We start from the raw sequence: 65,239 nt of genomic DNA, 5'->3' as shown, positions 1-65,239 counted from the left end.
GTAAGTCCGTGGCCCGAGTCCCTTCCTCTCTGGGTTCTGATAAACTGTGGAAATGACTTCCTCCAGAGTTCTCTCTGCTTCAACGAGGGGAGGCTCTTCAGCTCCTTGGGGTTGGGGGTGGCTGGTTTCAGGCCTTAGAGTCCACCCGGGTCCGCCTAGAAGGGGCGAGCGCACAGGCTGTGAACACACACAGATGTACACACCCAGAAGCAGATTCCCAAATTCCAAGGATGACCCTTTCCCCATGACACAGACAGGTAGAGAGGCTGCAGCAAGCTGGGACATCTAAAGCAGCGATAGCACATGCTGCCCACCCGGACCGGTCCCTCGGCTTGAGGATTCGAGACCCTCCTTACAGAGAGCATCTGGCCGCCCCAGATGCTGAGGAGGATTGGGGCCTCTGGGAAGTTTATTCCGGCTGCCTGATACCCCCAGGCAGAGTTTGAAGAGGAAGGGCGGGGCGCGTTGGTGCCCCACAAGGGCGAGGGGCTCCGGGGATCTCTCTGGCTGTAACCCGAGTGCCCTGGTGCCATGGGAACGGCGTGCCCGGCCCGCCCCTGCGTGAAAAATTCAGGAGCCGCTGGCGCCATGGCCTCCAGCTTTTGTTGGGGGACAGGAGCGGCGAGGGACCCAGCAACTGGTTTGGTGAACAAGGTGCAGAAGGGGGAGCCTACCGGGCTCGGGACTCAAGTGCCCTTTCGGGGAGTCTGGGCTGGAACTTTCCCAACTCGCGGTCCTGGATGTGAATCCCAAGTCCTGGGGCGCTCGGGCGTTGTGGTAGCGTCCCCTGTGCCAGGCTTCCCTACCCTTGGAGGCCCCAGGTCTGCCCACCCGCACCCTCCCGGACGCGGGTTCGAGGCTCCCAGTCCTCGGACCACACTGTATGCAGGCGACCTGAGAACGACGCCCGGACAGGCAAGTTTACCTTGACGCGTGAAGGCTCCAAGTCCCCGCCACTCCAGCTGCTGGGTACTCCGTTATCCCCTGGCCTCGGCACGCAGCCCCTCGGGCCGGTCCCGCCCGGTCCAGAGCCACCCCGCCCCGTGCGGCCCCGCCCTGTCAAGGCAGCCCGGGTCCCCGCCCTGCAGACCTCCGCCTCCAGTCCTCCCCGTGGGGGTGGCCATGTAAGAATGGGGTGCCGGAAAGGGAGTTTATTCCTGGGTCTGGGTGTCCTCTGTGTCCACCTACCGGGTACACCAACTTCAGCCCTGGACGGAAGGAAGCCTCTGGGTGAACTTGGTCCGTGTTCAGAGTCCCAGGTTCCACCTCCCAAGGGAGGCGATTGGGCAGGACTGGGATCCGGGCTCAGGAGTCTGCGTTTTAAACAAATGCCCAAGTGGTAACTGATGCGAATAGTTCACAGGACACACTTTGAGAAAGCTCTGGGTGGAGGGTTAATTTTGGAAAGGGGCCTTGGAGGAAGAGAGAGCCTATGTAGTCTGTAGTGAAGAGTTCGGAATGTCAAATTATGATATCATTAATTCACTCATCATCCACTGGCTCGTGATTACCAGGGACTAAAGCATCTGTCTTTTAGTTTACTGCCCCCTTTTAAAAATACTTTAAAAACATGTATTTCTTGGGAGGTGGTCAGGGAGAGTGTGCCGTGGCACCTGCGTGGATGCCAGAGGACAACTTGCAGGAGTTGGCTTTCTCCTACTTCTACCATGTGGTTTGGGGGATTGAACTCAGACCGTAGGCTTGGCAGCAAGTGCCTTTACCTACTGAGCCATCTCACTGGTCCAGTCTATCCCTCAGTGCGTTATTCATTTAAACCTTTGTAGGCATATAGGAGCAGGAAAGGTACTGATCTTAGCAAAGGAGAAAGTTATCTCCTTTCTGCAAGGCCAGGATTCAAGCTCTTTGAGCGGGGAGCCCCTTTAGCTCTTGAGAGGTTCAGGTGTGTGTGTGGGGAGAGGGGAGGCTGTGAAGGCCACGCTGTACCTGTGGGTGGGGCTCCTGGTCATGGCTGAGGGGCTCCAGGTGCCTGGCTTGGAACCGATCCACACAGCAGGGTAGGCTGGCTCAGCCCCCACAGTGACAAACCCCCTTTGGTCTGACTCTCTTCCGCAGTCTGGAGACCAGGCTCTGCTCGGCTCCAAGTTTCAGTAGGGACAGTGGCTTTCAGGCTGTGCCGTGCCTTGCCTTGGGTGATCCCATTTTACCAAGTGGCAGTTGGCTTCATTTGGACTGCACCTGCAGAGTGGCATATAGACACTACCACCGGTCCAGCACCGCCCATGAGGCGGAGACCAATAGACGATTTGGTCCTATAAGGGAAAAAGCACCCTCTATTCGCTTATCAAATCAGACTGGGACCATCCAGGCTCACTGGTGTATGAAGACTGCAGCATAAAAACACACAGAACACCAGATTAGCAAAGGGCACAGCACCCTCACCTGGACCCCGTAAAAAGGACAAGTGATGCAGCCACGGCAACATCCCCACAGACCTGTCATGTGACCACCTGCTGTGTGTGTGTGTGTGTGTGTGTGTGTGTGTGTGTGTGTGTGTGTGTGTACACGGACCAACAGATCTCCCAGTTATCCAGGGTTTCAGCTCAGCAGAGTCTCCACCATTTGATGTGGCCTTATTGAATTACCATTCATCCATCCACTGTCCATCTACTCATCTGGCCAGACTGGTCCTGCCTGCCTGGCTGGCTCACAGCTCAAGCCTGTGTCTGGGCTCTGTGAGCCCCAGCGGCTCTCCACTTGTGTTGTTAGTATGTTGTCTAACCCCTGGCAGTGACTTCTCTGGTCCTATCTGCCCTCCGCCTCCCTCCCCTAATACCCCTTGAACTCTGTGGCTGCACACACCCATGCACACACACACACACACACACACACACACACACACACACAGATATAGAGCTGTATAGACAGGTCCATGCATAAAACTGTGTGAAGTGCAATATTAATTATCAAATCAGAGCTGCCTGGTAAATTGCATCCAGTGAAACGGACACAGTTGGTGGATTTATCATTATTCAATACATTTTGGCACTGGGGAAAGACACAAATGTGACCGTGCTTCTAACATGTGGCTTGGTTGGCTGCCTCAGTCTCCCTGGTCTACCTGCAGGATGGGCTGTGCTGGACAAGCACCCTCCACAGTCTGAGAGGACAGTGACCTGCTTCCAGTCCTGGCTCTGTCACTGTGTCACTGTGGGAACTTCCACAAGTCAATTCCCCTCTTTGGGTTTCAGTCTCTTGATTTAAAATTGTAATCTGCTGGATGTGGCGGTGCACATCTGAATTCCAGCACTTGAGAGTTGAGGCAGGAGGATTGTGAGTTCCAGGTCAGCCTGGGCTGTATAGTAAGTTCTAGGCCAGCCTGCTTTTTTTTTTCTTCCCCAATTTAGTCAAGCTTTTATTAAAAATTTAAATACTGGCCGGGCGGTGGTGGCGGCGCACGCCTTTAATCCCAGCACTCGGGAGGCAGAGCCAGGCGGATCTCTGTGAGTTCGAGGCCAGCCTGGGCTACCAAGTGAGTTCCAGGAGAGGCGCAAAGCTACACAGAGAAACCCTGTCTCGAAAAACCAAAAAAAAAAAAAAAAAAATTTAAATACTGACCAAGATGGAATTTGGTCAGGACCACCACCTGGAACCTTTGCAGCTGTGTGGCCTCCAGGCATCTGTTGTCAGGGCTTATATAGTCAAAACTCATAGGGCGGGGGCCGGTTATAACTCCCAAGGAAAAAGTAACCGGAGGTAAATTTTCGAAAACATACAGACAAATGAACATGTTTTTGTCTATGACATAAAAGTCTGAACTTGGCATTTAAGACATCGTGGTCTGCGCCGTCCCAGCCTCTTTTAAGTGGGTCTCGCTGCTGTGACCTGCCCTTCCGGGCCTGTTCTGCTCCCTCTGCTGGGATACCCTTTCCCTTCTCATCTTTCGTGATGTGACCTGGACGATCATGTGCCAGATGCCAGGCTAAGCTCTGTGCCTGTGTTATCCTGGTGGCTCGGTCTGTAGTGGTATCTTAGAAAACCCTGGAAGACTTTCGTGGCTCTTTGAGTCAGAAACATGGGGTGTGGCTAGGGAGTTTTCATTTCTCTCAGGCAGGGTTTGCTGCTCCAGGGGCTGCACTTGGAGAACCTTGTTTCCTTCATTGCTCCGAAGGTAGTTATAGCTCTCTATGAGGTAAGTGTTCTTCCATTTTCATAGGATTAGAGGCTGGAAAGATGGCTCAGTGGTTAAGAACACTTGCTGCTCTTGCAGAGGACCCAGGTTAGGTTCTAAGCACCCACATGGTGGTTCACAACCATCCCTAACTCCAGTTCCAGGGGATCTATTCCCACTTCTAACCTATGCAGGCACCATGTATACAGAGGGTGCACATACATACATGCAGACAAAACACAAAGTAATTAATTTTTTTTGTTTTTCGAAATAGGGTTTCTCTGTGTAGTTTTGGTGCCTGTCCTGGAACTCACTCTGTAGACCAGGCTGGCCTCGAACTCACAGAGATCCGCCTGGCTCTGCCTCCCAAGTGATGGGATTAAAGGTGTGCACCACCACTGCCCGGCAGTAATTAATTTAAAGAAGAGAGAAAAGGACGCTTGTCATCCTCTTGTAGAAGGCAGCCCGGGTCTCTTCTAGGTTAAGTGGTTTGTTTGAGGTCTGGCAGTGGTTAGGGAGTGGACTGGTTACCTTTGTCGCTGTTCTGACAACATGCCAAGGGAGGAAGGGTTTGTTTGACTCACAGTTTGAGGGTACAGCTTGGTTAGGGTAGGCACCTGGAGTGTGAGGCAGTGAGGAGGGAGGCGGAGGGAGGGGGAGGGATACTGGTTCTCAGCTCACTTTCTCTTTTTCATCCAGTCCAGGACGATCCTGGCCCATCGACTGGTTGTTCACATTTGGAGTGAGTCTTCCCACCTCCATTAACCCAACTAGAAACTTGCTCACAGGCATACCTAAATGTTGGTCTCCTTAGTGATTCTAGCTGCTGTCAAGTTGACAGTCAGTATTCCATCACGTGGGAAGATGCTGGCCTTTCTCAAGTATTTCCTTACTCTCTCAGCTGGGAAGATTCATTTCTTTTCCCTCCCCACTCGTCTCAGATGGGCCCTAGGGCCGTGCAGCCTCTGGAGGATGTGGCTGACTAGTCCACTCAGAGCTAGCCATGAGAGAGCTAAACAGTCTTGGGACCACGTCACTGCGTCCTCCCACTTGGGCTTGTTGCCCATGACTCTGCAGCCCATAAAAGCTGGGTATGCAGCAAGGCTGTATGCAGGATTCTTCTCCTGACTTGCTTGATCCCGGCGGCCTCCTAGGAGCTTGGTGGCCATGGCACAATGGATTCTGCTCCTTGTAGCTCTCCTGGTCCTGGGTCATGTGCCACCAGGTAATCACATGTGTGTGTGTGTGTGTGTGTGTGTGTGTGTGTGTGTGTGTGTGTGTGTGTGTGTAAATGAATACTAGGCTCCCAGGTCCAAGAGGCCAACTTAGTATTTAAGTTCTGGTCCCACCACTGATTTGTGGGGCAATGTATAGCCTGCATTTCAGTTTTCTAGTCTGTAAAATGGGAGTCACTCAACAGGAACTCATTTGAAAACCGTGCACTATTACGGTTGCTGGAGGCTGGTGGGAACAGATAAGAGGCAGACAGGTATCCTGTTAGGTGACAGATGTAAGAATAATGGAGGCAAGCTGGCTGTTAGAGTGGCATGTGGGGTGGTGTGGGGATGGATGGTGCCAGAAGGCCTCTGATCAGCTCTTTAAACTTTTAAAAACTTATGTTCTTTCTCTGTGCATGTTGGTGTATGTGTGTTTGTGCAAGTATGTGTTCAGGCCCACAGAGGCCAGGAGTGAGCATCACACTCCGTGGGGCTGGAGTTATTTGCACTTGTGTGAGCTGTCCGGTGTGGGTGCTGGGATCCGAACCCTGGTCCTCTGATAGAGCAGTAAGTGTGCTTAACCACTGAGCAATCCTTCCAGCGTTTAAAATCCCTTTTATTTTGATCTGAGTGTGATGGTATACACCTGTAATCCCAGTACTTGGGAGGCTGAAGCAGGAGGATTGAGGGTTCAAGGCCAGCTTGGACCTCCTGACTTGAAAAATGCCAAAATGTAAACAAAGGATGAGAGAAAAATTAAGAAAACTTCTGTTTTGGAAAGGCATAAAATATGCATAAACAGAGAATGATGTAGTGAACAGGTAAGTTGTATTTCTTTCCTCCCTTCCCCTGGAGATGGGACCCAGGACTTCATATCTGTTAAATACATGTTCAAGCACTGACCTATGCCCCTCTCCCCCAAGGTGAGTTCATTATAGACACATTTAACACCTGAAAAAAAAATAAAGAGTAATATAGTGAGATGAGTTTTGAAAACATTTATTGTAAGACATTTTAAGTGGAGGTAGAAAATGGTTTGAAGAGCCCAGATGCGCCAGGATACCGCCACAGCACTTAGGAGTGTGAATCAGCTCTGTTTCATTACACCTTGCCCTACCTCACACTATACATTTTGTAGAAGGCGGGTTTGAGCAGAGCTCTGAGTGAACAGAGGATTTCAGGAAGGCTGTCTCGGGCCGTGGGAACGGCAAGCGGTAAACAGCAGAGGGGGCCCGTGATGCCGGAGTGGGGCACGCACAGGCGTGGGAGGCTAAGCCCTAAGCTACAGAAACAAGGAATTGAGAGCAGATGAATGGGCATACTGTGTGGTGGAAACCCCAGCTCTGAGCTGGAAGGTCAAAGGTGATGCTATGCTAAGGGTGCTGACTGTAGGTGAGAGTTCTGTTTCTAAACCTATCATAGCTCAGTGGTCTGGGGCAAGCCCCTTTCTCTACCTGGAAAGTGAGGGAAATGCCCTCGAATGGATGCTGGTAGCCTCGGTCACCTGAGTTTCACCCTGATAACCTCAGTTCCTGCTTACCAACCATTTACAATGTTCCCATGACTACCCTCTGAAAGAGAGTGGTATAGACGAGCATCCAGGGCCGAGGTTACATTACCTGGGAAATAACAGCGCCAGGTTCACACGGCATTGTTCACTATTAGTCACACACCATCTTCAGACTGTGACTCTTAGAGATGGTGGGGCCATTTCTGGGCGATTCTATGCGTCTCTGCTGGGCTGCAAGGCAGGGTTAGAAGGGCTAGTAAACATACACATGGGGCCAGCAGCATCCACTGAGAACTCAGTGGGGTCTCTCAGTCCAGGAAGATGGAGGCAAGCCTTCCACTCCCACCTCCGGCTTCTGCGGGCTCTCTTCTTGCCTGATGTCACATGTCTGTAATGCGCTGTCCCAGACAAACCTGAGTGCTCCTGGTTCCCCCTCTTACCTGCTTTTGCTCCAACTGGCCACCACAGGATCCTGGCTCCATGGGGCACTTAGCACAAGCTCTAAGCATTTGCTTCATCTTTAACTGCCTTCTCTGCACTTTCTTTCACTTCAAATCGTGGTATCCCCACTGCTCCACATTTGTTGAATGAATAAATGAGAGGCTCTATCCATGCCATGACCCCCCAAAAGAAGACCAAGTTCCCCAAAGCCTTGCCCTTTGTGTGGGTGGAAATTCTCACACTAAAACCTGACATTAAAGAGGTCCCTTTGTGCCAGGGGCAGTCTGTGCAATGGAGGCTTTTTTGGTTTCACTCTGATTTTGCCATGTGACTATGATGATTTCATTAAGGTTATTGACCTCCATGAGCCTGAATTTCTCTACCATTATAACACGGATTGGAATGAGACCAAAGTAATTGTATAGTGCTACTAAGAGAAGTGTACTGGTGAGTGTTTTTACCTGGACAAGAAATTATTCTTTTAACCAGTGGTCTAACCTGTGACTTACTGGCTTACCTAGAATGAGATCTGTAAGCTCCATGATAGCCCAGTGCTCTCATTTATGACTCGTGGTCTAACAAATGACCAGAGAGCTAACCTGTCACCAGCATGGCCTAATCTGTAGTTCAACTTGTGACCAGTGGTCTAACCTGTGACCCACAGACTGCTCTCTGATCTGTGGTCTTCCTCCACACAGGAAGCAGTGAATTCAAAAAGTGCTGGAATGGCCAAGGGGCTTGCCGAAATTACTGCATGAGGCAAGAAACCTTCATGCACCTGTGTCCAGATGCTTCCCTATGCTGCCTCACCTACTCACAGAAGCCACCACCTGCCTCCAAGATCAGCCAGGAGTAGCTTGCTCTGGTGCCGGGACCCTTACTCCCAATAAAATTCGTGCCACAGGCTCTCTCTGAATTCTGCTCGCATGACTGTGTTCCTTTCCCCACAGGGAAGGGGATGAAGTCAAAGATGTGGGAAGGATGGTTGCAGGAAGAGGAGGTGCTGGGGAGAGTGGGCATTAATGATCAATCTAAATGTTCTGGTTTTGGACTAACTCCGGAAAAATGATTCATACTCTTGGCCTCCTTGGGCTCGTCATCCACACAGCGGGTAGAAGAATGCTGGGTGGTTAGGACTTGGCAGAGGGAATGCCAAAAGCAAGGTAGAGCTCATGAGCAATGAATGAGGATTAGTGATAGCGTGTCAACAAGCTAGTGAGTGTGGTTTGAAAGACAGGCAGCCTGGCTAGGAGGGGAAACGTCTTCCTCTTTGTCATCTGTTCATTACTCAGACTTCGTGAGTCCGCCCAGGTAGGCAGGGCCCTAAGAACTAGATTAAGCAGTTTTCATATGAATAGAAAGAGACCACAGAGGAAAGCCCATTCCTTCAAGATGAGGACCAATGATGCAGGAGGGTGGGGAAAACCACCCCAGCTGAATCAGACAGGTGCGTAAAGAGGCACAGGGTTCATTTCCCCTCTACCTGTCATGGTTGTGTCAGGATGGAAAAACAGGAAGTTCACCTTGCAGGGATCCCTCCTCACTGTGAAGGGAAATCTGGAGGCATGGGGATGTGGTTTTGTGGTGTAGTGCTTGTCTAGTGTATGTGCAGATCGATGTGCAATCCCCAGTAACACACACACACACCACCACCACCACCACCACTGTTTCTATGATACCCTTTTCTTGGACCACCAACTACACAATCACCAAGACTTCAGGCCCCACGTCCTGTTTAGAGCAGGCATAGGGGACTGGTTTTCAGAGAGTGAGTTGGTAATAAGAACTAATAAGAGTCACAGCTCTTAACAATAACATAACGCCAGGATCTATCAGTAACAATAACATTGGCAATGTAAAAGTTAAGACCCAGAAAGCAAACACTTTTTCTAGAACCTTCTTGGCTGACTTCTGCTTGCATCTGCTGGGTCACCGTGCTGACTCACAGCCACTTCTGGCTTAAGCAAGCCTGGAAAAGAAGAACTCCGCTTTTTAGCTCCTGAGGAGACATGAGCTCGGTAGAAAGGGGGTTACGAAGCTCCTCTGTCTGCCATCTTCTCTCTGGGATTGAGCCCACAGAGGGGCAGGGTCTATGGTGACTTAAAGGAATGTCAAGGGCAGAGGTCCCTGAGATTTCAGAGAAGGGAGCTGTTCTGAGGGGTGGAGGGGGTGAATCCGTGAATGGATCATAGCGGTCAGAATGAGAGGTTTGTGGGAGTGAAGGGTGCTGAGGTGACAGAGGGGCAGCCCTGGGGGACACCTGTCTGGCTGGGTGTTAACCCTTTAGTTCCTGGTCCCTGCAGTATTGCAGATGTGCCAAGGCAGATGGAGAGGAGGACAGACATGCCCTTGGAGCCCAGGAACAACAACATTCCGATGCTCAATCATTTCTGTCACAAAGTGAACTGTGTGGGGGTCGGAGCCCTGGCTTCCTCTCTGTTCCTGTGCGGCCCACACCAGGAACCGAGCAGCAGGCTGTTTAAGGGCACACCGTGGTAGAGTCAAGGTGGTAAAGCCCAGAAGCAGGAGTAATAAGAACTCCAGGAGGCCAGCTGAGCCACAGGGGTGGCCAAGAGGTGACTTAGCTTGGGACAGCCAGGAGGAGTCCGAGGGAGACCACACCAGACTGTCCTTAGTGGCGAGCACAAGCCGCCCATACCTTGGCAAACTCCAGCCAAGACAACACCAGTCTTTCCCATCTTCTGTCACACATGGGTGAAGCAGCTGGGGGAGAGAAGGGCCTTAGGAGACTAAATTGCCATCCGGATTAAACTTCTGGATTTAGGAAACCCCAAAGGGACATGACAGTTTGAAATGTCAGCTTGCCACGACACAGACCCAACTAGGAAGGAATTCTCAATGACACTCTCCAGGTCAGGCTGGCCCTGTAGGTGTGTCTGTGGAGGACTGTCCCGACTGGTAACTGAGGTCGGAGGCCTACCCCGAAGGTGGGTGGCATCATTTATGGCCTGGACCCTGCACTGTAGAAGAGTGAAGAAAGCTAGCTGAGACCAGACAGGCAAGCAGGCAGCATGAGCGAATGCGTCGCTGCCCTTGACTGTGGAGATGATGTGACCAGCTGCTGCCTCAACCTCTTAAGGATGGGCTGTAGCCTGGCACTCTAAGCCCAATGAACTCTTCCTTCTCCGAATTGCTTCCCTAGGTGGAATATTTGTCACAGCAACAGAAATGATACTAGAACAGATGCTGAATTACGGGTTTAAACCAATGGCTTTAGGCTCGGCTGGACCTAACCAAATTTAGTCCTGCACCCCGACCCCACTCCCTCAGTGTTTCAGAAAGAGCAGAGCAACTTCAGATGTAGCATGTGCGGCTTTGGGAACTTGCTCACGCCACAGGACTCAGGCTGTGGGACCCAGGGCAAGTCACTTCCTCAGCCTGTTTGTCAGGTTTCTTTGCTGCCAAGAGGAAATCACCACAGCCTGTAATGTGGGGGGGCTGGCAGAGGGTGTTGAGAAGGTGGCCTAGTGCTTTGAAAGTGCCCAATAATACAGGCCACTGTGATCTGTTACTGCTACCAAGCAAAAGGCATGCCCAGGCCATCTTCTCTGCAAAGTTCTCCCACAGAAGAGCCTCAGGAACTGTAGAAAGAGTTTCCATGGTTTCCCAGATACTGACGCTGCTGCAAAGTTTTATGTCAACTTGACACAAATTAAAGTCATCTGAGAGGAGGGAATCTCACTTGAGAAAACGCTTCCTTAAGATTGGGCTATCGGCAAGCCTGCAGGGCATTTTCTTAGTTAGTGATTGATGGGGAAAGCCCAGCCCATTATTCCTGAACTGCTGGTCCTAGGCAGACTGAGAAAGCCATGAGGAGGAAAGCCAGTCAGCAGCACTCCTCCATGGCCCCTGCATCAGCTCCTGTCTCCAGGTTCCTGCCCTGTTTGAGTTCCTGTCCCGACTTCCTTCTGTGATGGACAGTGATGTGGAAGTGTAAGCCAAATAAACCCTTTCCTCTCCAACTTGCTTTTGGTCGTGGTGTTTCATTGCAGCAACAGAAATCCTAACTAAGACCAATTGTTACCAGGAGTGGGGTATTACTGTGTTGTCGGAGAGGAGTGTGAATGGACTTTGGAACTGTGGGCTAGAAAAGCCATTGAGTGTTGAGAGCTCAGTGAGCCATTCTGCAGGAACTGGGAAGATAGGAATGTTGAGAGTAATGGCCATTATCACCTCAATGTGCTGAGGGATATAGTGTCTCCTGGGAAACATCTACAAGCCAAACCTTGCACAGAACTTGAGTAATCACTTAATTTTAATCCCATGAAAAACTGATCAAGAGACGTCTAGGCACCACAGACTCCAAAGTGGTTATTGTGAGGTGTGCTCATGTTTTTGGGCATCAAATTTTTTAGATCCAGCTATTCCTAGCAGAAGATGTATATAACATTGTCCACTTATATGAAACACTAACCACCCCCAATCCACTCTTCCTTTCTGCCTAAGAAAGGGCAGGTCTCCCATGAGTATCAACAAAACATAGCATAAAACCAAAGTGTATGGACAATTTTTTTGTATGTACTAGTGTCTGTTAGTTCCTTCTGGGACTGCTATAAAAAATTACTTGTGGGGAAATAGATTTTTTAGCTAAATTAAAAGCAGGGGGGAAAGCCCAGGGATTAATAACAAAGCAATGTTGATGATAATGGCGAGAACAGTGTTTGAGTGATTATGACTACTAAACACAGCTGTGCTAAAAAAAAAAAAAAAGGAACGTTGAGAGCAGTGCAGATGGTAGGGGCCGAGCTTGTGAAGTTTCAGAGGGAGCAAATGCTGTACCAGGCCTTTCGTGTGACAACTCTGTGGCTCTGGTCAGCTGGAGTTGAAGAATCGGCTGTGATTAACGAGAGACCAGAACCACTAAAGTGAAACCTTTACTTTGCTGGGACACTGGATGCTGATTAGCTGGGGCTGAGGAATCAGCTGGGATTAAGGAGCCTCGTCACTGAGGTGAAAGCTTCTGGGAAGTGTTTCCTGAGAGTCAGCACACAGAAGCTGTGGTCCAGAGGTCACCAAAGTTGTACCTCGTGCTGGCTGGCACCTGAACTAGTGTAAGAGTCACCCAGGTGGTACTGGTTTTGGAGGTGTGAAGGGGTCACGGAGAGCAGCAGAGGCTTGGCACTGTGTGGTAGGGCTGGAGTCCCCGAAGAGAGCCCAGGAGAAGCTATTGGTGAAGGGCAGCCCCGTTGCAGCCAGAGACTCCAGCATTTTGGAGATACCAGTGCCATAGGATAACCACTAAGTACATCAGCAGTGCGGAGTGGAATCAGCTGGGAGTCTAGAAGACAAGCTGTGTGTGCTCCAGAGGGTGGAGCCAGAGAAGTGACCCAAAGCCCTTCGGAGGGGCCCGAAGAAAGTGAGTTGATCCCAGACATTGGATATTGAGTGATTTACCCAGTTGGAGTTTGATTTTGCTTTGTTCAGATTGCAATTGTGCCCTGGTTCTTCCATTTGGAAGTGAGAAATTATTTAATTTTTTATTTTACTGGGAGCCCACAGTTAAGAGACTTTGGATTTTAAAAGATACTTTGGAATTTTTAGTGTTTGAATTTTGTTGTTTGTTTTCTAGACAGGGCTTCTCTGTGTAGTTTTGGTGCCTGTCCTGGATCTCACTCTGTAGACCAGGCTGGCCTCGAACTCACAGAGATCCACCTGCCTCTGCCTCCTGAGTGCTGGGATTAAAGGCGTGTGCCACTGCCGCCCCGCTAGTGTTTAAATTTTTAAAATGTTTGGATTTGTAAGACTATGGGACTTTAAGATTTGAAAATAGTTTATATTGTGATGTCAATATTAACGTGTAATCTTGGGGATGAATAAGAAAGGAAAGGTTGTGGCTTAACAGTGATTTGTGTGTCAAGTTGACAAGGGGTCAGTTGGATAGTTTTATGTCGACGTGAAACAAGTTAAAGTCATCTGAGAGGAGGGAACTTTAAGACAATGCTCCCATTTTCCACCTTTACCTTTTGTGAGCTGTTTGCAGTAAATTTCAGGTGTGGTGGTCTTGTATTTCACCCCTTTGCTTTACTCAAACAAAGGTACTTTCTTATGTAACCACACAGAATGTGGTTAAAACCAGTTGTGAACAATGGGGGAAAACCCCATTGTTTAATCTTCAGAGCTCTACCTAGATTTCACTATCTAGGAAAAGAGAATACCAGCTCTCAGTAGTCACATTTCCTCGGTCTCCTTGACCTGAGACTAGCAATGTCAGGGCTAGTGATGTAACTCAGTGAAGGGAGTGCTTGCCTATCATGCAGGAAGACCTGGATTCAGTCCCCAGCGCCAAATCAGTGAACACGGCATGTGCAAGGTGGAGGTAGGAGGAGAAGATCAGCTCCACAGCAAGTTCAAAGCCAGCCTGGGGTAGATGAGAAGAAGAGAGTTCATGAGGCTTTCGCCTCATCTACATTTATTTGTCTCTCGTCCAGCAGGTTGTGTCATGGAGTGTCCCTTGTTTTGAGTGACTGGTGTTTGCTTATGACTGGATTGAGTACCACACATATTTTTAGCCAGAATGTTCCAGAAGTGATGCTGTCTCTCAATGGGTCATATCAGAGAAAGCCACCGGCCTTCCAATGGCTGAAGCCATGGCAGATTATGCGGTTTTCTAAACTTTCTTTAATATTTATTTTTTTAATTTTAAAATTATTTCAAAATGTGTGTGTGTGTGTGTGTGTGTGTGTGTGTGTGTGTGGTGCATGAGTGTGTGTATGTGGTTATGTGCACATGAGTGTGTGAGTGCCCTTGGAAGTCAGAGGCATTGGATTTCCTGGAGTAAGAGTTATAGGCAACTGTGAGCTGCCTAATGAGGGTGCTGGGAACTGAACCCTGGTTCTCTGTAGGAGCAACGCATGCTCCTAATCACTGCCCTACCTCTCCAGCTTATTATAGTGCTTTGAAAACAATGTTTTTTTCCCCTAATTGTAAAAGTAGAACATGTTCACCAAGAAAAGTTACAAAACAGAGACATGCAAATGGAAGAAGGAAAACCACACTGTGTTTATTGTGCAGAAAAGCAAATAAAAATGTGTAAAATGTGGTTTAAAAACAAAATGGAGCCAGGCAGTGGTGGTGCACGCCTTTAATCCCAGCACTCGGGAGGCAGAGGCAGGCGGATCTCAGGGAGTTCAAGGCTAGCCTGGTCTACAGAGCGAGATCCAGGAATGGCGCAAAGCTACCCAGAGAAACCCTGTCTCGAAAAACAAACAACAACAACAAACAAACAACCAAACAAACAAAAACCAGGGTTTCTCTGGCTCACCGTCTGGCTAGAGAAACTCTGTTTTGAAAAGCCAAACAAAACCAAACCATACAAAACAAGCCCCCACCACAACCCAATCAACCAACCAACCAACCAAACAACCAAACAAACAAACAAAATCCAAGCAACAATAGAGTCAAGCTGTGGGTACTTTGTATCCTTGCATTTTTGTCCTCCAGAAAATTTCTGGAAGTGCTTACTGATTCTTTCTCTTTTTATTTTTTAGACAGAGTCTCTCTATGTTGCCCTGGATGTCCTGAAACTCACTATGAAGATGGAAGCTGGCCTTGAACTCACAGAAATCCACTTGCCTCTGCCTGCTGAATGCTGGGGTTAAAGGTGTGCACCACCACGCCCAGCAAAATTCTTTTGAAAAATGATGTTTACCACTAAAATACCTCCCAAAGTTACTTTAAAATCTTGCACTTTTTTATAACTCCAGTAGTATTTTGAAAACACTTCAAGGGCATTGCAGCACGCACCTGTGATCCCAGTACCTGGAGGCCTGATACAGGAGGATCGTGAGTTCAAGGCCAGCCGGGGAAGCTCCCTCTAAGACAGTCCATCTGCAAAGTTTTAGTTTTAAACTTCATTCAATAGCCGATCAATGAGTCTCATAGGCAGATACTGCCCTCTTATGGCTGTTTGGGGAATCTACCAGGCACATTTTGGATACTTGGTTCCCTACTGGGATCTTAGGTGGCATGCAATGTGTGTGACTGTCCAGGAGAATGAAATATTGGTTTATTTCCCAGACTTGTAGGTGGGGAATCCAGATGCAAGTATTTCTTGGCAACTGAATTTTCCTGGGACGATACTACTGTGCAAATTATAGGACCATTATCCTTTGTTCTGGGAGATTCTTTTAAAAATACCCCCCCCCCCTTCATTTATTGTTTGTTTGTTTGTTTGAGACAGGGTTTCCCTGTGTAGTTTTGGTGCCTGTTCTGGAACTTTCTCTGTAGACCAGGCTGGCCTCAAACTCAGAGATCCACCTGCCTCTGCCTCCCAAGTGCTGAGATTAAAGGCGTGTGCCACCACAGCCCAGCTAAAATATTTATTAATTTTAATTATTTATATGTTTGAGTGTTTGCTTGCATGAGTATAGGCACCCACAGAAGCCAGAAGAATGGCATTGGATTCCCTGAACTGGAATTGCAGGCCATCGTGGGCTGTCATATGGTTGCTGGGAACCCAACTCAAGCCCTTTGCAAGAGCAGCGGGTGTTCTTGATCACTGAGCCATCTCTCGCCACTGGGAGATTCTTTACTACTACTCTTCACTGCTTAAAACCAGATTTATTTATTTTTATCTGATGTATGTGTTTTCCCCACATGTGCCCAGTTCCTGCAGAGGTGGGGAGAGGGTGTCAGAACCCTGGAGCTGGAGTTACAGACAGATATGAGCTGCCATGTGGGCACTGGAAACCAAACCCAGGTTCTCTAGCATGTGCTCTTAACCACTGAGCCTTCTCTCTAGCTCTCGCTGCTACTGCTGCTGCTTCCTCTGCCTCCTCCCCCTCTGCCTCCTCCCCCTCTGCCTCCTCCCCCTCTGCCTCCTCCCCCTCTGCCTCCTCCCCCTCTGCCTCCTCCCCCTCTTCCAACTCCCCCTCTTCCTCCTCCCCCTCTGCCTCCTCCCCCTCTGCCTCCTCCCTCTCTTCCTCCTGCTCTTACCACTTTCCTTTCCTGTGGCCCTGGAGATAATATCCAGAGCTGGATACGTGTTAGGCAGGTGCCCATCATTGCTTCTTATAGATCAGTTTAGATTGTTTATATCATCGTGACTTAATTTTTTACAGATAATGTGTCTAGAAATTTACTAATTTTGTCTCAGCTTTAAAATTTATTGATATATAAAATTTCAAATGTTATTTACTAGAAACATTTCACACACCCCTGTGTGTGTGTGTGTGTGCGTGTGTGTGCATGTGTATGCACGTGCACACATGCTTAGCATGCATGCCATGATGCACCTGTGGAGTCAGAGGGCAACTATAGGAGGTTGGTTCTCTTTCCACCATCATGTAGGGCCTGAGGATCGAACTCAGGTCATTAAACTTGACAACAAGTGTCCTTAGCTTCTGAGCCATCTTCCTGGCCCCTAAAACTATTTCCTAATGACTCTCTAGATTTCATTGGTATCTGCTATAATGTCTCTATTTTAATTTTCAATTGCATTTTTAATAAAAAAATCTTACCTATTATTATTGTGTGTTCAGGATGCATGTGTGTGGGCACATGAGCCATGCATGGAGGTCACAGGACAACATTGCAGGTTGGTTCTCTCCTTTAACCTTTCCATGGGTTCCAGGGATTGAACTCAGGTCACTATGCTTCCACGACAAGTGTCTTCACCGGCTGCGGCATCTCAATGCCCCTCCAATTATAGCCTTCTCTTTCTCTCTCTTGGTTAGTTTGGCAATTTGTCACCTTGGTTTATATTTTCTTTTTATGTGTGTGCACAATTGTGTCTGTAAACCCCATGGTGTGTGTGTAGAGGTCAGAGGGTAACTTCCTGAGTTTCACCTTTCACCTCACTTGAGACAGGATCTTTGTTATTTTTCTACTGCATACACCAGAGTAGGCGGCCCACAAGCTGCCGGGGGTTGCGTGTCTTCCTCCATCTCTCTGCAGGAGTGCTGGGAGTACAGAGGCCATCACTCTGCATCCAGCATTTACACCACTTCTGTGAGAACTCAGGTTCTCACACCTGTGTAGCAAATGAACCATCTCTCCAGCCCTCTTGTTTATCTTTTCAAAGAACCAACTCTGTGTCTGATTAATTCTTTGTCTAGTTCTTTTAGTTTATTTATTGTTTTTTCCATCTGTCAGTTTTGAGTTCGGCTTATCTTGTGTTTCTAATGTGCAGCACATTGTTAGGTTATTTATTTGAAACCACTTTGGTTTGTAAATGTAGGCTCTCCAAATGATAGCCATCTCTCTTGGAACCACCTAGCTGTCTTACAAAGGTTCTGCTAAGGTATGTTTTCATTTGATTCTAGGATTAAAACTTCTTTTCCTTGCTTTCTTCAATGACCAACTGACCATTGAAGAGTGCATTGTTCAATTCTCTTGTGTAGGAGGATTTCTCTTGTAGGGATCGTGGGAATCCCCGAGTGAGTGAAGTCCTGAGTGAATGTGCATTGTTGGCATGGACACAGCTATCTCAAGGACCAAGTCTTCAGGCCAATGGGAAATTGGCAAAGCCTTTCTCCATATTGGCAAGGCTTAGAATTGGCAAAGCCTTCTGCCTCTGGTCCCGAGTACAAGTGTTTACAACTGGTCAGTGTGTGCAAAAACGAGCAACCGCTGCTTCCTTCTACTGGATGTTTACAGCCTGAGACTGCCAGCCTGCAGAGACCTCCCCGCCCCAGACCAGCAGGCCCCTCCCGCTGTGTGCACACCAGCTCCAGTAGAGCACACTTGACCCCAGCTCTTCTCTATGTGTGTCTGTGTGTCTGTCCTTTCCTTCACAGCCCTAGTCAGAGTTCCAGGACCAGCTGCATGAGATGTGAGAATCGATGCTACTTTGATCTTCATTTTCTGTGTGTGGTGTGTGTGTGTGTGTGTGTGTGTGTGTGTGTGTGTGTGTGTGTGTGTCTGTGTGTGTCTGTGTGTGTGTGTGTGTGTGTGTGTGTGTGTGTGTGTGTGTCTGTGTGTGTGCAGAGGTGTGTGCAGGTGCATGAATGTGTACATACCTGTGGAGGTCAGAGGTAACCCCCAGGAGCTGTCCACCTGGTGGTTTGAGACAGACTGAAGCTTGGGTTTCACTATGATAAACTTCTGTTGGGTTTTCACTGTTGTGTTTCACTATGACAAGCTTGTGTTGGGTTTTCACCATTGTGTTTCACTATGACAAGCTTGTGCTGGGTTTTCACTGTCTTGCTACTTTGCAGTTCACTGAACTTCTAGATCAATCAGTAGGTTGACATCGTTCTCTTAGTTTTCAGAACATCTTTCTCTCCGCTATTATCTCTTCTTTGGGCTGCGCTTAAATATACAATTGCTTGGTTGTGCTTACTTCCACTCCCTTCTTTCTGGCCTAATTTGTGTATTTTCTATTGATCTGTCACTAATTCTTCTGTTGCATATCCAGTGTGCTCTTAAGTACGTCTACTGCAGTCCTTTAGACTGTGATCTGGTTTAGAATGCCTAATTTATCTTTGGGGTTCCATTTGAGGATGATGTATCAATACATGGCAATCCCCAGTGAATCATAGCTCCCCCTATTTAACAGGACTTTAGCAAATGCAGCAGAAGTCTGACAAATGCTGTCCATTGGGGCCTAGTCACGTGGAAGGAGCAGAGGAAGACGACGCAGTCACATGGGAGACTCACGTGGGAACGCCAGAAGAACTGGTCAGCTATGAGCAATAGCACACAGTGGCCATTTTATGATACTATGTTTTAGGTCAAGTTTGTTTTTTTTTTTTTTTTTTTTTTTTTTGGTTTTTCGAGACAGGGTTTCTCTGTGTAGCTTTGCGCCTGTCCTCGAACTCACTTGGTAGCCCAGGCTGGCCTCGAACTCACAGAGATCCACCTGGCTCTGCCTCCCGAGTGCTGGGATTAAAGGCGTGCGCCACCACTGCCCGGCCATAGGTCAAGTTTGTAATGTAGCAATAGAAGAGTGGCCACTTTAAAATGTATTAGATTATTTTAATTATTATGATTATTATTGTCTTATTCTGTAGCCCAGGCTTGTCTCAGACCGGTCTCAAACTCTTGATGATTCCCCCACCCCTTCAGCCTCCCAAGTTCTTGTATGGTCTAGGCTGGCCTTACATTGACAATATGGCTGAAGCGGACCTTGAATTCCTGACCCTCCTGCTAACACTTCCCCGCTGCTAGGATTACAGACGTGCACCCTGTGCCTGGTTTGATGCATTCGTTTAGATTCTCCATCCTTTCACCCATTTTATCAATCTTTTATTCTCCTTTCCTAAACATACTTATGGTGGTTCCTTTGAAGTTGTCTGTTAATTCCAGGAAGTGTGCCTGGAATCGACTTCTGTTTAGTTTATTTGTTTATTATTATGGATCACGTTTTTTCCTTTGTGCCTGTCTTATAAATGTATGTATGCATACCCATATTTTTTTTATGTGGTGCAGGGGATTGAACCTAGGGCCTCTTGCTAGGCAAGCACTCTTCCAGTGAGCTGCACCCCCACATCTTATAATTTTTAGGTTGTGCATGTGTTATAAATGGCATCTATGCTGGATAGTTTTATGTCAGCTTTTATGGGCCCTTCCCATCTGGAAGGAGGGAACCTCAACTGAGAAAATGCCTCCATAAGATCTGTAAGGCACTTTCTCAATTAGTGATCAATGGGGAAGGGCCCAGCCCATCATCGGTGGTGCCATCCCTGGACCGGTGGTCTTGGGTTCTATAAGAAAGCAGGCTGAGCAAACCAGTAAGCAGCTCCCCTCCACGGCCTCTGCTTCACTTCCTGCCTCCAGGTTTCTTCCCTGTTTGAGTTCCTGTCTTGACTTCCTTTGATGAGGAACTGTGATGTAGAAGTATAAACAGAATACACCCTTTCCTCCCCAGCTTGCTCTTTGGTCATAGTGTTTCATCACAGCAATAGGAACCCTAGCTAAGACAGCATTTAAAATACTGTATAGATGGCCGGGCGGTGGTGGCGCACGCCTTTAATCCCAGCACTCGGGAGGCAGAGCCAGGCAGATCTCTGTGAGTTCGAGGCCAGCCTGGGCTACCAAGTGAGTTCCAGGAAAGGCGCAAAGCTACACAGAGAAACCCTGTCTCGAAAAAACAAAAAAAACAAAAAAAAAATACTGTATAGACATACCTTCCCTTTGGGACTGGCATAGTTGCTTCTATTAGGCAGTTGAATATGCTTATTAATATACTTCTGCAAATCAAGGCAATAGAGTATACTTCTGTCTTATCCAAGGAAGGGCTCAGGATTTAAAAATAATGATTTTGAGGTTACAGAGGTTAATAATATCATGATAATTAAAATAAGATCGTTTGTATGAGGGCATTGGGATTATTGAGAACTGATTGAGTCAACCTTTGAAAATGATTATGCCTTAAGCCTTCTACCTAAGCAATTCTAGAAACACAAATGTACGTAGGCACATTTCTGTTAGCTGCCCAACAGTTGTTTCATCCTATGCCTCCTGGGTTTGAGAAAATCCCACTCTTCCCCCATGAGAGAGACAGGGATGTCACATTGTTATTATGATGGTGATTATTATGGTTTGGACTTCCCATACCTGAAAATTGCTAGTGTAGATGAGCAGGCCACACAGGGGTCAGCCAGGGGCGTTTATTGACCGAGCTCAAGAATCCATGAGCTCAACCTAGGACAACTTTGCCAACTGCATCCTCCAGGCTTCAGGCTTCCGGGCACTTAAAATATCCAGGGCTTTGGCTTCGGCTGGTACTTGGGCTTCACGCAGCACATCTTCCCGTTTGTGCAGTAGACGTAGACACTCTCCTTCCTGGAGCATCGGTGGCGGCACTTGCCGTGGAGGTTCCAGCATTTCTGAGCATCACCTGGTACAAGGAAGAGGGAAAGGAGATTGTGTGGGTCCTCAGAGGAGGGTGGCTCCAGCCCGGGGGAGCCGGCACAGGTGTGAGAGGCTCTCCGCTTCCCCTTTGACCCTTCCCACTACTGACCCCTTTTCTTCTACCTTTCTTTGACTGTGAATGACAAATGATGGATCTTTGAAAATCTGCTTTTAAAGGGCTGCTGTAGTCAGCCTAGGTTAATTGAAACTCTGTCTAGAAAACTCCAAACCAAGAAAGAAACAACACACCAAGAGAGAAGCTACAGTTCTGATAGTCACAGGAGGATGTGGCTGCACCGAACTGCTGGTCTTGAAGAAGGGGACTGAGAGGAATGATGTCCAACCTAAGGCTGTGCAGGGGTGACAGCGCGTGGTTCCTGGACAAAGCAAAGGCCCCCTACCCCTTTCTCTATGAGGTGGCACTTCTGCTTGGTTTATAGATGCCTTATGTCCCTTAGATCAATGAAGTCTTTAAGCTCTATTTGAGCCACAGGTTTCCTCTTGACAAATCTGAATGAGTTCCAGACGTGGAGAGGGGAAAGGGAAGCCTTTGAAGAGAAGACGTAGCATCCCAGCTTCTACACCCTCAGCATTAGCCTTGTCCTGGGTGTTCCCTTAGAGCACAAAAGGGGAGCAACATTCCCATCTGTCACCAAGAAAAGAAATGGCAACAAACACTTGCAAGGATGTGAGGCAGAAGGAACCCCTGTTCACTGCTGGTGGGAATGCAAAGCTGTACAGCCGTTATGGAAATCAGTAAGAGGCTCCTCAGCGGGCTGAAACTGGAACGACCATAGAAGCCAGATGTGCCATTCCTGAATACACTTGGGGTCTTTATAGCAGTCTGTGCCATCAGAGATGCTTGCATATCTGTGTCCATTGTTGCACCATTCACTATAACCAAGACAGGAGCAAGCCTAGGTGTTCGTCAACAGATGAGTAAAGTCAATGAGGTCCATATGCACAGCGGATTATATTCAGCGGTAAGAAGAATGAAGTCATGACATTCAGGAAAATGGATGGAGCTGGAGATTATTATCTTATATGGACTCATTGCCTCTTTCATGTATGGAATCCAGACTTAAATGTATACATGCAGGTATGCATGCCATGAAAGTGTTAAATATATACATGCAAATATATGCCATGAAAGTATCAAATGTACACATGCAGATGTACATGCTATGAAGGTAGAAAGGGGACCGTGAAAGGAGAAGATGTCTAGAGATGGGAACGGGGACAGGAGAGGGTCATGGAATATATAGACACAAAAGTGGAAGCGAGGACTATGTGGGGAGGAAGAGGAGCAGATGAAGGGCGGAGGAGAAAACAGGGCATAAAGTGGGAGGAGAGACACAAATATGATACAATGTGTGAAAGTGCCACAGTGAGACCCGTTACTTTGTAGGCCAGCTAAAAAATTAATAAAAAATAATTAAAAACTAACAGCAGCTATTTTAATTAGCATTAAAAACTTCAGATGGGGCTGAGAGGAGCGAGAAGAGAGAAAACAATACGTGCCCACACTGGGCAGATCTCCAGAGGGAGCCCCTCTTGTCTTTGAACATTCATCTGAACACATGTATGAGGAAACTGCCAAAGCCTTGGAAAGAATCACCGAAGAGAGCTAGGCAGACCTGTCCTCAGAACTGGGGATGTTCTGTGCACTCACCGGCCAGAGCAGAAAGGCTTTGTAAAGCCTGTAACAGTTAGGGGGCCAGAAGGATGGCTCAGAGGTTAAGAGTACTTCCTGCTCTGTCAGAGGACCCAGGTTCAGTTCCCAGCACCCACATGGCAGCTCACAACAAACTGTAACTTCAGTTCCAGGGGATCCAACAGCCTCCTCAGGTCTCTGCAAACACCAGGTACGCATATAGTGCATAGACATACACGGAGGTAAAATACACATAAGATAAAAATAAATACAGAAACTCAGCTCAGCAGTACACAGGTTTCCAGCGCCCAGGAGGTGGAGACCGGAAGTCTCAGCTACATAGTGAGTTCCAAGGCAGCCTGGGCTATACAAGACTAAATAAATAAATACATAAAATTGAAAAAGATAAGTGAACTTGGAGACACAAAACAAAAAATATTCAAAATGAAGTACAGAGCAAGAATAAAGCCTCGCCCACTGTGGAATGATAATAGATCACCATGTCAGCAGTTGAAGTGCCAAAGGAATGAGAGGGAGAGACAAGAAGAATGTGTGAAGAAATGGCATCCGGAGAATCTCAAGTTGACAAAATCACAAGTAGCCAGAAACCTCAGTTTCCTGACATAACTCCCAAAAGTTGTTCACTGATGTCCACACCTGCCGTGGTACCCACATGTAGCTATGGAAGTGGAAGGGGATTATTGGGGAGTAGGAAGAAGACCAGCAGGAGTGGGTGGGGACCAGAGAGGGTAGGAGGGGGGTGTGGGAGTATGAGGCTGTGTGTGCTGTGGCATGCTGTTCTCTGAGAATAGCAGCCATTACTGTATTTTCTTCCTTAAGGAAAATAGATTTATTTATAGTTTGACTGAACTGGGTCAACAAAGACGCCTCCTTTCTCCCTTTCCTGTGTGGATGTTACAATTTCATAGAAAAGATTCAACAACCGCCTATGCATCCCCATGCGTTCTGAGATAAGCAGTCAGAATGGCGTGGGATCTCTTCCAGGGAGGCAATCAGTAAGGATGAAGAAAAAAAATGGAAGGGTGTGGGTGTGGTGTCACAGAATCTCTTCTGGGGAGGCAAGCTCCAGTGGTGGCCCCAGGGCTTCAGCCCAGAGGTGACTGAGGAAATTAGAGTCTTTGGGGTTCACTGTTCTAGTAGTGTCATAGCTGAAGAGAGCTACACCCTGAACCCCAACCCCACCCCCACTCTCCTCTTATGTAGAGGGTGCTTGTCCTTTTGTTTTCCCAGGAAGTATTTCTGGATCTCTTCTTCAGCTCATGGACCCATAGCCTACAGCAAGGACCAGCGTGTGACAGGGCCCAGCAATCACAGCATTCCATCTATCAGGCAGCATAAACAGAGGTACAGGCCTTCCCAGGAACTGACCACTGGAAAATCAGGTGTGTGTAAGTGGTTGACAATGTAAACCTATGCCATTACCATATATAATTTATTTTTACTCTATGTGTATGAGAGTTTTGCCTGCATGTATGTATGTGAACCACATGTGTGCAGTACCCAAGGAGGCCAGAAGAGGGCACAGGATTCCCTGGAACTGGAGTAACAAAAGATTGAGAGCTACCCTGTGGGTGCTGGGAATCCAACCCAGGTCCTTTGGAAGAGCAGCAAGTGCTCTTAACCGCTGAGCTATCTCTCCAGCTATCCCACCATTCCCATCTTAATCAGAGCAGCCGTGACCACCTGCCGGAGACCCTCCAGGCTGGGCCTATTGAAGGCCCCTCATAGAGGGAGGGGTTGGGGCGGTCACTAGCCTTTCACTTCCTCCTGCGCACTCTCCCAGCTGTGTGTAATTCAGCCCCAGCTGCATGTTGTCTCAGGAGCCACAGGAGTATTGAGCAGGAAGGTTAACTGAAGCAAGGACTCCACTTACACAGCTACAGGAATGTCATTATCCACGCTGGCAGGAGACATTGGCAGTGTACCTGTTTGGGGGTCACCTATGTTCGTGGATGTAATCCCTCATTCATGCTCCTGTAATGTAAGCCCAGTAAACTGCTTGGTCCCCCCAAGTTAGGCTTCGGTGGAATAACTTTGGTGTCTTGCTAGTGCTCTATTTGGAATGAGTAGACACTTGTTTGCATCACCTCAGGAAGTGGGTGGGTACAAGCAAAGTACAATGATACACACATGCGAAGATGTCAGAACAAACCCATTATTTTATACTCTAATTTAAAAAATTAATGAAAAGAAAAAAAAGGTAATTGGTAAGGGCTGCAGACACCGTTCAGAAGGACAGCAGTGTTGAGTACATATGAGGCCTGGATACAATTCCCAGTGTGGCAAAGGCAACTACCATAAGTTAAAGGGACATGAAAGCAATGCATTATGGGTTGACAGCCTGTGTAGATGTAAAGGCTGGTGTAGGAATCGGGATGCTCACTGTTTAAAGATTCCTGTACTCTCTGTGAATTGACCTGTGAGCATCGAAGGCAGACCAAGAAGATACAGATGTCTGTGGTCAACCTTGGAGCCTACTCAAGATAGATGCAGGGACTGGGCAAGAGCAGTCTACAACCTCCTGTCACAAGAGTGTGAACTCACCAGACCCCTTTGTTCATGAACAAAGGGTCAAAATGCTGAGAAACCTGGTTTCCAGAAATCAAGACAGTGACTGACACTTTGTATCTGAAACTCTGGCCCCAAGGATGGACCATCCCATACTTCGCCCAAGGAATCAGGTTTCCCAGTACAGAAAAGCAGCTTTGATCTCCACTGGGTGCCGAGGAGCAGATGAAAAGTTTTATACAAAGTTCTCACTCTTGCTCTCCTGCTCTTCATTTCCCACTCTCTGGTTTTTTGGGTTTTTGTTTTTGTCGGGGATGCAGGGGGTTTTCAGGTGTGGGGTGCGGTGGGGTGGGGGGGTGGAGGGGTGGGGAGGGCAGGGCAGGTGCTGACCTTGAACTGCTTCTTCTCCCAAGTGCTGGGACCACAAGGTGTGTGTCACCGTACCTGGCTTCCTCTTCGTCTTTATTTTGTGCTTTCCTCAGAAATTCAGCCTTGAGTTGGTTCTCAGCCTGGGCCTGATGTCAGCCCTTTACTTACGGCCTGTGGTCCAGCCTTGCTTGGGAACCTCCCAAGCATCGTTAATGTATCCTTAAACCCCACCCTTCTTCTCTTCCTCTAGAGTCGGTGATTCTCGACCTTCCAAATGATGCGACCCTTTAATACAGTTCCTCATGTTGTGGTCATGCCCCAATCATAAAATTATTTCATTGCTACTTCATAGCTGTAATTTTGCTACTGCTATGAATTGTAATGTAAATATCTGATACCCGATTCCAAAGAAGTCACAGCCCACAGGTTGAGAACGTTCTTTGTTGGGTGAGTTGTTGCCGACCCCACAGACCCTTGGGTATGAGTGTCCTTTGCAGCAGAGTAACACATCTAACGTGATGGGATTGCAGGGCTGTGTGGGGGGGTCTTCATAAAGAAGGATGGACGTCACACAAGGAGACTACCACAGTTACTAGGATATTTAAAATAAAGCTCATGAATCAAGAAGCCTCCCTTCACCAAGGATGGGACAATTTGAGTTCAATAAGAGTAGCCAGGTGTGGTAGCAGCACTCAGGAGGCAGAGGCAGGTAGATCTGAGTTTGAGGGCAGCCTGGTCTACATAGTGAGTTCCAGACCAGCCAGGGCTACACGTCAGAAGAATACTGTAAATTCTACCGTGAGTGTGTAATTAGAAAATCGTCATCGTCAGAGGAAACAGGTCAGTGACCAGTTATTTCAAGAGGACTTGTACAGACAGAAGGATGAAGTTCAGAGAAGTATTAAAAGGTGTATTTTAAAAATAGGATGTCTGTCAGCCAGGGCTACACAGTGAGATCCTGTCTCAAAAATAAAAAACAAACAACAGGGTGTCTAGGGATGTAACCCTGGCAATGAGTGTTTCATGAAGAAATGAACTCAGGACCCTTAGGGAAGGAAGTGGGAGTGTGGGGGAAGGGTTTGGGTCTCAGCTGACTGAGCTGTGTGGTACTACAAGGGCCTGTACTTAGCAATGTTTGCTAAGCAGGGATTTGTTTTCTGTATCCATGATTCTGCCTTATTTTACACAAAGATAAGGAAAAATCTCATTAAAAATGAGATCTCATTTTTAAAGATTTATTTGTATTTTATGTATATGAGTGTTATTGTCTGCATGTAGGTCTGAGTACCACATGTGCCCAATGACTACAGAGGCCAGAAGAGATGTTGATCCTTGGGAACTGGAGTTGCAGAAGCCATGCGATCTCAATCTTTAGTTCAAGCATGTCAAGATGGACCACTGTGTGTGTGTATGAGTAAGGGTGTGTGTGTATGGGTATGGGTGTGTGTGTGTGTATATGGGTATATGTGTGTATGTATGTATGTATGTATGTGTGTATGTGTGTATGTGTGTATGGGTATGTGTGTGTGTATGGGTATGGGTGTATGTGTGTGTGTATGGGTATGGGTGTATGTGTGTGTATATGGGTATGGATGTGTGTGTATGTGTAGGGTATGGGTGTGTGTGTGTGTGTGTGTGTGTGTGTGTGTGTGTGTGTGTGTGTTGAACACAGAGCCTAGAGAAGGACATGGGGTGTTCTCCTCTATCACTCTCCACCTTGTTACATTGAGATGGGGTCTCTCTGACTTGGAAATTCACCATTTGGCTGGCCTGGCTGGCTAGTGAGTTCTTGGATCTCTCTGTCTCCACCTCCTGACACTGGGGTTATGTGCAGCCCTGTCTGACTCTTTATGTGAGAACTGGGAATTCAAACTCAGGTCCTCTTGCTTGCACAGGAAGTGTTCCTGCCCATGGAAGCATCCCTCTAGCCCTTAAGCATTTTAAAATTACATTTATTCATGTATTTATTGCTCACACATGCCAAGGACAACTTGCAGGGGCCGGTCCTCTCCTATCAGGAGGGTCTTGGCACTTAAACTCAGGATGTCAGTCTTGGCAGCAAGTGCCTTGACCCAAAGACTCATCTCACTGACTCTGTTTTCAACATTTTTAAGTGATGTACATTTCCGCCTCCTTTCATCATGAGACCCTTTGACTGTTAAAAAATGGAACTGAGTAGAATTTCTGTCCCTTGAGGCACTGATAAACAACAGTTAGGATGACATCGTCAGCTTAAATGAGTAAGAGTTGTTTCAGGTCGTAGCCAGACCATAATTTCAAGAACCAGAATTTACCAAGGAAAGTCCAGGACTGGGTAAAGCCTGGTGTGTTTACTCAAAGCCACCTCCCTGTGAGCTACAGGAGATGAAGGCTGAGTGTGACCAAAGTATTGATGGCTTTCACTCAAGGCCTCCTACCATCACAACTCGCAACAGGAAGTGGAAGAGAAACTCTTCTAAAAACTTCCTGGTCACTTAGGAGTTTAAATTCACTTCCAGCAGCAGCAGCAGTGGCATCGGGCTGCCTGAGAAACCCCACTAGCCCTGTGGGCCTGATGAGGCTCATTGACATCCTAGGGACACTGTCTACTCTTCTGCCGCCAGAGGCCTGCTGGCTAAGGGACATTTGGGAAGTGGAGATGAGCAGAGATCCTCTCTCTGATCCTCTCTGCAGGGAGAGAGGATCTGCTAGAAACACCCAAGATGATTCAGAGGCAGCCCTCATCACCTCTGGCAGTTGCTAGGTCTTTAGGGAAAAGCTTAGCTTTTGTACCTCATCAAACCCTCAGGGAGGGGGTGAGAAACAGCAGAGAGAAGGGGTTAACATCTCCCTCTCTCTCCTGCAGCATACCGTCCTTCCAGGAAGCCCCCACATTCTGTTGTGTGGTGGAGACAGGGGAAGGCCAGGAGTGGAGAGAGTTGTAAAGAGCAAGCCCAGTGGAGCAGGCAGCAAGGGAGGGCAGCTGGGAAAGTTCAGATGAATTACAGACAGTGAGAAGCAAGCTGTCCACCCCTCCTCCTTCAGACAGGGCCTCGTTTATCCCAGGCTGGCCTCAAATATACTAAGTAGCTCTTGAATTTCTGATCCTTCGGCCTCTATCTCCCAGGTCCTAGGATTACAATTCTGCATCACCACACCCAGTTTATGTGGTGCTGGGAATCAATCCCAGGGCTTTCTGTGTGCTAGGCAAGCACTCCATCACCTGAGCGGCAGCCCCGAACGTTAGTGCTTTCACACCTGCTATGACGACACACAGGACGTTGTCACAGCCATTAGAGAAGTGAGCAAAGGCACCTCTGAACAGTGGTCAGGCCATGGTGAGCCATTTGCCAACTTGGGCGCTTGGCTTTTCGTTCTCCCTTAGATGAGGGTGTTTCAGGTTCACAGGAGGGAACTGAAGTCAGCTTGTTTAGAAAAATAGTATGTTCTGGGCCGGGCGGTGGTGGCGCACACCTTTAATCCCAGCACTCGGGAGGCAGAGGCAGGCGGATCTCTGTGAGTTCAAGGCCAGCCTGGTCTACAGAGTGAGATCCAGGAAAGGCGCAAAGCTACACAGAGAAACCCTGTCTTGAAAAACCAAAAAAAGAAAAAGAAAAAGAAAAATAGTATTGTTCTGATTTGGGAAAGTTTGACCGTTTGGGGTGGACAGAAGCTCTGCCAGGTGAGTGGAGGGGGCAGGTAGCTGGCGGGGGGGGGGGGGGGGGGGGGGGGGGGGGGGGGGGTTAGGGAGGGTGGGGTGACCTCCAGCTAAGTTCTCCGAAGGCCCTCACCTGGCATCCCAGGCAACTTCAAGCTGCTTCCTCACCTGTGGCTCCCATCACTCACCCCTGTGCTTTGGACTAGGTCCCCAGAATTGGCATGCACTCTCCCAGCTGGGGATGCTCACTTATGCTTATCCCGCACCCTTCCATCTCCATCTCTTCCTTCCCCTGCCTGATTTCAAGTCACGTCTCAGGACTCTGCTCACCTCAGGCTAGCTGGGCCCTGCTCATGTGTACCCATTCCCTGACTTCCCTTTGACGGCTTTGGGTATAACGAAATTTAACTGTGTCCGAGGGCCACACCATTTGCCTCCATAATCCTAGCTCCAGCGCAAAGTATGGGACAGAGAGGAGCTGCAGACTTGAGATCCTCGTTCCCATTAAGGTGGCCGTGGCTTTTCCTAACCTTAGAACATCTTGGGGACTATTTTGCAAGAGATCTGCTGTTGCCTTCTCCTCTCTGGCTACTTCTGCCCCCACACTGGCCCTTGGCCCAGCTTGGTAGAGCTGAGCATGGAGTGGGTGATGAATGAGATACTCAGGATGTTGTTGTTGGTACCTAAGATCCGGCACCTGGCCAGGCGGTCTGGGAATGGCGACATCTCCGCGGCCCTAGGCAGCTGGTCCTCCTTGCCCCGGGCTGTTCACGGACAAGGCCAGGGTCTCCCTCTCTGGCCCCTTTTCTGAGGAGATCTACATTACCTGGAGTGAGCTGGGACAAGAGCAGCAGTGCGGCCAAGGTCAACAGCAGGAGCTTCATGCTAGAAGGCCCAAGGCGAAGCTTCGAGTCCAAAGCGGTGCCACAGTTAGCAGTGAGCTGGGGAGGCTGCGTCTCTCTAGCGGAAGTCCCTCGGATCTTCAGGAGCAGCCCACAGGAACAGCCCTGCACCCCGGGTCTACAGTGTGGAGCCCCACCCACCGAGTCCACAGCATCCCTTTGTCTTTTGGATCAGGAGGGTGAGGACAGCCAAGGTTCAAGGCCACACAGCACAGCCCTTCCCCGCCAGCTTTACACTGCCTTATCCGAGGCACCACAAGGGGGCGCCACGCACACGAATGCCACAGAGCACACATCAGTGGCTACCAAGGACACTGGCAGAGAAGAGGAAATGGGGTTCCAGGTAGGGCAAGGTCTGTTCAAGAGTAGACAGACACAAGAGGAACAACCCCCCACCCCGGGGGGGCGGGCAGAAGGGGGGAAGGCGCACGCGAGGCCGCTCCGAGCACCAACCAAGCACAGGGTTGTTCTGGACTCAGAGCTGAACCCCTTCCTCAGGGATTCAAGAACAGACGTTCCCAGCGCCCTGGTCTGAACATTCATTCCAGTTTCTTTAGCTCCCTAAGGTGGCTGCTCCTGCAGTTAGTCATCCTTTCTTCAGGGTCCTTATTTTTCAACCTCCCAGCAGAAGTAAGCAATTCCCTCCATTAACTATCTGTCTCTATTACGTACGTGAGTTCCACTTCCTGACCGGACCCTCCTGATATAGAGGTCAGGAGAATCAAGGAATGCATAGAGCTTAAACGATAAGACAGTGAACTGAACCATCAGTGGGGACGGGAAACACTGAATGGGCTGCCAAAGATTTACACGAGGTAAATGAAAGCGTGTGGTCCTCGATGCTAAGTAATTCCTTCAGGAACTTCTTACAAGGAAGAGATTAAGAGATGGCCCTGGGAGGGGACCCAGTGACCAGCCCTACAACTCTACCACGGTGCCCTGCCACCTCTTACTCCTGTGAAGTTTCAATCAGAAGAGAGCCACTGCCAGCATCCCGGAATAAGGAATCTGTGGCAAAATTAGTCTCAGGGTAGGGGTTCGAGGCTCTGGAAAAACAGAGACTTGATGAGATACACAGGGTATGAGTTAACTTCCAGGGGTGACAGGCCAAGGCTTGAAACCCCCCAGGACTGCCAGGGGAAGGTGTGGGACTCTGGAGAGATTCTGGGCTCCTGGGCTGCTGATGTCTGTTTGTGGCAGTCACAGAGAAGTGGTTAGTGAACCTGGCTTCTGGGGTTACTTTGGTCAGCAGGGCCGGAAGTGGGGAAGGAGAACTGTTACCAAATAGGGAACGGTGAGGACCTGCTGAAACCTGCCCCTTGTCCTTACTACCTCTCACTGGCGACAATTTCCAGAGCACAGTGGTTAGCGCTTCTGATAGCTGTTGTCACCAGAGAGCGTTAAAATTTTAAAAGTTGGCTGCAAACTCCCCCTCAAGTCCAGAGAGGGAAGGAAGCTGAGTAGAATCTCATCCTAGTCAGGGCTGGTACCTGCCAGCATGTGCTACAAAATACCACAAAGCGGAATGTCTTAGGGAGAATGTATTTATCGGGTTCTTTTCTTTCTGAGAGTTCTTAACCGCTTACAGTGCCTGGGTATGTGAAGGAGTTTGCAGTGAGAGTCAGAAGTATTCAGCTACTAGTACTCGCCTTCCCTTCTATAAACTTTTTCTTAATTTTGGAAACTATTTTAAACGTATCCTTCGAAAATTTCATGAACATAATGTCTCAATCTTATCTACTCCCCATCACCCTCTCTCAGCTTCAGCCACACCTTATTTTGGAGACATGGTCTCATGTAGCCACGGCTGGCCTTGATCTCTCTATTGTAGCTGAAGGTGACCTTGAGCTTCTGGTCCTCCTGCTCCTACCTCCTGGGTGCTGGGATGAGAGGTATGCATTATCACGGCTGGCTTTATAAAGGGCTGACTGAGGATTGAACCCAGGGCCTTGTGTGTGCTAGGCAACCACTCAAGAAACTGAGGCCATGCCCTCAGCCCTCTTACTAACTTAATTTTTATTTCAAAAAAGATTTATATTTATTTGTTTATTTAATTTTATGGGCATTGACTTGTGTTTTGCCTGCATGTATGCTTGTGTGAGGGTGTCGGATCCCCTGGAACTGGAGTTACAGACAGTTGTGAGCGGTCTTGTGGGTGCTGGGAATTGAGTCTGGGTCCTCTGGAAGAGCAGTCAATGTTTTTAACTCCTGAGCCATCTCTCCATCTCCCTATTTTTATTTTTAATTATGTGTGAGTATATGTGTATGTGTGTGTGTGCATTCGAGTACAAGTGTACTTGGAGGCCTGAAGAGGGCATCAATTCCCCTGGAGCTGGAGTTGGGGATGGTTGAACCGCCTCCACCCTCCACATGGGTGCTGGGAACTGAACTCAGTTCCCTAGCAACAGCAGTATGCATTTTTAACTGCTGAGCCATCTCTCCAGTTCTTATGTGATTTTGGAATATGTGTGTGTGTGTGTGTGTGTGTGTGTGTGTGTGTGTGTGTGTGTGTGTGTGTGTATTTATCGGGTTATATATTGCAATGCTAAACCCATGTATTTCATGCATTTCAGGCAAGTTCTTTGCACCCTGACACACCCCTATAAAATTTACTTTTTTCTGGGTTTCAATGTGTTTCATCAAGGATTTGGAGCAGATGAGTCATGGGGCTCCATCTACCCATCAATTTATATGGTTCTGTAGGTGTGGAAAAGTAATTTATAGAAAGTAAATGAATGGGTAACACAAGGATTTCAGCACCCAGGATAAGTGCATTTCCATCCACAGATTCTTAGGGTCAGTCACCCAATCTCTTTAACCCTTAGATCCCAACTCCCAAATACATGATGTCACTTTGAAAGCTACACTCCCAAATTGGGTGGTGGCGCACACCTTTAGTCCCAGCACTTGAGAGGCAGAGACAGACAGATCTCCATGAGTTCAAGGCCAGCCTGGTTTACAGAGTGACTTCCTGGACAGCCAAGCCTACAAAGAGAAACACTGTCTTGAAAAACAAGACCCAAAACAACCAACCAGACAAAAGAACCCCGGTCCCACTCCTCACAGGCCCATGTACTAATGTGCTTGGTTCTGATGCCTTTAAAAAGCCATCCCAGGATGGGTATAAGCATGCAGCTTCTCTCAGTTATAAGGAACAGGGGACCTGGTGAGGGGGCAGAGGAAGATGCTGTGTGAACACCTCCAGGCACACCTCAGATACCATGGCCTGCTCATGGACAGTGAGAAAGGCCACTTTCAACCTGATCAGGAATCCAAACAAATCCAAATGGCGAAGGGGTATCATTTTCTGCTATGAGTTAGCAGGCATATTATTTTATTAGTAATCCTACAAATTTTAAAAAAGATTTTAGTTTTCCAATTAAGCGTACTCACGTATGTGTGAGTGTGGCTTTGCGCACATGAGTGCAGTGCTAGAGGAGGCCAGAAGAGGGCTTTGGATCCCCTAGAGCTGGAGTTCCTGAAGGTTGTGATTTGCCTGACACGGACGCTGGGATCTGAACCTGGGTCCTCTGCATGATTAGTATATGCTCTTAACCCCTGAGCTACCTCCTCAGTCCCAACCCCAGAGACATATTTTTTTAAAAAAGAATATATAGAGAGAGCAATACTTTTTATTATAAACATCAGATTGCTGCATCCTTTTTGCAGGGTGCTTGCCAATACTGAAATCATGAAATTGTGCTGGGCTAGTGTCCTTACAAGGAGAAAGCAATTTAGACAGAAATACATGAAAGTATTATGTGATAATGGAGGTGGAGATTGAAGTTGTGCTTTTATAAACTGAGGAATGCTAAGCAGCAGCAGCAGCAGCAGCAGCAGCAGCAGCAGCAAGGAGCCAGGAGAGAGGCATAGAACATGCACTCCCTCTGTCTCTGGAGGATGCAACCTTGCTGCCATTTTGATTTTGAACTTGTAGCCTCCAGAATAGTGGAGAAGAATATATCTATTTTTACAAACCACTCCATTGTAGTGTGTTGAATGGCAGTCCTAAATAATAAGTAGGTCACCATTTCAAGTTTATTATTACAAAGCCATACTATATCGGTGATGTTTACCCTCATTGTAACTTGACTGGATTGAGCTGTGTCTTCTCAATGTTAGGGGCCGCTTAACTCCTGTGTATATTTTTGCATATTATAAATCTATAACAGACTGAATTCTGGGCAAAATGGGCTGCCAAGAAGGGCACACCCCTTTCCTGGAAGTTCCCATGTTGCAGAATATTTGTTTACACTGCGTGAAGATGTGTCACTGTGATTGGTTTAATAAAAAGTTGAATGGCCAATAGCTAGGCAGGAGAGGTAGGCGGGACTTCCAGGGAGAGAGGAAGAGGAGGAGGAATTAAGGAGCGTGGATTATGCCGGAGAGATGCCAAGAGATGTGGAACAAGTCAGATGTACCGAAATGGAGAAGAGGTAAAAAGCCACGTGGCAGGACATAGATTAACAGAAGCAGATTAATTTGTTATAAGAGCTAGTTGGGTTAAAGCCTAAGCTAAAGTCCAAGCTTTCATAATTAATAAGAAATCTCCATGTTATTATTTGTGAGCTGGCAGCTGGTAAAAAAAGTTTGCTACAGTCCCACCCTGGACGAGGTACAGGGGAGAGGGTGACAGAGAAGAGAGACATCAGCCCCATGCCTGCCAGGACCAGCTGGCTCTTTTTCTGAAGAGTGTATTGTGGCTTTCTTGATTGGGCTAATGGGATCCTGACTGCCCACTTGACAGCTGTGACCCATCTGAGTCCTTCTTGTTCTAGAACACAGGAATTGACTGTGCTGCTGAGGACCAGAAGGAACACAAGAGCTAGAGACACCAATGGTGCTGTGACTCTGATCAGTCTTCTTTAGACATAAGGCAGAAGGAGGTGAGCTCTGTAGCTTAAATTCTAACTGGTCTTAATAATAAAAACACAGAATCAGATATCAGGGTAAATGCCGTGTGGTGATATTGTGTTCCCTAATATATTGTGCACCCTAATAACTTATCTGGGGTCAGAGAACAGAACAGCTGCTAGATAGACATAGAGGCCAGAAAATGGTGGCATACACGCAGTTAAGCTGAGATCCATTTGGATGAGGAAACAGAGGCTTCGGGAATGAGGAAATGAGATCAGCTGAGGAGTTGGCGTGGTGAGGTTAGCTGTGGCTTGTTCTGTCTCTCTGATCTTCCAGTATTCACCCTAATGCCTGGCCCTGGGTTTGTTTTTATTAATAAAACCTTTTAAGATTCATGTTACGGGGTTGGTTAGCTCAGTGGTAGAGGGCTTGCCTAGCAAGCACAAAACCCTGGGTTCGATCCTCAGCTCAAAAAAAAAAAAAAAAAAAAAAAGATTCATGTTACATACAATGCCGGAAGATCTGAGAAGTCAAGGAGCAGCCAAAGTCACCTCTTACCTCCCCGACTCCTCAGACCAAAAAGGGGGTGAGCTCCTGGTTCTACCTGCCTTATATTCCTCTCTCCACCCAGCTATATCACTTCCTGTCTGTCTGTACAGACCTCCAGACCTCTATGGTTAATTAATGGCTAGCTCCACCTTCTGATCTTTATTCAAGCTTTATTTGCTAGAGCACAAACAAAATGTCACCACAGAGCTCCACTTATTCGGTGCTCAACCCCCTCCCCTCTCAGCACCCGACAGCGTCTCTACTCTCCTCACTTCCAGCACAAGCATTCTCCTCTCTCTCCATGTTCTCGTCTCTGGCTACCTGTAAGCCCTGGTCTCATCTCTCCTGCTCCCCAGGATGCCCGCTTTCCTTTTTCCTCTGACCTGAGGACCCAAGGACTATGGACACCTCTCTCAGGAGTCTTCTTCCTGCCTGGAGCCCTGCAGTACTGGATGTGGTTAAGCTTGATCAGGAGTGCAAACTGGATTCAGGGGAAGTCACATGAGACCCCACTCTTCTACCTCTGTTCCCCATTGCGGGTACTGCCAAGGGTGACATTTCTGATATGACTTTCATTTTCTTCCTCTCCCAGCGGGATCCGGAATCATGCATCCTTTGAATGCGTCTCTTGTCAAGGCACACTTGGACCCCCCCCCCCCCTTGATTTTGTTTAGTACCTGTTACACTTCTGGGTGATTCCAGATGGAGGAGGTGTTCCATGCCTGATTTTGCCTTCCTGGGTCTAATATCTGGGCCTTAGCACCTTTAGAGGACAGAGGACAACTTTGTGGAGTCAGTTCTCTCCTTCCACCTTTATGCGGGTTCTCAGATCAAACTCAGTCTCTGGACTTGAATGGCAGGTAACTTTCCCCACTGAGCCACCTTTCTGGCCGCAGATCTTCCTCTCCTCATGGACAATCCTGATCTCTTTAAAGGCTGTAAACTGGGTCCCAATTCCTGCGGGCAAGTCTACTCTAATACTTACGTATTTAAGGGGGAATGGAGAGGTGGCTCAGTATTCAGAACACTGGTTCTTCTTCCAAAAGACATAGGTCCAAGTCTTAGCATTCACATGGCGACTCACCACTGTCTGTTAACCATCCCCAGGGGATCCAACACCCTCTTCAGCCCTCCCAGGGCACTGCGTGCATGTGGTACACAGACATAACATTCCAGCAAAACATTCATTCACATAAAAACAAACAGGTTTTGAGAAATTAAAAAAAAAAAACAAACCACATGCTTAACTGATTCAAAATCCATAGGAAGTGAAATTAAATACAACCTGGTTTATTATGAAATAAAGACCATCAGACAACATAAAATCTGAAAGCGTCAGAAGGTGGCCTATGAAAGTCGAATGTTCTCTCGCTATAATGTTCCCTTGTTTCTCGCTGAAAGGGAAGACACTCAGTGGGGAGAGGTGATTTCCTGTTTCTTATCTGCCCCCGTTCCTGATGCACAGTGCAGCAGGCAGTGGCAGCTCACTCATCTGAACAAATCCATGAACAGTGTAAGGAGGCTAAGAGCTCTGGGCTCAGCCGGCCATCCTGGCCGTCAACAACGAGTCTCTGGTCCAGGTGATCCACTGGACTCGTTCTCCTTCTTCCCTTGGTCCTGCAGGAGGCTGTAACCACTTGCTATCTGCCCCGGTTCTCCAGGGGACTTCTTTGTTCCCCAAAGCTGTAATCACAGGATTAGTGTATAAAGAGGTTTAGCTCTGTGCTCTCCTCCTGCCTTTTCTCAGGAGATAGTTGACTGTCCAAGGTCATTGGAAGTTATTGTGTTGCTCAGAGCTTGCTGGAATGGAACATCCTGTAATTCTCAGGCTTTTGTAGGACAAAGAAAAGCCTTGTAAAAGAACTTAAGACTGTCCAAGCATCCGTCAAGTCTACCCAACAGGAATGAGTAGGACATAGAGGAAATGAGAGCCTTACAATGTATTCCCTGAAGGAGTTCAAGAACCCAGGTCCTAGAAGGGAGAATGTTGGTTAGGCAGGGGTTAGTGTCAGAAGAGACTAAGAGTCCCTCATTCCCACCCCAGTTACTTCAGTTGGGCCAGAAAGATAGGTAGAGTGGTCAACAAAACAGACTATTGAGACAGGAGTCTGAGACAGGAACCGGCTGGGCCAGTTCAAGGCCCCAGACAAGATGGGAGGAACAATTGATGATGGTGGACTCTGTCTGGTTCAGCTCAACCAGCTCCAGGGACTGCCTCACAATGGGAGCATGCCCAGACTGCAGTTAACACCGCCCCCCCCCCCCCCCCGCCCCCAGTGAACTTTGCAATTTTAGAGACCGCTTAAATCCTTGTACAGATTCTTAAATCATTTGTTTACTTACAAAAAACCCCCTGATTTTTGGGTAAAATGGGCTGCTAAGAAGAGCACACCTGTTGCCTGGAGGAGGTACAGAGAAAAGGTTGACAGAAGAGAGACATAAGGCCCATCCCTGTGGGGATCAGCGCCCTTTCTGTTTGGCTCAGCTGGCTCCTTTTCTAAAGAGTGCACTGTGGCTTCCTCAGCTGAGTTCATGAAACCCCTAACCACTTCTCTACTGCTGTGTCCTGTCTGAATTCTTCGTTTTTGGCGGCACAAAAACAAAGACGGCTTCTGGGGTCCAGAGCAGAGAGAACTCCAGACCACCGGTCCTAGTTAGCTTTTATCGTAGCTCTGCTATGATAGAAAACCGTGACCAAGAGCAACTTGGGAGGGTTTCATCTGGCTGTCAGGTTACAGTCCATTGTTGCCAGGTATTTGTTTACACTGTGTAAAGATACGCCACTGTGACTGATTTAATAGAAAGGTGAAAGGCCAATAGCTAGGCAGGATTTCCAGGCATAGAGGATGCTGGGAAGAAGGGCGGAGCCACCAGGAGATGCAAGGAAGCAGGTCATGTAGGAGATGAGGTGACAGGCCACGAGCCAGGTGGCAGTATGTAGATTAATGGAAGTGGGTTCATTTAAGTTATAGGAGCTAGCTAATGTAAAGCCTAGCTATAGGCTGAGCTTTCACAATTGATAAGAAGTCTCCATGTGGTTATTTGGGAGCTGGCAGGTGGGCCAGAGAAAGACTCCATATTCTATCATGGAGCAGAGACCATGGAGAATACTACTTACTGGCTGCCTCTCTCTCTCTCTCTCTCTCTCTCTCTCTCTCTCTCTCTCTCTCTCTCTCTCTCTCTCTCTCTCCCTCCATTCCCTTAGCTAGCTTACTTACACAGCCTAGGGATGGTATCACCCACAGTGGGCTGGGTCTTCCTATGTCAATTAGCATTCAAGAAAATCACCTGCAGACAGGCCCACCGGCCAGTCTGATGGAGGCAATTCCTTAACTAAGGTTTTCTCTTCCCAAGTGTGTCAAGATGACAACCAAGATTAGGCACACACACAGGAGTTCTTGTAACAGGAAGTTCTAAGGCTGAGTGGGGACAGCACTAAGATTCTGTGAAGCCAACTCCAAGACAAGATCCAAGGCTACCATCAGCAGTAGCAATGAAGGACACCGTGTAGTTTGTCCAGAAAGATACCCAGGCTGGGGTGCCTTTCTTGGAACCTTTACCTGGGTCTCCATGGCAACCCCACTGAGGCAGCTGAGATAAGAAGGTTGTAAAGAGATAGAAGATTGATGATCACGGCCCTGGGACTCTGTAGGTGTAAGCTCAGCTAGTTCGGCTATATAGGTGGCAAAGCCTTAGATTTCTATAGCCTTATGTTTTCCTTGTATTTTGAGTGTCCAGGGAGTTGGGTTGAGTTTTACAGCCCCTGGCTCTAATCTGCTCACTGATGAGACTGAATCCCAGAGAGAGAATGTAATTCGTCCTAAAGTCACACAACTAAGTGGTACAGCTAGGACAGTGAACTGGATAATTTCAACTCTGTCTTTCTTGGCTTCAATGCCAAAGTTCTTCTGAAAACTGGCTATTTTAGGCAGTGGGAGATCTTCTCTTTGACAGAGAATATCTTACCACACGGTGGTGGAGCACACCTTTAATCCCAGCACTCAGGAAGCAGAGGCTGGCAGGTCTCTGTGAGTTTGAGGCCAGCCTTGTCTACAGACTGAGTTCTCGGACAGCCAAAACTGTTGCACAGAGAAACCCTGTCTCAAAAAAAAGAATATCTTGATAGACACACTGCTGAAGGTGTGGGCAGTGTCCTCTTTTCCTTAGCTCCTGAAATGGGAAAGTACATCTGAAGAAAGGAGTTTCCCTGGGGCTGCAGACAGCTCAGTGGTTAAGAGTGTGCGCTGCTCTTCCAGAGGACTTGAGTTCAGTGGCCAGCCCCTGGGGGGTGCCTCACAACTGCCTGCAGCTCCAGCTCCAGGGGTCTAATGCCTCCTAGGGCAACTGCATTCATGTGCACATATCCACACACAGGAATACATATGCATATTGTTTAAAAATAAACAACCTTTTTTTTATCGGGGACTATGGGGGTCCAGCCCCTCGATAGTCCCCTCCCAGGATCCGGGAAGAATCTACAACCAGCTGATAATTAATCTTTGATGAAAAGAAATGAATCTATGTACACGAGACTCCTTAGTTCATACACTTTATTATTCTGTGTCAGTTCTCTCTCTACACAGCTTCTATTCTGCTCTCATGTCTAGCTCCTTTCTTGCCTGATTTCTCTCTATATTTATCTGCTGTCCCCTCTAGGTTCTATCTTAATTCCTTCATCTAGTTCTGTCCCTTCTAGGTTCTCATCTATCTAGTTCTTTCCCCTATCAGCTCCTCTCCCATCTCCTTCTCTCTCATCTGGCTCTTCCTCATCTTGTTCTTCCCCATCTGGCTCTTCCTCATCTTCCATCTCGTTCCTCTAGTACTCTCTTTCAGCCCTTCAATCTAGTTCTTCCCCATCTCAGTTTGTTCCTCTCAAGTTCTTACCCGTCTAGTTCTTCCATTCTCTTTTCTCTTCTCCGATCCCCAGTGCCCTGGAAGTCCTGGTATATAAAGCCAGGCTTCCAGGGTCAAATGGAGGGGTGATAAGAATCACATAGGGAGCCAATAACCGTTAATTATCATTTGCAACCCCAAAGGGAAGTGACCAATGGGGAAATGAATTAACTGAAGGCTAAATTCGGGTAATATCTAAGAAGAGGGAATCTTATGTGCTCAACTATAGTCTTAAACGTGATTAGTAGAAAATGTTAAGAATCTATAAGTTGCTAGGTCAATGGGAGAAAATAAAACTATCTTCTTTTTTCCTGTGGCTCTTATCTGTTCAAGCTATCTGCCGTTTTTTTGCAGGGTGGGGGAAAGTGTGCTCAGTCGCTAGGCAACCTGTGTACAGCTAGATGCCTCTGGTGATAGTTAAAGGGAGATCTGGAACTGGAGGTAAGGTTTGGGAAAGGAGGAAGTAAAGTTTAATTGGCACATCCGCCAGGCCTTCTCAAACAGGTAGCCTGGATGGTTAAGTCTGTTCTTAGAGAATACAGAGGTATCTCTGATAAAGTATTCTCCTCCATCTGGGGATGGACCTGGCCAGATGCTGCTAATGATGATAATTACAGGGAGGCTTGAACTGGGGTTCTGGCTGAGCATAGCTGTCAGTGCAGAAGGTTATCTAAATATTCCTAGAAGTGGTTAGGTAAGGGGTTAGCGGTCTATAAAGTTAGTAAAGCTGTAAGAAAGGAGGGTCTGAGCTGAATTGTGTAAAGCTATTACTTAACGTCCACCTGACCTAGGCAGTGTCTCCTTGTGGAATTTACCAGGAGACTTGCATGTGGACTGTTATTACTGCTAGTCCTTGAAAGTGGCTAAGGGAGATATCTGATTCCAGAGAAAGCCTTTCCTGAGGCTGTTCTCCAAATACCTAGAATGTGTATGTCCAGAGAGTGATCAGTCCACACTGTTAGCCCTTCTTAGGGAAAAGTCAATTGGGAAAACTATGAAGGCACACATGATTTTCATAACAGAATACAGCTGATATATAACAAGCCAAGTAACACCAAAAGCTCCTTGGGATTTGGCTTCTTCTGGAGGAATTCCCTGATTCCTCCAGGTAGTGACTTTGTCATAACCAGCTGAGTTCTTATGATATATTCCTGCGGCCTGCAGCATTTTTTGTTGATTATTTTGAGACAAGGTCTCTCTGTGTAACCCTGGCTGTCCTGAAACTTGTTCTGTAGACCAGGCTGGCCTCCAACTCAGAGACTGACCTGCCTCTGCCTCTCAAGTCTGGGAATTAAAGGCCTGTGCCACCACGACCAGCTAACATGTCTTTTTAAAAGTAGCTCATCTAAGCCGTGTTAGGATCATGATAGCTGTGGATTGCTATATTAGATAATATAGGACTTAAAAGTGTGTGTGTGTGTCCATCCAAGTGTTTGGATTGGTGTGATTGTGTGTGTGGAGGCCAGTGCTCAAGCTTGGTTGTCATTTCTCAAGAGCCGTCCACCCACCTTGTGTTTGGAGACAGAGTCTCTCTCTGGTTGGCCAGTGAGCCTCAGGACTCCAGAGTGTCTGTCTCCATTTCCCAGCACAGAGGTTATATGTTTGTATCACCATGCCTTTCTTTAACCTTTTTTTTTTTTTTTGAAACAGCTGTGCCACTATGAGACCTTTGCTATCCCTGAACTCCCTCTGTATGATACAGGCCGCAGGAAAATATTGTAAGAATTCAGCTGGTTATGGCAAAGCCATTACCTGAAGGGATCAAGGAATTCCTTCAGAGGAAGCCAGCTTCCAAGGAGCTTTTGGTGTTATTTGGCTTGTTATATATCAGCTGTCTTCTGTTATGAAAATCATGTGTGCCTTCATAGTTTTCCCAATTGATTTTTCCCTAAGAATTGTTAACAGTGTGGACTGATCACTCTCTGGACATAAACATTCATGGTATTGGAGAACAGCCTCAGGAAAGGCTTCCTTCCCCCCAGCCCACCCGTTTCTCCCCTTTCAGCACTGGAATCAGATATCTCCCTTAGCCACGTTCAAGGACTAACAGAAATAACAGCCCAGACCACCACATGTAGTTTCCTGATTTAAGGTAAATTCCACACAGAGACACCTCCTAGGTCAGGTGGACCTTGAGTAATAGCTTTACACAATTCAGCTCGGACCCTCCTTTCTTACAGCCTTACTAACTTTATAGACCCCTAACTTCTTACCTAACCACTTCTCAGAATGGAGACTGAGCACACAGATCCCCTTTTTGATATACTAACCTGTCATTAGCACTCAGTTGACCTCCTCTTTTACCACTCCCATTTTGGGTTGTAAAAGAAAGCCTGGTGGTCACTGCCTGAGAAAAATTCTTTCCTACCTTTATGACTCTGTAGAATTCAAGCCTGGTGACCTTCCTCAAGCAGGGGATTGCTATTGCTTGGATTTATAGTTGGACTCCTGAGAGCCTTGGAGAGAATGGAGAGACGTAGAACGGAGAGGGATAAGGAGGATTTTGACAAGAGAGAACATGTGGACGAGATGGAAGATGAGGAAGAGTCAGATGGGGAAGTACTAGTTGGGTAAGAACAAGATGAAAAAGACCTAGATGAGGCAGAATTAAGACTAGAGAATTAAGAGAACTTAGAGGGAGCAGTAGATGAATACAGAGAGAAATCAGGCAAGAAAGGAGCTAGACGTGAGAGCAGAATGGAAGCTGTGCAGTGCTGTGGGATGTTCTGTATGGCAAATGTGTTGCTAATTAGTCAATAAATAAAACACTGATTGGCCATTGGCTAGGCAGGAAGTGTAGGCGGGACAAGGAGGAGAATAAAGCTGGGAAGTGGAAGGCTGAGTCAGAGAGACACTGCCAGCCGCCATCAGGACAAGGAAGATGTAAAGTACCGGTAAGCCACAAGCCACGTGGCAAGGTATAGATTAATAGAAATGGATTAATTTAAGCTGTAAGAACAGTTAGCAAGAAGCCTGCCACGGCCATACAGTTTGTAACCAATATAAGTCTCTGTGTTTACTTGGTTGGGTTTGAGCGGCTGTGGGGCTGGCAGGTGAGAGAGATTTATCCTGACTGTGGGCCAGGCAGGAAAACTCTAGCAACAGTGCAGAGAGAGAACTATCACAGAATAATAAAGTGTATCAACTAAGGAGTTTTGTGTACATAGATTCATTTCTTTTCATCAAAGATTAATTATCAACTGGTTGTAGATTCTTCCCGGACCCTGGGAGGAGATTACTAAGGGGCTGGACCCCCATAGTCCCTAATATATGTAGACTAGGTTGGCTTCAAACTCGCAGAGATCCACCTGCTTCTGTCTCCCGAGTGTCGAGATTAAAATCGTGCACCACCACAATCCAATTTTGCCTCTTTTATATAGATTCCGGTGGTCATACCTGGGACCTCATGCTTGTGTAGCAAGCTTTACCAGAAGAGCTATCAAATGAGGACGTTGTAGAGCATGGAAAGAATTGTGGAGTGCCAAGGATTTTTAAATGTGTTAACATTTTAAATATAATATTTTAATTATTTGAAAATTTTATACATGCATATGATGTATTTGATCATATCCACCCCTCTCCTTCCCCCAATTTCTCTCAGATCCATCTTCCATCTCCCAACCTTCCTCTCAATTTCATGTCCGTCTTTGTTTAAAAAAATACATTTTATTATTGTGTGTCTGTATACCATGTGCATGCAGTGCCCACAGAAGCCACAGGAAGGTGTGGGATGCTCTGGAACTGGAGTTGCTGATGGTTTTAAGCTGTCATGTGGATTCTGGGAACCCACGTGGGTTCCTTTGGAAGAGCAGCCAGTGTTCTTAACCACTGAGCCATCTCTCCAGTCCCACCCTTTAAAAAATAACCCAACTAGTCCAATTGGTGCTGCCCATAGACTCACGGATGTGTGGCCATTCACTGCAGCACAGTCAATCTCCCAGGCGCCAGACTCTGAAAGACAACTGACCCCCGCTCCCTCAGCAGCCATCATCTGTGAACAGCTTCTCAGCTAGGAGGGGGTGCTCTTTTCCTCCAGAGTGGAGGATTCTGGGTGGGATTGACAGAGACTGACATATATTTACAGTGATATGCTCTGACCATTGTAGGGTTGATTTACTCTTGCTGGTGTTTGAGAGGATAAAAGGAGTGTTAGCGTAGGAGTGTGTGGTCAGCACTGTGAGTGTGGAGGCCTAGGGATGGGGAAGGCAGCTGGCTCAAGGCAGACTGTGCGCGTGGGCCTCTGAGGACACGTGTCCCAGCTGATTACAAGGAGCAGGGATCCAGAGCCTTCTCCCGTTGCCCTGTACTTTGCCAGACACAGCCAACCCCTCAGGATTCCTGAAGCCATGAAGACTGTGGTGTTCACTATGGCTCTGCTGCTGCTGCTATCCCAGGTCACTCCAGGTAACCTAGACCCCTTCAGAGGGTCAGAGTTGGACAGTGGGGCTGGCCAGGGTACTTAGGGCCTGGGTGGATGGCCGGATGGGTATGAGACACTGTCTGGGGCAGTGGGAAAAGTCTCAGATCTTGGGTTAGAACCTGCAAGCCAACTCACTCCTCTGCATTTCAACTTCCTAATTTCTGATTTTTATGTAACAAATTTGATTGACAGGTCAAGACTGGGCACACTGAAATTTTGGTGTGCCACGGAGGCAGCTTCTTTGTTTTCTGTAATTCGTCCGTGAGTTCCCAGGAACTTCCATTCTGCTAGCAGGAGTCAGGAGTTAGAGGTGCAGGGATTACATATAAGTCTGGAAGCCAACTGGATCAGTCTCTTGTGATTTGTGATACAATTCTGCCTTGGAGAAATGGTTAGGTCTCTGGGCCTTCTCCAATCCCCCTTTCTTCTCCCACAATAACAGCTGGATTCAGGAGACAGGATTCATCATTGCTCAGCTAAATATGATTTATTTTAGACTAGTGGGTTTTTTTAGTTTGGTTTTGTTTTTCAAGACAAGGTTTCCTGTGTAACAGCCTTGGCTATCCTGGGATCACTCTGTAGATCAGGCTGACCTTGAACTCACAGAGATTAGACAAATGGTTCTAAGCTACATGTTAAGTCGGTTGCTGCCAACCTTCCTATTGCTGTACAAGCTCCTCGCCTCGGGCAGTGGGAGAGTCTTTGATCTGAGGTGTCCATCTTTCTGCTAGAGTCCTACTTGTCTCCTCCAGTAGCTTCCTCAGTCTCTGGTGTGATAGGCTGCTTCAGGCTTGTCTTGTAATTTCCTGACCAAAAAATAGTTTCCGGGCTTCCAGTTTCCAAGCGAGCTGGATGCTAATTTCTACTGGCTGCTCAATGTCTCTAAGCTTTGCAGTGACCAGAAATGGGGGGGCGGGGCGGGGAATCTATTAAAACCAAACACCCAGGAATTCCTACTGGTGTTTCTGATTCAAATTCACAGCCTGCCTCTATGTTCCTTTATTTCTTTCTTTTTGCAGCGGTGGAGATGGAACCCGGGGTCTCGTGGATGTTAGGGGGAGCACGCTGCCACTGAGTCACACACCTGGCCTGCTAGGAATGATAGGCCGTACCTCACTTCCTTATTTCAGTATCTCTTACCACAAATACCTCTACAGTAGCACGTTCTCAAGGCATCGACAATTTCTGCACGTGTTCTCAGTATATTCCCGTCTTTGTATTGTGCTGTATGTCTCTTTCATCAGGCCAGGTAGCCACTGAGTCTTTTATGTACTCATTTTATTTTTGTATTTTCATGGTTCATGCTAGGCAGGCGCTCTGTTACTGAGCTCGGGTGGCCCGATTTTAACTTGTCATGTAGTTTGAGTTTCTGTAAGGCACTGTGTATTTCACAGTTAATCCTGTGTGTAATTTGCTAGTCTGAAGCTCTTTCCCCGTTAGAGTCCATAGGAAAGGCACGTGGAGGCAGTGTTTGTCCAGTTTCAGATGTGAACAGTTCCTTGCTGTCCTTTGTCCTTGGAAGGCATGAGTATCTTAAATACATGACACCAATCTTTATCCTGGCATAAAGCATGATTATCTATAAGTTTCAGTCTAAGCCTGCCCTCTCATGTCGCACGCATGCGCGCGCACGCGCGCGCGCGCGCGCGCGCGCGCACACACACACACACACACTCCATCTTGAATTTATGACCTCTTCATATATGGATATATTCTCCTGAATTCATTCATTCATGCAGTGCTGCTCATGTGTGTATGTGTTTAGGGCTGACCATTTGGGGTAGCTTATCAGGGAGTTTGTCCCTGGAGAAAGCTGACTCTCCCCCCTCCGAGCGGCCATTGATTGCCTGTGGCTCTTTGTCTGGTGGGTAGGGTCTGGTGAGATTTTCCCCATCCACACTGTCATATCTACTGGTGTGGTCCTGCAGATCTTGCTGAGGCAGCCGTATTGTTAGGTTTCATGGGCACAGCGTCCCAGTCACGTCTAGAAGACGGGAGCAGCTGGTGTCCTGGTCCTCTGTCGCCTACTGTCTTTCCTCTTCTCTTCTGCAATATACCCCAAGTCTTAGGTGGATGGGTTGTATCGTAGATATAGTAATTGGGTCAGACTCCCTTGGCCATTAATTCTCTGCATTTTGACCAATTGTGGGTCTTTTCTTCTTTATTTAAATATCCTTTCCACTTTGCATTTCTCTTAAGCCATTAGCTTTCATTATTGGCTAGTGTGTCCTTTCAAGTTCAGGGATTTTTTTTTTTTCCTTGTAAAGTAACTCCAACTGCTCAATCTTTGCTGAGGTCCTGTCATTCCAGAGCTGGATTTATTTAATACTAGTGTTTTTTACACAAATTAATTAATAATTAGTTTTATTTTGCCTTTTACTTTTATTTCTTTTGAGACAGGGTCTCATGTAGCTGAAGCTGGTCTCGAACTCACTGTGTGTTCAAACACCAGGGCTTCAAACATGCTAGGCAAGCACCAACTGAGCTATGCCCTCTACACTACTAATAGTCACAACTTTCTGAGACACCTACATCTCCTTGTAGAAAAGAGGGAACAGATTCTTAAGAAGAAAGTCACCAGCTCAGGGACTACCAGGTGGCTTGGGACACAGAGTTCAAACCCAGGGGTGTAGATTCCGATGTTCATTTTGTTAGCGTCATAACCCACTGTGTCGTTAACCCTTGTAACCCACTGCATTTCCAAGAGGGAACATTTATGAAGGCTGAGATTGAGATGGAGTGTCCACAGAGGATGTGAGGTGATATGACCTCCCCAAACCCCTAGAGGTGACCGCTCCTTCCATGGCTGCCCTTTAATTGACTGGCCCTCTGGTCTCTACCTGGAACCTCGTGACTGATCCAGGCATCCTTGTTTTTGCTCTGGTTTAGGGAACACTGAAAAGTGCTGGAAATGTCAGGGTATCTGCCGCGACCAATGCATCAAGGATGAAAAGGTCTACATCTTTTGCTGGAGTGGCAAAATGTGCTGTGTGAAGCCCAAGAATGTACCACAGCTGTCACAGGATTTGGATTAGCACTCTGAAGCCCGAGGTGACAAAATGAAGGTGGACCCACCCAGAGTCTGACTTCGGCTGTCCCCTGAGCTTCATTAAAGCAACATTGGCTGACTTCTGGGTTTGCCTCTTCGTATATACATATATATATATACATGTAGCCAAATGTCAGCAGAAGGCATGTGGTCAAAAGGTGCATTTGTGCATTTAGTTCACTTTCCTTAGGAGTTCCACGTCTGTGGGGCTAACTAATTGCATGGCAAAAATATTCAGAACAAATTTCATCGTTACTGGCATAGGCTGCCTTTTCTAGTTGTTTCTAAACAGTATATTCAAGAACTATACACATGGCGTTTACACTGTATTAGGAATTATAAGTAATCTAGACATGGTGTAAATGTAGTTATTCCTGTGGTCTATGATTCTGCAATCCCTGGAAATGCCAAAATATGTGTACCCCCAATTCTCTCACATACGGTATTATACTGTTTGTGTGTAACCTGTCACACCCCCTCAGGTGCTTTACTTCTTACATATATTATTAGGGTACATTGATTGTGTAAGATAGTAGATTTATTGTGACATTTTCATCTGGCATACAGCATGTTTTGATCACGTTCACTCCCATTACTTTCTTACACTTTCCCCACGAACCTCTGTTTACGTCCCCAATAGTCCCTCTTTAATATTTGTGTCATTTTGATTTTCTTCTCTAGATTCCACATATGAGAGAAAGCATGTTTTCCTGAACCTGGCTTATTTCACTTCACAGGGCGATCTTGACTGCTGCCCATTCTCCTTTAAATGGAATGGCTTCATTCTTCCTGAATGAATAACGAACACTTCATTGTCTATGTATTCCACAGCCCCACCCCCACTTTCTTACATTTGGTTTCTGACACAAGGTCTCACTGGATAGCCCAGGCTACCCTGGAACTCACTATGTAATTCAAGTTGCCTTGAACTTGTGGCATTGAAACAGCTTCCTGAGTGTTTCAGTTACCAGTATGAGTCACTGCACCTGACCAGTCCATTTGTTCTTCACCCATTCCTGGGCTGCCGGGCACTCAGGATGTCTTCATGACGTGGCTGCTGTGAGTTGTGCTGTGACAGTCACAGATATGCAGGCAGCAATAACACTTGCTGGTCTACACCTTCCTTCGGTGTGTGTCCAGGACTAGGATAGCAATGCTGTGGCAGCTCTATTCTATTGTTTGAGGAACTCCATGTGTAGTTCCATGGTGGCCACACTAATTTACATTGCCAGAAGCAGGATGCAAGAATTCTGTTTCCCTTTCACCCTCTCCAGGATTTTATTTTTCTTCAATGATTGCTATTTCCTTTTCTTTTTCCTTTTCTTTTCTTTTGTCTTTTGAGGAGGCGAGGTGTCAGGGAGCGGCTTGAGACAGGGTTTCTCTGTGCAACAGTCCTAGCTGTCCTGGGACTCACTTTGTAGACCAGGCTGGCCTTGAACTCCCAGAGATCCACCTGCCTTTGCCTCCTGAGTGCTGAGAACAAAGGCGTGCACCACCACCACCCAGCTGATTGCCATTTTAAATACAGAATGGGGAGGTGTCTGCAAGCTATTTATCTGACAGAGGATTAGTATCCAGGATATATAAAGGACTCAAAAAGAACAAAAATGACCAATAATTACATGAAAAAATGACCAACATCTTTAGGCATCAGGGAAGTGCAAACCCAGATCCCTCATGTACCCGGTCAATTCTATGTTCCTTGTCATGCCCGATGGGATAGAAACATACACAAATAGTGTATTAACAACTGTACACACAGCCAGGGAAGCTGGGTCTACCACATATTAGGGGCAATGCAAGCTTGTAATCTCACCCATTCCTTAACATGTCTTTAAAGTGTTGATGAGGCCTACTGGTCAAGGAAACCACGTGAACTTAGACGGTGCAGCGTGCCAATGACAGACATCTGGGTTGTGAAAGGGTTTGTTAACACATCATCCACCCATCACAGTGCTAGGAACTCTTCCTTGTTGCTGTGACCAAGTGCTTGACAAGAAGCAACTGAAGGGAGAAAGGGCTTAAGAGACAGTCAGGCATGCAGAGGAAGACATGGCGACTGGGCTGTGAGGCAGCTGGTCAAACAGCATCCATAGTCCACAAGCAGTGTGAGGTGAGTTCTGATAGTCACGTGTTCCTCCCCAAACCAGCTGCTTCATTTTTAGTCTGGACCCCCAATCCACGGAATGATGCCTACTCACACAGGGGGGGCCTTTCTTCCTCAGTGAAACTCCCTTATAGACACATTGTTATTCCTCCTTAATGCCCTATTTTCTTAATCCAGTAAAGTTGGCAGTCAAAATTAACCATTGCAAGTGTACTCCTTATCAACTTGACATCCAAACACATAGCTTTTAACCATTACATTCCATCGCTGGTCATCAAAGACTCAAGGTCATGTCATAAAGCAAAACGTGTTTAGTTTATCCGCAAGAGTCACTAAAATCTGAATCCAAGTGTGCTCGCCAAGCCTGGTGACCTGACCTTGATCCCCAGGATCCACACAGTAGGAGGTGAGAGGCAGCTTCCCATGGTTGACCTCTGACTTCCATGCTCTAATTTAACACAGGTGTGCACATAAACAAACAAGGAATAAATAAATGTAGATTAGCTTTTGAGCAGACTTTCCATCCTGTCCTGCTCCACATCCACTCACCACTCAGCTGGGGTTGCTTCTCCACACTGTCTTACTGTGAAATCCTGCCCAGACAGTTTTGCTGATGTTGTAGCAGAAGGAGAGAGAGCTCTGGATCTCTCCACTGGCAGTTAGCTGGTCTGACCTTAGTGATAACATAGCTCACCAGCAACATCAGTGTCATGGCCACATCCAGCCACAAGAGGACCAAAGAGCAATCCTGCACCAGGCTTAGGAACCCAGAATCACCACAACAAAACCCCTGAGAATGGCTGAAAGCCCAGCTCTTGTGCCTGTACTCAGGAGAGAACTTTGGAGGCAATCGATCTCTAGTTGGTATTGATTTAACAATAATTTCTTGAGTATTTTTCAAAGGTTATGGAGCTTGTTTTAAAATGCTTTTGCTGCATGTAGTGGTGTGTACCTAGCACTTGGGAGGTAGAGGTGGGAGGGTCAGGAATCTGAGGCCAACTGGGCTATTGAGACGCTGTCCCAAAACAGCCAGACAAACTACACAGCTAGTTTTAGGACAGGAAATCTTAAGTTCTACCTTCCCCTCCCCAACATCTTTGTCCTTGGCCCATCGGCAACGGGATATGAGTTGGTTTTCTGCTTCTCTATTTTTTCTATTGAGTTTACAGTGGTCTGGGCAGTTTTTATGGGGAGAAGTCAGAAAAGTCCACACTTGGAGCAGGGAAAGCATTATCTGCCTCAGGAGGGCAGTGGCTGGTTCTGGGGGAAGAAGACAAGGGAAGTACTGAGGGACGGAGAAGCCTCCGGAAAGGTGGAGGCTGGAGCGGCGATAAGAAGCTGGAGGACAGATGCCAGAGGAGCAAGAGGCTCAAGGAAGTGATAAGCTCCGGAACAGGCTCAGCTAAAACATCAGCATCCTTGTCTCCCATCTTCCACAGGGCCTCAGCAGTTACTCTGTGTCTCCTCCAGACACAAAGAGGGGATGGCCTTGAACTCAATTCTGGGTAAGCAACTGAGCCTTAGGCTTTCAAAGCTTTGAAATGTCCAAACTTAATTTGAAGATGTGCAGTTAGGAGTCGGTGTCTCTGACACTGGGTCTTAACTATGCTGGTGAGAACTAAGCCAGTGGTACACTAGGGATGGAGAGGGACCAACAGCAGGTAGATGGTGAGCTCTGATTGTTAGTGATGGGTAACCTTCAGGGCACTGGCTGTCCTGGAATTTGCTATGTAGACCAGGCTGGTCTTGAACTTACAAAGACCCACCTGCCTCAGCCTCTTGAGTGCTGGGATTATAGGTGTGCAACAGTCAGGTAGGAATCTTTAGCACCTTCTATAGTAGGAGATGATTGTCCTTTCCACAAACACACAAAGGACAGAACTGAGTTTGAAGAGGAGCCCATGGCCACTGAGCGAACAGTGCTACAGCTTTGCCTCTGTCTGGAGTTTCCCTTTGCCGGAGCCAGGCCTAGCACGTGGGGAGGAGATGCCTTGGATTGGACACACCAACAAGCACCGACTCTCGGGGTACTGTTACTCTTGGGGTACTTTCATGCTAATGCTTTCTAAAATGTCATCCCTTGGCCACATGTCTCATTGAGCCCTAGTCCTAGCCAAGGGTGACTTTTATTTTATTTTATTTTTTTTGCCATGCTGGGTATGAAACCCAGGACCCTTGGCATACCAGGCACTGGGCACTTCAGCCCCAGGTGACAGCTTCTCTCACCAATGACGAGGTGCTCTTGTCTTTAGACCAAGACTGGTGTGTATTTTTTAAAACTTTCTTTTTATTTGTTCTTTGTGTCTTTCACATCGTGCATCTCAATCCCATTCATTTCCCCATACCTTCTTATCTGCCCTCTGCCTTTGCAACCACCCATACCAAAATAAAATAAAATTTAAGAGAAGAAAAGAAAAGAAAAAAAGGAAAAGAGGAAAAAAATCTCATCATGGAAGCTGTGGTGTATTACTGTGAGTCACACAGTAAACCCTTTTGTCCATAGATCTTCACTTGCAAGTGTTCACTACAGAGAGTCATTGATTTGGCTTGAGGTCTCCAGTTTCTGCTGCACTATCGATGCTGGTCTCTCCCTGGGACTCCTCCTGGATATCCTGTTGTTGCTCTGTGTCGTGGAGATCCTACAGCTTTGGGTCTGCAGGACTGGTCCCTTCACGTGGGGATCTTCCAGGAGATCACAGATGGGGATGATGTTGGGGTGGGCCAACTCATTATCCTGGTTCTGGTCCTGGGTAGTTGCAGGGCTGGTCAGCCCACCAGCTCTCCCCTGTCCTCACCACCAGGGTGAGCTCTCCAGCATTGCCCCAGCTAGTTCACCCCTTGCCACAATGAGCAAGGGTCAGGGTCTGTTCTCCTGCTTTCACACACTCAGGGTCAGCTCTCCCACATCTGGGTCACCAGGGCTAGCTCTACTGTGTTGTCCAGGCAAGGGGCAGGGGCCACTCTCCTGAGTGTTGCAGCTGGTGAGGGGCAGGGACAGCTCTCCTGCACTTAAGACCTCAGGGCCAGGTCTCCAACCTCTATAGGCAGCAAGGGACGGGGACGGGGACAGGGACAGGGGCATCTTTCCCCTGCCCACACCACCATATGGCAGATGAGAGGTGAGGCCAGATCTCCCACGCTCACATTCTCAGGGCTGGTTCACCAGTACCTCTGTCCATAGGGTTGGCTCTGCTGTGCTGCCCAGGAGAGATGCTGCAGCTGGTAAGGGGGGGGGGGTCAGCTCCCTAGACCACCACAGTGGTAGGGGCCAGGGCATCTTTCCCTTGCCCTCTCCATCAAGTGGCAGACGAGGGGGGTGTGGCCAGCTATCCCACCCTCACACCCACAGGGCCAGCTCACCTGTGCCTCTGCCGACAGGGTCAGCTCCGCTGTGCTGCCCAGGCAAGGAGCAGGGCCTGCTTTCCTGAGTGCCGCAGCTGGTGAGGGGTTGAATCAGGTCCCCCACCTGCTGCAGGTGGTAACAGGCGAGGGGAGGAGGGCATCTTTCCCTCACCCATGCCACCACACGGCATATGAGAGGGGTACGACCTGCTCTCAAGACTGGCGTGTATTAGTAAGACCATAAACATGTGTTTATTGTGTTTAAAAAATAGTGTGTGGAAGGGACATACTAAGAATTTAACATGGGGTTGAAGATGCTTAGGTATTAGGGGCACTTGCTGCTCTTGCAGACATCCTGGATTCCAATCCCAGCACTCACATAGCAGCTCACAACCCTCTGTTAACTCCAGTTCCAGGGGATCAGACATCCTCTTCTGGTGTCAGGCAAGCACACAGTGCCTTTATATACATATAGGCAAAACACTTACACATATAAAATAAGCATAAGTAGATCTTCACAAGACTTTAATGTAGTACTTACCTGTAATTTTTCTCTATTTCATTTGCATGGGCATCTGTGAAAACATAATACTCTTCTGCTCTGTCTGAAGAAGTCAGACCTTGTGTGCCGAGTGGTCTTCCTTTTTTAATTGGGAAACTGAATGTGTGTGTGTGTGTGTGTGTGTGTGTGTGTGTGTGTGTGTGTGTGTGCGCGCGCACATGTTCTGGGAGCAGCCAAGAAGACTGCTCCTTGCCTTGCCTGCCTACTGTCTTCATTAGGGAGATCTAGGCACAAGGAAGTCATTTCAGGTGGCTGTCCTCTCAGGCATGTCCACCTGCTTAGGATCCTCAAAGAGGAATTGCCTGCTTCAGGTTGGCCTGTGGGCTGTGGATGCATCCGTGGGGGATGTTCTTGATTGATGTGGATGGCATGGTCTGGTAACAACCCAGACTGACATAAGGAAGGGAGAAGGACGGTTATTTGCTGTTTGCTTTGTGGGCCTTTCCTCTCTCCACCAAGTTAATTTACCCATCGCTGTTACCGATTCCTTTGCTGACATTGAAACCAGCTTCTTCAGGCCTCCAGCATGGACTGAGGACCAGTGACTCTCCAGGAACCCACTAGGCCTTTGGTACCAGCGGTCACCCAACCTCGTGGACCAAGCAACCACTGGCTTCTCCTCTCTGCAGCAGGACAAGTGCTGTTGGATTCTTTCCACCGTATTTTGTTACCCAGTAGAATAAATCCACATCTAAAAGACAGTCTTGCACATTTGTCTTTCTTTTTGGTTTCTGGAGCACCCCGGTTAATACATGGAGGCTGGGCCTCACTGGGATGAGAGAGGAGATGGGTTTGGCATGTGGACAGCAGTGCTGTGGCAAGAGGGAGCAGCCTGTGCTTTGGTGAGACTTCCCAGGGAACAGCAATTCTGCAGCCCCTTAGAACCACCCAGAGAGCAGCCAGAGGGCCTTAGCCACACCCTGATCCTGAGAAGCAAAGAGAAAAACACCAAAGTTGCTGCATGGGATGTTGGGACAGGCTTGGTTTTGGAAACCGACTAGTGGCAGCAAGGGAGTGGAGAAAGGACAGATACACAGACACGTACAGAAACACTGGGGGCAGGCGGGCCTTGTGCACTTGGATGGAGTGGCATCGGCTACCTCACCAACCTGGAATCTCCACACGTTTATTACATTTAGCCCAGGGGGAAGGGTTGGCTAGTCTTGCTGGGAGGTCTCTGTAGGTGAGCAGTCTCAGAATGTAAACTTCCAGGAGGAGGAAGCTGCAGCTGCCTCTCTTTGCACACACTGGTCAATTTTGTAAACACTTCCGCTTGGACCAGAGAAAGGCTTTGCCTCTCTAAGTTTCTGCGGGTCCGAGGTCTTGGTCCTTAATGTGGCCATGCCCATGTCAAACAGTGAATGTGTATTTACTCAGGACTTCATTCCATCTTTACACATTCACCCAAGGCATTCTTGACTCCATACACAAGGTCATGGCTAAGGACTGGGACCCTCATTCCTAAACACAGGAGGTCCTGGAAGGATCAAATTGAGAACAGAATGGTGTGAATCCAATAATAATGGACAATGAACATGTCACCAGGTTAAAGGAAATAAAATCATACAGCATTTCCCGAGATCTGAGGGTGATGCGTTACTCTTACTATTTTGAAGACTTACAGAAAAAAGGACTAGAAATGTAGCTTGGTTGGTAGAACACGTGTGTAGCATGTACCAGCCCCTGGCTTCAACCCTCAACACCACACACACACACAAATCTGTAGATGAAATACTTCACTCTGGCATCTGCGTCTCTTATGGAGATGATGTGGAGGGTTGGCTCGGCTCCTGGCCTCTCCGTGATACTCTTGCCATGCTTTCTGAAACCTTGGCCATTCATGTTGCCTCCCCCGGGGCCACAGGCCCCACAGGCCCTCGGTCAGATGGAGTGTGAATGCGCAGAGGGGGAGGGTCTTCGTCAAAGACTTGGGTGGTGTGTGGGGTTCCCATCTCTTTGACCTTGTTGTTGGCTGACGAGCTTTAGTGAGAGGAGCCTGGGAGATCAGGTTGAGGCCCTATGCAGGCCCGTTTGTGGGACCTTGATAACCAGTGTTCCCTCTTCTCCTCCACGTGGGATCCATAGTTGCCCAGATTGGAAGGGTGGAGGGTGGGAGGCCTGCAGAGCTGGCCAGGCCAGGCTGTTCCTGTGTGGGAGACTTTTAAAGCTGGACACTACAGTTTGTCCTCGTCCTGTCTCCCACAGACAGCACACAGCAACCGCTATCAAGTTGGCCGTCTGGCCAAAGCTCCCCTCCTCCCTCATCACCCCAGGTCCTGCCTCCAATGGCAGCCCCAGCTCCCTACATCTCCGTCAGCCACTCCCCCTAGCTTTGTCCCACATCTCCAGCTCAGTAGGAGAATTCCCAAGCCACTGTCACGTTCTAGGGTCACAGGGTGTAGGGGGGACTGAGAGTGTTTGAAGGCCTGAGAACAGAGGGGTGTTTGCAAACACCTGCTCAGCCACGGACCACACTGGCAGCATGATTGCACACACCCACATCCAGTACATATGTAACACACGGGCTATAGGTACCATTTGAGCACACACACACACAACATAATTTTAAAATTAAAAAGAACACAGCAAACCAGGAGGCAGACCTCCCTATCTCCAAATCTGGTGAACTGCTTAGCCCTTGGAAGGGCGCTGACTGCCTTCCCACGTGACCACTCTCCTGGCATCACCCAGTGCAAGCTATTGATTTTCTATAATCATTTACTCAGTGGAGTAATCATTATTTATTTATTTATTTATTTTAAAGATTTATTTATTTATTATGTATACAGTGTTCTGTCTGCATGTATCCCTGCAGGCCAGAAGAGGGAGCCAGATCTCATTACAGATGGTTGTAAGCCACCATATGGGTGCTGGGAATTGAACTCAGGACCTCTGGAAGAACAGCCAGTGTTCTTAACCTCTGAGCCATCTCTCCAGCCCCCTCGTTATTATTTATTAAGCCTGCAAATGTTTATTAAATATTATTCTGTATATAAAGCTAGGTTCTAAAATCTCTAGTTCTCCTCAGTGTCGGTTCCTTTAATGAGTCAGACCTTGACTTTGAGCAAGCCTTTATTGCCCAGAATAAAGGAAAATATTCCCAGCATATCCCGGAGCTGGCTTTGGTGGCAATGGGTTCCGGCCAGTGGACTGAAAACAGTGTGTGCCACTTCTGAAGGTTTCCTTCAAAGAAATAGCATCACGCTTCATCCCACTCCCACCCACACTCCACAATGGTAGGAACCGGAACTGCTCCTGAATCAGCAGATGAAACTGTCTGAGAAGATGTAGAGGGACCCAAGCTCCCTGACTGCGAAACTGCTGCACTTAACTGTACACAGAAATGGACAAAAAACAAAGTCAAGGTGTTTGGGAATATATGGCAGGTGAAGTCCTGTGCTAGGGTTAAAAACCTTAATAGTCTGGTTTCTGTCGCTAGTACAAAATATCAAAGGCTAGAAAACAAATTCGCAGAAATTCCTTGATTAGGCAGGCTCACCTGAACCACCTCACGTAGGGCCTCGTGGTGGGTGGCATCCCAGTAGTGAAGATCACATGGCAAAGCAGGAATCCAGAGATGACCAGAGCTCAATCTCATTCTTGTTATTACAATCCACTTTCTTGGGATCTAAGCAGATCCCTCACATCTTCTAGCTGTGAAATCCTAATTACCTTGCACTAAGTCCTGCCGTGTGTGTGTGTGTGTGTGTGTGTGTGTGTGTGTGTGTGTGTGTGTGTGTGTAAGAGGTTAGTGTCAGATGTCTTTCCCAATTGCTCTCCACCTTATTTTTTGAGTCTCTTAATGCATCTGGAGTGCACTGATTTGCCTAGACGGGCTGGCCAGCGAGCCCTGCAGTCACTGCGTCTTGGCCTCCCCAGTCTAGGATTACAGATGTTTGCTACTGAGCCTGGCTTTTTTTTAAAATGAGTGTTGGAGATCTGAATTCAAGTCTTCATGTTTACACAACAAATACTCTACCCACTGAGCCGTCTGCCCACCTCTAGGTGGCCATACCTGCTAAAGGCTCTGCCATCTCCCCACACTGAGGAATTTCTAGTCCACCATCTTCTGAAGGGCACAGCTCGAGCCGAGTCCCTGGCACCTCAGTGAGAGAAAAGAAGATGACACATGTACAGTAGATATGAAAATCCCACAGGAACCGATGAAGGCCACAGGAGAGCTTACTGTGCTTCAGAGCACCCGCGAGAGTCGCCCGCAATGACAGCCAGAGGCAGCAGCCATCTGAGGAAGCTCGGAGGCCTGCAGAGGGAGATGCAGGCTGAGGCCTTGATGTGGAACGTACGGGAAGGCTAAAGATTTCACGAGACATACATCTGTGTGTGAAAAAAAAAAAGAGAGAGAGAGAGAGAAGAGACCTAAGACTGAATAACTGAAAAACTTGAATATTTCTTCACGTGTTCATGTGCTAATTAATGAACTAATCATGGGCCTCAAAGGTCCAGACAAATCTACTTCACTCTCGTCCTTCCTAGGAGGGAAGTCATGCCTGGAGTAGGTGCCAGCAGCTTCCGCACACTCTCATTTTGTGCCGAGACATCTGCTGCACACTGTCCTTCAGTCTGGCTGACCTTGTACAAATGCCTCCTGTTCTCAGTCACTACCCGCAGCCCTGCTGATAAAAGGAGGGCTTTTTTTTTTTTTTATCATCCCCACCTCAGGGCACGCTGCTCCGATCCTGCAGCTCAGCTGCCACCTTCCGCTGGGTACTGCCACCATGAAGCTGTTTCTCCTGCTTCTCGCCATATCTCTGGTGACGGACCTGGCGAGGTCAGGTAACTCGGGTTCTTTCAGGATTCCGGGGGCCGTCTCTGGCTTTCTTTCCTTCACTCTCACAGGGGCAACACCCAAGTCGTTTCCCATTTCAAACAGCTTCGAAGGGTACCCCAAGATGCTGTCATGCATGCTGCTCTCTCTCTCTCTCTCTCTCTCTCTCTCTCTCTCTCTCTCTCTCTCTCTCTCTCCTCTCAAAATCTGTTTTGCTAAGTGGCTGCATGAAGGATGTTTTTGGGGGTCTGATACTTTGGGGGCAAGAGTGGAATTCTAGTGGGAACTTAGGAGATGGATGAGGGGTGAAGGATTGGGTTCAGGTTGGGGACATGGTTAGGGGTGATTCCTGATGTGGGAGCACCCAGGGGCTAGGGTGATAGAGAGTGTCAACATGAACTGGAGGTGAGGACCTGCATTTCCTGGTGGCCTGGTACAAGATGGGGGGGGGGGGTGGATTTGGCTTAAATACAGCTGCTGCTGGCATTAATCTGGACTTGGGCTGAGGGTGGGGGTAAGTGCCTGGTATGCAGGGTTCTTGGATTCAGTATGGTAGCGGGCAGCTGGGCTGATGACTTGATTGGATTTGGGTTTGGCTTGGAATGAGGCCTCCAGGAGCATTGATCTGGGTCTTGAGTTTTAACAGATGAGTATGAGGTCGGGGGACTGGACAGTGGGCTGTGGCTGGAGCTGGGGCTTGCTGGCTTCTGTCACCAACTGTTAGGGAGCTGGCTCTGTTGTAATGTGACTGAGTCTCCTCAGTCCACTAATGCAAAGATGGACATTGTTCCTTTCCCATCATTCCCAGGCTCCACAGGTGGAACCCTCCTTCACACACAGATTCTGGAGGAAGGACTAGGAAGGTGTGTGTGGGGGGGGGAGGGGGGCGTGCAGGATGATAGATGGAGAGAAACTTGGAAAAAAATTTTCCTTGGCTGGATGCGGTGGCGCACACCTCTAATCCCAGCACTGGAGGCAGAGGCGTGGGGCATCTCTGCGAGTTTGAGGCCAGCCTGGTCTACAGAGAGAGTTTCAGGCCAGGAGCTGAGGTTCTGTCTCAAAAATATAAAAGAACTTTCCTGAAAGCTTTCCAAGAGCAGTCACCTCTGCGCCCTCCGCTGGCTCTTGTCTGTCACTTGGGCAATACTAACACACTCCTAACAATTGTTCCTATGCCCCAAAGATGTGTGTTGGAAGGACGGACACTGCGGGTGATGTGCAAGGATGATGAAGAAAGTGTCATATGCTCCAAAATCACAAACACCGCTGTGTTCCTGAACGTTCCTTAACACTCCCTACTGTGGCCAATGATGGGATCCTTGACCAGACCACAGAAATCCATACAAAGAAGAAAAGTTCCTACTACTGATAGAAAGGACGTTGCTTCTTGTCCCTTAGTCTCTACACCATATTAAAACTCACAGAATTGTTTTCTGTGTCTGCCAGTCACAATGGGTTGGGGTGGGGAGACGGAAGGATGGGGTTCAGAGGCAGTAGAGAGGAGCCATCAGGGCTAGACCTTGGTAATGGAGTGAGGAGCACAGTGTTGGGGATGGTGTCCCCTGCCAGCCCCAGGAGTGGCTGTTGAGACATACATAAATAGAGGGGAGCATGGGGTGGGCAGAACCATAGACTTAAAGGAACCCTGGATGCCTAGAGTGTTGGTTCATCTTGGTCAAGGGTGGACAGGGCCTGAGTGGAAGCTAGATCTTTGGATTTCAGCTGAAATACCTTGTAATGCTCCAGAGCTCATAGCCCCAGCAACCGGAAGGTTTCCAAATATGAAAAGCACTGGTTTATTCAGACAGATGAACTTGTTCATGCTCCATTTTTAGTGTTCTCTCACGGATTTGTTTGTTCGTCCCGGCTCTGCCTCTTACCACTAAGGGATCCTGTTTATAACCCTGTCAGAGCTCCAGCATCTTGTTTTGGGGAAAGCCGAACAACAACATTATGTAACTCAGGGTTACAATAAGAATTGAATGGGTGAGGCTGGAGAGAAGGCTCAGAGGTTAAGAGCACTGGCTGCTCTTCCAGAGGACCCTGGTTCAATTCCCAGCACCCACATGGCAGCTCATAACTGTTTGTTAACTCTAGTTCTGGGGACCCAACACTCTCACACACAGACATACATACAGGCAAAACACCAATGCTCATAAAATAAAAATAAACGAATTATAAAAAAAGAGTTAAATGGGCACAGAGCACAGGGTCCAAGGGCTCAGTAAATGCCATCCATGGCCATCTTGTCAGTTTCCACAGGCCTTTGAAGAGTAAGCACTGTCAGGGGGTGGCAAGGGACAGAAGTCTACATCATTTGGATGGATAATTTAACATGGGGGAGAATAGAAATGGAGAATTTAAGGATCCTGATGGGGAATCTGCGGGATGGATGTCTTGGGGCCTCATTTATACAGCATAGTTGTTCTCCCCTGAGTTATGCTGTTGGTGAGGTCAAGGACCTAGGGGTGCTTTACGAAGCGTGACACATGCCATTGAGATAGATGGGAGTTCACTATGATACAGGAAGAGAGTAGGAAAAGAGACCCCTCCCCCACTCCTGACCCTGCCTTTCCTCTGGGCTCCCTCTAAGCTCCTCCCAACTGGGTGAGGAGATATGGGACCAGTGATGCCCACCCTGCCTCCAGGCTTGTGCTTTGATCAGTGGGGCCTGGTGCTGTCTGTCCAAGGAATCCTTGAGGCTACCTCCTGAAGCTACGTGGGCTGTTCCCTAGGTTCACCCACAGAACCTTCTGGGATGCACCACTAGGAAGGGGGAGAGCTGTCAGTCACGTTCTGTTTTCAGGGGCCGTGGCCAGGCTTGGACCACGTGTTCTAACGAGCAAGCGACTCCTTGTGAATGCAGATCTGAAGATGTGAAGGGGGAGTGCTGGGTTGAGGGTGGGCAGCTGCCCTAAGGCTGCCGTGTTTCTACAGGAACTCTGAGGAGTCCAAGAATTATGAATCCTAACTAGGTCATCCCAGAGGGCTGTTTCACAAAAGAACATAAAATATATTTTACTTATGTATTTCTCTTGCTGGCTTGATTAATCACTTTTAAGTATCCAGACATACGGTGTAAGAGACTTTATTTGTATTTTTCCCAAAATTTTGATCTGATCTTTGTAGGCTAATAATTGCTTTTCTCCAAACTAAGATCTGATTAATTTTACAAACTGCCATTCCTTGTGTGTGTGTGTGTGTGTGTGTGTGTGTGTGTGTGTGTGTGTGTGTGTATATGGTGAATGCATATGGATGCATTTGTGTGAGTGTGCATTTGTGTGTGTATATGGTGAATGCATATGTGTGCATGTGTGTGAGTGTGTGTTTGTGTGTGTGTGTGTGCACATGATGAATGCATATTGTGCATGTGTGTGAGTGTGCATTCATGTGCACATGGTGAATGTATGTGTGTGAGCTTGCCCAGAGATTGACATGTCAGGTGTCTTCCTCTATCAAGTCTCCACATTTTTTTGTTAAATTATTTGTAAATTTGTAAATTTTATTTTATGAATCTGTGTACCACATGCATGCCAGGTATCCTCAGAAGTCAGAAGACAGCATCAGCTCCCCTGGAAGTAGAGTTATAGATGGTTGTGAGCCAGCATGTGGCCCTAGGGATTGAACCTGGGTCCCCTGCAAGAGCAATAAGTGCTCTAAACCACTGAGCCATCTCTCTAGCTCCTCCACATTACTTTTTGAGACAGAGTCTTTGACTCTGGAGCCCATTTTTAAAATTTTTATTTTTTGTATCTGAGTGTTTTGCCTGTGTGTGTTGTGGGGGGTGTGTGTGTGTGTATACCATGTGCATGCCTGGTGCCTACCGAGTTCAGAAAATGGATTTGGATCCCCTAGAATTGGAGTTATGGATGGGTATGAGCCACCATGTGAGTGCTGGAAACTGAACCCTGGTCCTCTGCAAGAACAGCATGTACACATAACCACTGAGCCATCCCTCCAGCCCCTGAGCTCATGGTTTTAAGCGGAGTGTTTTAATGACTCCAATCTGTGGGCAGAGAGGCGGTTCAGTGGATAAAGTACTTGCTGTACGAGCTCAAGGTCTCAAGTTCAGATCCCCAGAACCCACATAAAGCTGAGCATGCTCGCAAGTCTGTTATCTCAGTGTTGGGAGGGCAGAGACAGGAGGATCCCTGGGGTTCTAGCTAAGCATTCCAGCCCAAATCCCCCAGGTCAGGTTCCACTAAGAGACCCTGTCTCAAAAAACTAGGTAGACAGTGTCTGAAGACAACACCCAAGGTTGATGTCTGGCCTCCACCTGTACAAACATGCATGTGCACCCTCACATACACAAATACACACACACACACACACACACACACACACACACACACACACACACACACACCCCTCCACACAGCTGGGGACAACAAAAATGCTCCTAAATATAGGAATGGTTAAAGAGACTATGCTATGTTCATGCCTGTGTTCAGAAGGAGCAGGCATGAACCATTGGTGCTCTGAACACAGGTTTGGTTGATTGTCTTTTTTTAGTTTGGCTTGTGACTATCCTGGTTCTGATGAGTGATTTTTGAACAAGGCCTGGGCATTTTGTGCAGTATAAGATTCTGGGCTCTGCCCTGACGTGGAGGCAGGAGGGGGGAGTGGCTTCTCCTTGCTACAGTGTGCTTGGAGGTTCCAGCTCCCAAGTTTGTGTCCTTTGATGCCACCCTAGCTGGGAGGGGCATTCTCTCTTCTGTATGTCCTCCAGTGGCACTGAGTGGCCTGGTGGCCCTGCAAGTGCTGCATGATCCTTTGGGTATGTGCCAGGTGACCTGAGTCACATGATAGCTCTATTTTTAGCTGTTCAAGAAACCTCCAGGCTGATTTTCACAGGGGCTGCACCAGTTAATTGTTACCAGCAGTGGACAAGGGTTCCCCTTTCTCACATTTCCGTGGTGGCTATGGATATTGAATACTTTCACAAAAACTTACTGGCAGCCGGGCGGTGGTGGCACACGCCTTTAATCCCAGCACTCGGGAGGCAGAGCTAAGCAGATCTCTGTGAGTTTGAGGCCAGCCTGGTCTACAGAGTGAGATCCAGGAAAGGCACAAAGCTACCCAGAGAAACCCTGTCTCAAAAACAAAACAAAACAAAACAAACCGAACAAACAAACAAACAAAAAGACTTACTGGCCGTTTGTCAGTTATCAAAAGCTCATTGGCCTATTTACTGATCGGCAGTTTTGCTTTTTGGTGTCTGCAGTTTTAAATAAAGATTTATTTATTTTATTTTATGTTTATGAGTATTTTGCCTGCGTGTTTGTCTGCACCGCATGCATGCCTAGTGCTTGTGGAGGCCAGAAGAGGGTGTTGGATCCCCTGGAACTGGAGTTACAGACGACTGTGAACCCTCATGTGGGTGCTGGAAATCAAGCCTGGGTCTTCTGGAAGAGTAACCAGTGCTCGTGGCTACTGAGCCATCTCTCCAGCCCATGGAGTCAGTTCTGGCCACTCTTCATATTTTCTAGATAGTAACCCTTGGCTTGAGGTTTGGCTGACAGGGATTGCTCTCTTGTTCTGTTGTCCGCTCTGCTGATAGTTTATTTTGCTATGCAGGAGCCTTTTCATTTAGTTTAACCCCATTTGTTAATTCTTGGGGCTACTTTCTGTGCGGTTCGCATCCTACTGAGGAAATTCCTGTGCCTATATCCTCAAGTGTTTTCTCCTAGCGCTTTCAGTGCTTCTAGTTGCCAACCAAGGCCCCTGATCTGTTTGGAAAGGACTTTTGTGCAGAGTGAGAGATACATATGTAGCTTCAGTTCCTACGTGAACCAGCCTGGTGGGTGAGTGCCGTGGAGAGCTGGGAGGGAAAGATTTGGAATGAGTCATGACAGTCTGTGCCATGTAGAACCAGCAGCACCAGTTACTGAAAAAGCCTTCTCCCAGCGAATGTTTGTGAGCCCTTTGCCAAGGTGTCTCTAGCTGTGTGGGTTTGCCTCTGGGTCCTCTGCTCTGCGCCATCCATCCTCCTGTCTGCTTTTGTGCGGATACCATGCCGTCTTTCTCACTCTAACGTCCAGAGCCTTCAGCTGCGTGTGGCAGGACAAATGAGGGAAGGAAATTGACTCTGTCCCTCTTGACTGTGGTGCTCGCTGTCACCCTGAGGTCTTTTCTGTGCTCCTGACTCCTCGATCTACGTCACTGGTGAGCAGAAATTAATTTTCATCACTTTTTTCCCCCTTTTTTGGCCAGGCAAAAATCCTGTCCTTCAATGCATGGGTACCAGAGGCTTCTGTAGGTCTTCCTGCAGAAAGGATGAGCAACCCTACTTCTACTGCAGAACTTACCAGACCTGCTGCCTCCAGCCCTACGTGAGGATCAGCCTCACCAGTGCAGATGACAACACCGCCTGGTCTCATGAGAAACAATGGCCCAAAATACCGTGAATGCTGGTGAACGCCATGCCCGATCTTCCAGGGAAGCCCTCCCTGCTGTCCGCTTTCTTATTAA

At 47.8% G+C, this 65,239-nt stretch overlaps 5 protein-coding genes across 5 annotated transcripts in view; 3 read left to right on the top strand and 2 right to left on the bottom strand.

Annotated features, from left to right (window-relative positions):
* Rem1 (RRAD and GEM like GTPase 1) overlaps positions 1 to 1,043 on the bottom strand; it is a 10,519-nt gene extending 9,476 nt beyond the window's left edge. Inside the window, exons 1-2 of the mRNA XM_052725676.1 lie at positions 926 to 1,043; positions 1 to 155 (exon numbers count right to left, since the gene is read on the bottom strand). The exon at positions 1 to 155 is cut by the window's left edge and continues 401 nt beyond it. The gene's annotated coding sequence lies outside the window, so the exon portion shown is untranslated. The remainder of the gene's footprint in view (positions 156 to 925) is intronic.
* A 4,159-nt stretch (positions 1,044 to 5,202) lies between these two features.
* Defb124 (defensin beta 124) lies at positions 5,203 to 8,184 on the top strand. The gene is made up of 2 exons (XM_052726101.1): positions 5,203 to 5,354; positions 7,996 to 8,184. The coding sequence occupies exons 1-2, from the start codon at positions 5,297 to 5,299 to the stop codon at positions 8,151 to 8,153; spliced, it is 216 nt and encodes a 71-aa protein (XP_052582061.1). The 5' UTR covers positions 5,203 to 5,296; the 3' UTR covers positions 8,154 to 8,184.
* A 12,768-nt stretch (positions 8,185 to 20,952) lies between these two features.
* On the bottom strand, positions 20,953 to 30,185 carry LOC128100434 (beta-defensin 36). Its single transcript, XM_052722595.1, has 2 exons — positions 30,128 to 30,185; positions 20,953 to 21,098 (listed from the first exon to the last, which is right to left on the bottom strand). The coding sequence occupies exons 1-2, from the start codon at positions 30,183 to 30,185 to the stop codon at positions 20,953 to 20,955; spliced, it is 204 nt and encodes a 67-aa protein (XP_052578555.1).
* Positions 30,186 to 44,630: 14,445 nt separating this feature from the next.
* On the top strand, positions 44,631 to 47,986 carry LOC128100505 (beta-defensin 122-like). Its single transcript, XM_052722741.1, has 2 exons — positions 44,631 to 44,906; positions 47,812 to 47,986. The coding sequence occupies exons 1-2, from the start codon at positions 44,849 to 44,851 to the stop codon at positions 47,955 to 47,957; spliced, it is 204 nt and encodes a 67-aa protein (XP_052578701.1). The 5' UTR covers positions 44,631 to 44,848; the 3' UTR covers positions 47,958 to 47,986.
* Positions 47,987 to 58,718: 10,732 nt separating this feature from the next.
* Defb119 (defensin beta 119) overlaps positions 58,719 to 65,239 on the top strand; it is a 6,658-nt gene continuing 137 nt past the window's right edge. Inside the window, exons 1-2 of the mRNA XM_052723713.1 lie at positions 58,719 to 58,776; positions 64,895 to 65,239. The exon at positions 64,895 to 65,239 is cut by the window's right edge and continues 137 nt beyond it. Of these exons, the coding sequence (XP_052579673.1) occupies positions 58,719 to 58,776; positions 64,895 to 65,175 (339 nt within the window). The 3' untranslated portion in view covers positions 65,176 to 65,239. The remainder of the gene's footprint in view (positions 58,777 to 64,894) is intronic.

Source organism: Peromyscus californicus, unplaced genomic scaffold, assembly GCF_007827085.1.
Source record: "Peromyscus californicus insignis strain IS unplaced genomic scaffold, ASM782708v3 Scaffold_7__1_contigs__length_154581171, whole genome shotgun sequence".
NCBI classification, from domain to species: Eukaryota; Metazoa; Chordata; class Mammalia; order Rodentia; family Cricetidae; genus Peromyscus; species Peromyscus californicus.
The sequence above is the reverse complement of the archived record's forward strand: the minus strand, read 5'-3'. Positions and strand labels throughout refer to the sequence as shown.

Bases quoted from the DNA above. Each gene is read 5' to 3' on its own strand.
- LOC128100505 (XM_052722741.1), top strand. From the start codon at position 44,849: ATGAAGACTGTGGTGTTCACTATGGCTCTGCTGCTGCTGCTATCCCAG. The intron at 44,907-47,811 runs GTAACCTAGACC...GCTCTGGTTTAG, and splicing joins GCTATCCCAGGTCACTCCAG to GGAACACTGAAAAGTGCTGG.
- LOC128100434 (XM_052722595.1), bottom strand. From the start codon at position 30,185: ATGAAGCTCCTGCTGTTGACCTTGGCCGCACTGCTGCTCTTGTCCCAG. The intron at 21,099-30,127 runs GTAATGTAGATC...TCCTTGTACCAG, and splicing joins CTTGTCCCAGCTCACTCCAG to GTGATGCTCAGAAATGCTGG.
- Defb124 (XM_052726101.1), top strand. From the start codon at position 5,297: ATGGCACAATGGATTCTGCTCCTTGTAGCTCTCCTGGTCCTGGGTCAT. The intron at 5,355-7,995 runs GTAATCACATGT...TCCTCCACACAG, and splicing joins CCTGGGTCATGTGCCACCAG to GAAGCAGTGAATTCAAAAAG.